Below are 72,089 nucleotides of genomic sequence, written 5' to 3'. Positions count from 1 at the left end.
CTTGAAAATGAGTGACACCTGTGTCCAGAGGAAGAGCTATTTTCGTAAATGCTAGGTACCAAAATCCAGCTAAAGTGTGAATACTTGATTTGATTATCATTGTGAACATCATGGGTTTTCTTTCATAGCCTAAATTTAAAGCATGTAATATTGTCACTCTACACAAAATACAGGTAACACTGACAATGCTCTATAAAGGTACTTTTCTTTCCAGCATGTACATTAAAGAAATCACTGATCTCTGAAAGAAATAGATTGATTTTAAGACCTATAACTTTACCTTCTGTGTCATTCCTTTATACTATTTCCCAATGATTCTTTGTAACATGGCCTTTATTGGTTTAGAATCTGGTTAAATTTAAATAGAAAAAAAAATGCCTCTGTTATCACAGGAATATTTTAAAAATATTTTGAAGTCTAACTGGCAGCTTCATTTGCAATTAAATTTCATTTTTCTTTCCTCTGTATAATAAATTCAGAAGTTGGCTAGTAAAAATAATTTTTATGTACCATTTACATATAATTTACATTATATGTAAATTATAATTTACATTATATGTAAATTATAATATATAATATAAGATAATATATATTTACATATGATATATGTAAATATGTATATTATATACTTATAATATATTTATATATAATATAAATTATATGTAAATACCATTTACATATAATATTTCTTTTTTTTTTTAAAGATTTTATTTATTTATTTGACAGACAGAGATCACAAGTAGGCAGAGAGGCAGGCAGAGAGAGAGAGAAGGAAGCAGGCTCCCTGCTGAGCAGAGAGCCCGATGTGGGACTCGATCCCAGGCGCCCTACATATAATATTTCTTAATGTTCATAGTGATTTTATGTTGAAAACATCACCAGCAAATGAAAAATAGGCAAAATTCCAGTACTAGTGTTTAGAAATCATTTTGTTGGGGGCACCTGGGTGGCTCAGTTGGTTAAGCAGCTGCCTTCCACTCAGGTCATGATCCCAGTGTCCTGGGATCGAGTCCCACATTGGGCTCCTTGTTCAGCAGGGAGCCTGCTTCTCCCTCTGCCTCTGCCAGCCACTCTGTCTGCCTGTGCTCGCTCTCTCCCCCTCTCTCTCTGATAAATAAATAAAAATCTTTAAAAAAAAAAAGAAATCATTTTGTTCATCATTTCTTTTCCTTTTCAGAAGAATCCAAATGGCATCACCTGGCATTGTAGATACATTGCTTTCCCCTGTAGGCTTGCCCAGGAATAAAATCTTTTATTTCTACTTTCTTAAGTTGGAGAGCTATAATCACTAACTCAATTTCAAGCTCACACTAAAGGATCTTGCCAGAAAATTACACTTGTCAGCCAAAATCTTACCATTAACATGATCTTTATACCAATAAAGGTACTTCTGATACGATTTTGTTTTTAGAGAGAGGGAAGAGGAGGGAAGGAAGGCAGGGAGCAGGAGGGAGCAGCGAAGAGAGAAGGAGAGGAAGAGGGAAGGAAGGGGGAAAAGACAAGAGAAGAGAAGAAAGAAGGGCAGAGAGTTAGAGAGAAGGAAGAAAGGAAGGAACGGAAGACTGTGTCTGAGTTGAAAAGGACATAAGAACAGCATTTCGATATAATAAAGGAAACAATAGTAAAAGAAATCATAGAGAACCCAAAAGAGACTCCATAAAGCATTTGTTCCTTAAATATTGAATTCTCTACATTTGACCCTAAAAATCTTTCCTTCGCTAGTGTGGGTTTGTGGGACAGGCTAGTTGTTTGTTTGGTTTTGTTTCTTTAAGACTTTATTTACTTGACACAAAGAGAGGGACTGAGAGGGAACACAAGCAGGTGGAGTAGGAGAGGGAGAAGCATGTTCCCCACCTAGCAGAGATCCTGACAAGGCTCAATCCCAGGACCTGGGATCATGACCTGAGCCCAGAGCAGAAGCTTAACAAGTAAGCCACCCAGGCACCCCAGGACACATTGGATTTTTAGGCTATTTCATGCCAACTTTCTTTGCGCTCTGAGTGCTTAAAGCAAAATACTAATCAGGGTGCTATATCTGTCAGTTAGCTTGTATTGCTCCTTGGTGTTTATTTAGGTGTCATAACTGATTTTTAAAAAAGAGTTCCTTTTCAAAGGGACATACACTATTTTTTTTTAAATTTCTTTTCAGCAAAACAGAATTCATTGTTTATGCACCACACCCAGTGCTTCACGCAATACGTGCTTTTAAATTAGATGGAGTATTTGAGTAACATTGAAGGTCTCATGACCTTTTCTTTGAACTTCCAGTGTTCAATAAAATGACAGTGGTTCTGAAACTTTGTAGCTACATCAACATCTGATTAGTTGTGCCTTTTATTCTGAAGCCCCAGCAAACTCCTTTGCTTATCCAGCAAACTCCTTTCCTATCTTCTTCAATTAGTTCTAGCCTCTGTCCTTGATGGCTAGGGTGTTTGCCAGGGTCAAAGATGGAAAGCTTGAAAGATATTTTAACCATAAGGACCTAACACTGCAGTTTCTGGCTAACCCTTTCATAAAGCTACCGTTCATTATACTTCATTTGTCTCTCACTCTCTCTCTAGCACAGAACTCTCATTTGCCAAACATGTTCAGATTTTCTCAGCTGGACTTACTGATTTGGGTTCTATTGATTCCTTCTCTTGTAATAATAAAAAAAAAAAAAAAAAAGAAAGCCTCCTAATTATTATAAATTGATTTTTTTTTTCTTCTTAAGAAAGACCCTTTTTTGATTTAGGGCACTCAGGCTGCTAAAATTATTTGCTTTTCTCTATTCTTTATGCCTTACCTTCCAAAATCGCAAGGATTTTTTCATGATCATAAATGTTTGGACACTATATTGTCATATATTCCTTTTCAAGTCCCAGTGTTTAGCTTGATTATTCTTTGGGCATCAGACATGCCAAACTCATAATAGTTTTCACAAATACTTTTTTTTTTTGAGAGTGGCTTTTACTACTTATCATCTCAGTATGTGATTATTTTGTTTAGCTGACTCACTCGAAAGTGTATAAAAGGAAGTCAACAACTTCCAAAAAGGAACAATAAAATGTGTTACAAAAGAAATGATAATAACACATTTTGACAGGAGAAGCTTGTCTGATTGTATCTGAGCTTAAAAATATATAAATGCCTTTGTAAAAAAAAAAAAACAACCAATCAGTTCTGAAAAATAACAAATATTTTCCACATAGGGCCACTTTTTCCTTAAGTTTTTTTTTTTTTTTTATAGAAAATGTTTTTCAAAAATATTTGCATGGATTAAATGGCTCAGTTGCAGGCTTCCTGATAAAGAGAGACTTTAGAAAAAAGTAGCAAGAGGATTAATGTGTGAACAAAGGTGGAAACAAAGGCCCGATGAAATGAAAATGGCTAAAAAATGATGATATAACCAAACAATAGAGGTAAGGCAGCCATTAGAAATGTTATTTTCAAAAAATCAAATGTCAATGGAAAATGCAAATAAAAAGATCACAACATTTTAAAGAAGTGCAGATACACACACACACACACACACACACACACATAAAAAGAGGGACAAAGCAGGTATAAAATGTTAACAGTGATGTTATCTGCATAGTAGCATTACCAGTGGTTTCTCTGTGGTGCTACTTTCCCTAATTTTTCTAGTATAGCTATTTTTCTTTTAATAATCAGAAAAAAATATCATTTGAAATGGGGAAAATAGGGGTGCCTGGGTGGCTCAGTGGGTTAAGCCACTGCCTTCGGCTCGGGTCATGATCTCAGGGTCCTGGGATCGAGTCCCGCATCGGGATCTCTGCTCAGCGGGGAGCCTGGTTCCTCCTCTCTCTCTCTCTCTCTCTGCCTGCCTCTCTGCCTACTTGTGATCTCTGTCTGTCAAATAAATAAATAAAATCTTTAAAAAAAAAATAAATGGGGAAAATAGTAAGAGAAGAAACTTAACATATTCTTGGTATTTCTGTTAGCCTTAAAACTAAGCCAAGACAAAGTAAAACAAACCCAAACTGCTCAACCACTATTTCGAGGATGAGGAACAAAGTATGGCTTGATTGAGTGACTTTGGATTTTGTCCTTACCTTTGCAGACCTCATGTGACAGCCCAGTTCTTCCATCTTTCCTTGTATGGTCTTGCCTGAGGTGTACTTAACATTTCTGAATCTCGGTTGCTTTGAATATTAGTGAGTCTGGAGTGGTAATTCTTGTTTTTCAAATTGTATTTTGGGGGGTAGTAATTCTTTATGTTTCATTTTGGAAATGGACCATGCTACAGCTGTCTCTTCCCAAAGCAGTTCTACCTCTTTTGTCCCTTCCTAACATTTGCTGAGTAATTTCGTTTGTTTAGCAAAGTTATGTGCTCAATTAATTGCTTTTCTCTGCTGGTAAAATATTTTATAGTATATTTTGCTATATGCAACTTAAGTAGTGCAAAAAAGATTCTTTTTTATATATGCCTTATAACTTTGAAAGTCTCTTACTAACACATACTTGCTGGGGCGCCTGGGTGGCTCAGTGGGTTAAGCCGCTGCCTTCGGCTCAGGTCATGATCTCAGGGTCCTGGGATCGAGTCCCGCATCGGGCTCTCTGCTCAGCAGGGAGCCTGCTTCCCTTCCTCTCTCTCTGCCTGCCTCTCTGACTACTTGTGATTTCTCTCTTTCGAATAGGTAAATAAAAATCTTTAATAAAATAAAAAAATAATTAAAAAAAAACATACTTGCTAATTTCACAACCTGAGGCAGAACATATTTCCCATATTATAATTTTAATATACACTTATTTTAGTAATTTATGCCTTAAGGAATTAATGCTATCATACTTCTGTTAGTGGTATCATAATCTTAAACTATTATTTTGTTTATTAAATCAAAGAGTTCATCTTGCCTAGAATTGAAATATTTAGCTAACAGGTAGGAAAGATGGAGGAGACAAAGAAAGGAAAAGGGCTCAGAGTTCTTTAATCCCTCGTATTACACCATCTTGGTGGCTATATATTGTACCTTATATAAAGTGAGCATGTGAATATTTCTACCACTGTCTATAGGAAATATTTTATAAGTATCATCGATTTTCCCTCTGCCTGTAAAAGTGTCTGTGTACTCATTATTTAGGATTATTTGCCAATATTTGAACTAATCTGTTATATAATAAAAATAATGTGGTGCCATTAATTACCATTAAAATATCTTGACCAGACATTATTTTCTCAGTAATCAATACATTAATTGATTTCACAAATACCTATAAACTGTCTACTCTGTTATAGACACTATACTACTTCTATATCTTGATTAAACCAAAACAGAGAAATATGGTCATTTTATCAATATATTAATAACTAATAAACTCTCCTATTCTTACTCTTACTACTTATATTTGGTAATAGTTGACAGTAAAATATATATGTTACTTAACTTTGATTAAAAATTATGAACTGACGTTAGTGTCAGAGGCAAGGTCAAGTAGACCAGGCTTTGATAAAAATTCCATTTTTTGGCATTTCCAACTTGTAGCAATGCTTTATTTATTCTTAGACACTCCTCTACTTTCACATTTTCTTACACACTGAAAGGCTCTTATGTGTCATGTGAGTGAACTTACTCTTCACAGATGTTTTAACCAATGGTTGGTATTCTGGAATCTGTTGTCTGTCACTGCCATGGAAGAAATCTCTTGTGCAAACTTAGATTCCTGTAATAGACAGCACTTGGACTCGTGGGAGTCAAGCATGACCTTATAAATAACAGTCAGATGATGAATAGTTGAGTGAAGTATCTCCAAGGAATAGATCTGTTGAAAGAAAGAGAGAGACAGAGAGAGAGAGAGAGAAAAGGGAAAAGAAAGAGAATGGAGGAAGAAGAAAGAAAGAGAACAAAAGGTAGGTAGATGAGAGCATTTTTTTGGTTTAGGAGAAAAAAAATTTGGCTTTTAGGTATTGGTCTTTAATAATGTAGATGATTTAATATTAGGTTTTGATCCCACAGTTTACTTTGTGAGTTTGTGGGTATAGGGCATCTTAAACCACAATTAGAGCCATGGATTGGGTCATGGAAACTAATATATTCAATTCTCGTGTTCTAGCACATTTTCACCAGGTTGACCTCCTTTGAATGCAAATGAGAAATTAGTGTAAAAGTAATGGTGATATTAATGTATTTTTGTTTACTTAATTAGCATCTCTTTTTAAAGTGTTTATTTCCTGGAATGCAGTTAACCACAATTTAAATATAGTAGAATTTAAATTAGGTCCATAAATAGAAATATACCTTTTTATAAAGCTTATAGGGATAGAATTATTTTATTGCAATGAACCTATTTCACATAGTATAATTCTTGAAAGAAAAGAATTAACTCATTATAGCATAGGCTTAGTGACACTATATAACTCTTTGATATAACTAGCAATATTTTTCTCTTAAACTTGCAGACATAATAATAATAACAACCTAAATGCCATTCTTTAACTTTTTAATATTATTTAGAGATTAAAAATGTATCCATATAAATTTTAAAATAATTCTCTAACACTTTAAGGCATATGTGTTTAAGTCTTTATTTTGGTGGTGAGGAAACTGAGATCTCAGAGATTAATAAACGTCCCTATGACCACATAGCTTGTAGTGAGAGAGTCAAGACTTACTCTGTCTGGTCAGACTTTTCAGCCTGTTCTGCTTCTTGAATTAATGCTGTCCAAGTTGGGAGGGTTTCCAGAAAAAGGCAGCCCAATGGGATCACTATCCATGTAAATCACTATCCACATTTCACTATTGATGGAATGGATAGTGATTAAGTCTGGTACTTTGCCTGCTAAAGCAGCAGGGAAATCTTGATATTTTTTTCCTTTGATACTTTGTGCACTACGTAGAGTGATGGCAGATTGGTTAATATAAGTACAGGGAGGTCAAGTGTTGCTATTTGTTCTGCAGTTTCCAATGACAATTTATCTGCTAGGATTCTCTGGCAAAGTGTAAATTAGTGAGAAGGACTTGCCGAAAAAGTTTCCATGGAGACTTATCAATCAGCCTTGGTTTAATATATTAATAAGGAAGTAATTCTTTTAAGCCTTTTGATTAATTCCTAATAGACAGGGAAAGGAAGAGTAAAGTGAAGCCCAGAATTCATTAATATGACTAATATCTGATATACTGTTGGCCATTGATATGTCTGAAAGTTAATTTAAGAGCTTCTTCTATTTAGAAAATGATTTTAACACATGGTTCACTTAAAATGAAGAATTTGAAATGTGTTTTGATTTCACAAAACTATTGAATAATATCAGTTGGGCAAAACCAATGTACATATATAAATATAGGTAAAAATAGGTTAATTGCATAGAAATAATCTATTTTTAAGAGAACATAAATACAAATATATTCTTTTTATTATTGTATTCAAGGTTGAAAATTTTTGTGCCTAGATTTTATTTCACTCTAGTTCTAGAGGAAATTTATTTGTGCCCCAAGCCCTCTGCTTAGTCTGAGAATGAACCAGGTAGGTTATTTACTTTTAAGTGAAACATGGATGAAATTTATCATTTTTCTTTGTGTAGGGACCATTAACTACCCAATACACTTAGTTTTGCTGCTAACAAGAAGTAAGGCAAAGGAATTCTGATAACAAAGCATATTAAATTGTATTTCAATATTTAATTCCAATCAGAAAAGATTTTACAGCCAAAAAGGATTAAACCAGTACATCACGATTTGTTGTAGTGAAGTTAGTGTATATCATGGAAGTTGATAGTACGTATCTGGAGGTTTTCTGGGATGGAACAGGATACAGAAGGTTTGCTTCTATCTCTGGTTCCATTGATATGCAGGTTTTCCTAAACAAGACAGCATGTAATAATTTTTTCACTTATGTAGTGATAACATTTTCTCCTTTTACCTTATCTTCAAATGTAGAGGATGGGTGGAAAAAATCCAAACTCCTCCATTTGTTCATGTTGCTGACCAAGAAAAGGCCATTTTCATGAATAAAGCAATATTTAAATATGATAAAGCCTTTCACTTTTAGCTATGATGAGTAGTATATAATGTATTAATGGTCTTTCTGAGAATAACTAAAAAACCTGAATAAATTATTAAAGTCCATCTTTCTGAAGGTACAGGGTGTGGCTGAGAAGCCAGACTTTGAGGAACAAGGATCCAGACAAAAAAGCTCTTTGAACATAAATTCAACATTCCATATACTTCTTTTTCTCTTTGGGCCATTTGCTAATGGAGATGGGGGATGGGGAGATAGCGGGATGAAAAGTCATGAAGAGAGTAGTTGCTGAGAGATTGAAAAGTTAGTATGGCTTTAGGCAACCTCATGGAAATGAAATGAAGAAATGATAACTGAAGTTTGAGGTTGCCAACGTAGCCAGAAATAGAGATGCCAAGAACCCTGAGAGAAAGAAACATAAAGAACTAAGTTTGACACTTGTTTTCTCCATTGATGCATTTGCTGAATTTTAAACATGTAGGAGAGGGGGGAGAAAGCCAGTAATAAAGGACAGGAACGTGGAACAGGGTTTTTGTAATCTCAGGGTACTGAGAGAACTGAAATTGGAATTCAGAAACTTCTGAGGAGAAATACATTAGGAAGCACTCAGGCTCTTATTTGGGATCTCTGTGGAGTTCCATAAAGAGACTGAAACCGTATCTTAAGATAGTGTGATCTGCCTGTGATAAAGTTAGTATAGTATGTTCTGTGTCAGCTCTCTGCCAAGGTGAATGCTCTCTGGTGGAAAATTTCCAAAACCTTGACTGTTTTCTCACATAGAAGATCTACAGTGAATAAACAGCACAGTTCAATGAACACAATGAGATTAAAAAAAAATAGACAAAAATATATTGAAAGGTGATAAAAATATTAGCATATTAGACATGAACTTTAAAATAACTGTGATTGACATGTTCCAGAAAAGAAGAAATAAGATGGAGAGTTTTACATGAGAACCTGAATTATTTAAAAGGATCAAATAGAAATTCTATAACTGAAAAATACAGTAACTGAAATTGAGACCACCAGGGATAGATTTAATAACAGATTGGATACAACTAAAGAGAGATATAGTGACTTGGAAGATAGGTTAATTAGAAAAGAAAATCCAGACTCAAGGAAGGAGAGCAAGAAGAGATGATTCTAAGGGATATATATGAGACATGGTAGAAAAGTCTAAAATATAAGTGATTGAAGCATCAAATGGGAAGGAATGAATATGTGGCAAAATCAGAATATTAGGCAAAATGCCTAATAATTTTCAGAACTGGTAAATTGAAAAATTAGTCACAGATTCAAGAAATTCTGTGTGCCTCAGGCAATATAAGCAGGAGTCTCAGCCTTCTCAGGTTAGTGAACTACTGAAAAGCAAAACAGTTTTAATGAGCAATCAGAGAATATGAGTGACATCATCAAAAGGACAAGATTGACAGTTAACTTTTTAATAGAAATGAAAATGTGTTTTATTCTAAAGAGATTAAAGAGAACAACAAAAACATAAAATTCGGTCTCTAGCAAATATTCTTTAAAAGTGGGAATAAAATCAATACATTTCCTGAGAAGCAAAAATGAAGGGGCTTTCTCACTACCGGATTGGTGTTAAAAGGAGTTCTTAAAGCAAGGGGTTTTCCTTAGCCGAACAGTAAACAGGAAGGAAGGAATTAAGAGCAACAAAAATTGTAACCCTGTGTACAAATAAAAGACTATTGGCTGTATTAAACAATAATAATTATGCCTTGTGAAAACATTGTAATACATCCCAGTATTGTAGATCATCTCTGGTATCAAACTGAGTAGCAAAATTACACAACAGAGGGGAATGCATTTATCTGTGAAAGAATTTTAAGAACTCAGACCTGTCTGAGAAGTGGTAGAAGCACTAGTTTGTAGTTGATCCTAACAAGGTGGGGATGTCTGTTATCTCTAGGGTAACCAATGAAAGAATAGTGGAAGAATTTATAATTCTTGTATTATAATGTATTTGAAAATTAGATAAAAGAAGAAAACCTGATTAGGAAAACCAATGGTGCTAATAGGGGTGGGACAAAATACAGGAGAAAAAGAACAACAAAGAAGTTGTATAATAATAGATATAAGTCCACAAACAGCCATCATTACAGGCATATTAATGGTTAAATATACAAATTACAAAATAAAATTGTCAGATTAAAAAAACCCCAATTATTACATTTTACAAGAAGCAGATAAAAAAATATAAGGATCACATTTAGGGGTGAATAACAGGTCATCTTTGTTAGTGAGTTACAGATAAGCTGAAGAAGCAGTGCCTTATAAATACTGGAGAAGTTTTTTCCCCCCAAGTATCAAGTGTCTTCAAAGGATGGTTGGTAGCTTTATTTCAGAAGATTGAGGATGTCAACACTGTCATACCTGTGTTTTGGTTTGTTTATTTATTTATTTATTTATTTATTTATTTAAGCTTTTCCCTTGTGATAAGTTGGTGGTTGCAGTTCCAGCCAAACGTCTGACTGCAGGCAGCAAGCAAGAGGAGAGAGTGGTATCCGAGTCAGGAAGAATGGCATACTAAGGTAGGGGGGAAGGTGGCTCTGTGGCACAATGGATAGCACATTGGACTTCTAGTGACGCAGGTAGGGGGTAGTAGTGGAAGTTGTCTGCCTATGTGCAATAAGGGGTACATTGCATAAATGTAAACAGTAATAAATCTGACTACAAGCCTCTTGGTTTTCATTATCACCATGAGCCAGCCATTCAAAAAAAGAAATTGTTGGTAATAAAATATCCTCAGTGGGGTGGACCTCTCTCATATTCCCTGTTCTCCATCCCCACCCCCATGCTATTTATCAGAAAAGTGAAATCTTTCACAGAAATTTCCAGATGTTTACATAGATCTCATTGGTAACAACTATATCACACAGCCAATAAAAGGAATCTGGGGAGGTGTATTTTCAGCTTTCCAATCTTGACAAATGAGGAAGAAGGACAAAGGGGATTTGTCTGGATGTTGAATTGGGTATTTGCGTGGACAGGAGGGGCAGGACAGAAGGATTCACTCTCCATGATACCAAGGTGCCTGGGGTCTTGTTTAGTTACATCTAAACCTGGCATAAATATTTTGTTGAGGGTTTTCTGAGATGGTGCATGTGTAAAAGTTTTAAAGAATTGGCCAACATTTCAGACTTCTGAGTTCTTCAGTAGGAGGAGGTAATCTGAGAGTTTAAGTAGAGAAGAGTTATTATTACAGAGCAGATTTAAGAGATAAAAATGAAAATGCTTGTCATCCATGTTCATATTAGCATAGATGGATATTTTGAAAAAAAAATTAAAGCAGGATTTTTCCCTTATTAACCAAAATAGTTGTGAAATGATCCATCAAGATCCTTTCCAATGTAGAATTTGTCTTAGTCTTATTTTTTTTGTTGATACCAAATAGAGTCTTGACTCCTCTTCCTTACCTCCTCTTGCATGTGTACCTGTGTTCCTTTTCTCTGTGATTTCTGGGAACCTGTTTCTACTCTGTCCATTCATTCTTATCTGTTGTGTTTCACAGATCAGCCTGTACCTTGTGCCAGGGGTTGGTTACAAACTGAGCTGCTTTAACAAGTACATGCTCTTTATTTTGCCATTGTGGACTGTGGGCTGTAGGAACCAATTATCTACCCCTGAAGTCCCTGCTTCTATTTAGTGGAACTTATTAAAACTGATAATGTATGTTTTTACGGGGGCGTAGAATCTAGAATATGTAGTCACAGAGACCACATAACACATGGGAGAGAGCTTGAGAAATAAAGTCCTCTGTATTTGAAAGTTTCCTTACAAGGCTTCACAACTCAGGAGCTGTAATTAAACAAATAGAAAACAATGCCAGACCCCCTTCTGCCCAAGAGAAGAATGTTCACATTTCAGGGTCATTCAGAATTTGCTTGAAATCATTTAATACACTTGATAGAAGTAATGAGTTATTCCCTTCACTAAGTTAACCTATTCCTTTTCTGTATGGAGAAACATTACTTATGATCAGAAACTGTTATTTTAAGGTCAAAAATAAATATGGATGGACATGGACTGTACATCCTGAATTTGCACACAAATAGATCTGAGCTTTTGCAAGGGCATGCCATTGACTCATTAGGTCTTGGATGGTCTCAATCAGGGCTTTGATGTGATACTTCTCAGAGGAAGGTCTGAGTGGAATGGTATGTGGTTTATATTCCATGGTCCTCTCCAGCATCAAATATGATGAGTAATATTGCCCTTCCCTGTTTCATTGTGTCATGCTGAACGTAGCCAAGGAGACATCCTGCCCATGTAGATGTGGGCCCATCAAGTCCACAGGAGACTGGGTTTGAGATCCTTAAGGTGTTCATGGTATATTTAGTGGCATTCTTTTGGGTGTAGTGGGATTGGATGAAGCACTGAATCTCTGCCTCTCCATGAGTGAGGTAATCACATCTGTTTGTGGCTGATGTTCATGTTTAATGGTGTCCAGTCTAGCTTCCATGGGACTGCCCTCCTAGTGCATGCATATTCTAGAATGTACAATGTCTGTGTATTATTTTAAATACTTGACATGAAAAAATTGACTGTATTAGATATCCATTTGTTTTATCACATTTGCCTTCTTTAGAATTAATACAGATCTCTGGTCATTCTTTTGTCTCCATATTAGCTTTGTCATAATACATTTTCTTATTTTATTGGCTATCTCCATTTATTCAAATCTACTTCTTAATTTTTTATGTTTTAAACCACACAAGATGCTTATCATCATTGTTTTGTACAGTCAATATTTATATCCATCCACACATTTATTCTTTCCATCTTATTCCTTTCTTCAAGAATTTCAGTATTTCTCTTTGAGATAATTTTTCTTTAGCTTGAACGCTCACCCGTGTGTGTGTGTATGTGTGTGTATTGTCTGAAAGCATCTTTATTTCACTTTCATATTTAAGAAATATTTTTATTTTTATTGGATGCTAAATAACAATAATGTAGTTTTTTTTTTACAAAACATTTCAAATACTCTGTTCTTTTCTGATTTCTATTAACTTCTATTGAGAAAGCAGCTATAGTGTTTTTAAAAATTTTTTAATTTTTTCATTAACATATAATGTAGTATTAGCCCCAGGGGTGTAGGTCTGGGAATCACCAGGTTTACACACTTCACAGCACATAGCACATACCTTCTCCAATGTCCATAACCCAACCATCCTCTCCCTACTACCCTACCCCTGGAAACCCTCAGTTTTCTTTGTGAGATTAAGAGTCTCTTATCATTTGTCTCCCTCCTGATCCCATCTTGTTTCATTTTTTCCTTTCCTACCCCCAAACCCTCCATGTTGCCTCTCAGCTTCTTCATATCAGGGAGATCATATGATAGTTGTCTTTCTCTGATTGACTTATTTCGCTAAGCATGATACCCTCTAGTTCAATCCACATCATCACAAATGGCAAGATTTCATTTCTTTTGATGGCTGCATAGTATTCCATTGTGTATATATACCACATCTTCTTTATCCATTCATCTGTTGATGGACATTTAGGCTCTTTCCATAGTTTGGCTATTGTGGACATTGGAGAAAGCAGCTATAGTCTTAGGTTTCTCTTTGAGAGTAATGCATCTTTTTTCTTTTGCTGTTTAAAACTCCTCCCACCCTTCTGTTCAGCCATTTTAGTGTGATCTAAGGGTGCTTCTGTTGAATCTGTCCTACCTGTTCTTCCTGGATCTGTGAGCAGATATCTTTTTTCCAGTTTTGGAAAATTCGTGGCCTTCTCTTTAAATACTGCTTTTTCCTCATTCTCGCCCTGACCCTTCCTTGAATTTTTTTCATGTTGTCTTATTTGTCTCTTATTCTCAGTCCCGTTTGTCTTTCCCTTTTCTCATTGTATTTTAGCTTAGTTTCTAATGGCCAGTGTTCCAGTTTACGAATTCTGTTTTCTTCTATATCAAATACACAAATGCATTGATTCAAGTGTTCCATTAGTTATAGTATTTTTCAATCCTAGAACTTCTATTGTGTACTTTACAAGTGACTCCTGCAGTCTGAAGAGATTCTCCATCCTTCGATTTATTCCTGTCATATTTTCCGTGCATAACATTCAGTTATTTTAGATTTCTCATCTTCCTTAAAGTCTAGTATCCCATTTGTCTGTAGCTCTGTTTCTCTTGTCTGTTTTTGTTTCATTGGATTTTAGTGAAAATATTCTGTTCTTTGCTAGTTTTTTTTTAATTGAATACCCTTTATTACACATAAATCTTGGCTCTATATGATGTTATATTCCTCTAGAGATGGTTATTTCTTCTGCTAGGTGAAGTGGACTAAGATAGTGGCAAGAAAAACCTTGATTCAGGATATTTGCTAGTCACAGGGTCAGCCAAATTTGAGGATACATGGATGATGATTGGGAGTCCAGGAGCGAAGGAATGTGAGGAACCAAACCTGATGGCCAAAATTTTGGCTGAGCCAGTGTGGTAGTTTGTGATGCTCTTGCCTGAACCTGGAACATAGAGGAATAAACTTGTTTGAAAGGTGATGTGAGCAGGAGTTTACTTCTGTAGGTGTGAATTTTATGTGGACTTCTCTATATGTGCCTGTATCAACTTGCAGTGAATTGTGTTTTGCTTCCCAAAGTTGCTTATCTCTTTCAGTCTTCCATCTGAGGAAGGGTAAATAGTGCAACAATTAAAAGTTGCTATATTTTAGCAAGTATGTCTTCCTTCAGTTAGTGCAATCTGGCTCCTTGCCCTCATTTTAATGTTTATAGAGAAATCTGTTAACTACTACCATCTGTATCCTCACATGAAGGCATGAAGACTGTTGTTTGATTTAAAATAAGGATCTTACTGTCCACCTCTATTATCTGAGTTTGCAGTTCTTATATTTGCCTTACCTGATGTTGAAAGCTGTGTCTGTGCAATAAGCTTGGTTCAGCTATCCATGGGTATAGCATAATCACTCTGGGTCATAGGGTTTCTTGGGTGGACCAGCTTGTGTTTTAATGAAGCCCCCACAGCTTCTAAGGAACCTGAAGGCTTTCTCTTTGACATTTGTCTCTGCAGGAATAACCGTGAAAACACTCCCCAGATTTCAGTGAACTTATCACATTTTACGGATAAGTAACAATCTACCTCATGCTGACACCTATCTGTTGATAGAATACTGCTTATTGTTTTAGAAACTTTATTGAAGAAAATAGTTCTCAATTCATTAAAATCAGTAATATTGAACATGTTTCAAATACTAAATCTCATAGTGTTCAGCCTACTCCTGAGCTATTATCTTTATGGATAGTATTCTGATTCAGGCTATTTATTCCTTATAAAATGTAGAATTGGCTTACCCCAATACGATTTTTTTTTTCTTTTTTGTGTTTTTGTGTGTTCCATTTTCTTAGAGTTTCTTTTTGCCATGGTTACTCTTTTACTTGGAAGAAGAAATCCTGCCTGTTTCTCCTTTCCAATTTCTTTTTTCTATTTTTTTTTTTTTTCCTGTCTGTAAGCCCCAAACTTCTTAGAATTTTTTAAAAGCTTAAACATCAGGTCCGTAAAACTCTGTTCTTCAAGGCACAGTGTATTAAAAAGCCAAACCTCCTTTTTTATTTACTGTGTATCCCCAGCCCTCATGGCAGTGCTGATCACATAGTAGACATTCAATTTCTGAATGAGTGAGTAAATGGGCAAGTGTATCTACTGCTTTTTGATTGCTTGTTAATGGAGGGAAAGCTTCATACTCAGGTAGACCTCCCAGATCTGAACCAACGAGTTCCACCAGCTCACACTTAGTCTATTTTTAATCCAATTACTTGCAAAAGACAGGAGATGAATCTGTCTTCAAGTTTAGAGTGAAAAGTTCCTGGAGCATAAAGATAGTGACAGAGATTACAGGCTAGTTCAGGACGGCGTTATTCTGTTGGTTTGTTTTTTTATTGCACATATAATCTGGGAAAAGAAACATGCTTGGGCCACCATCTACATGGAAGATATGTTTTTCAGTCCCACTCTTGACAGGTTACAGGCTTCCCCTGAATCAACCAGAATCTCTGGGGTAGGGCATCATGTTTTGGGCAGTTAAGGCAAACACGTCTCTGACAGTTTTGCCTCATCCGTATTAAATTCTGAGTGAACTGTCAGCTGAGAGGTATTGCTTGGGATCAAAGGTGTGTGATAAAAAAAAAAAAAAAAAAAAAAAAAATTCTCTAAAATGTGGCCCAGTGCCCTTGAGTGGGTTAATGGCCCAGATTCTCTATTCTTTGTTAGGGAAGGCACTCATAGGGATTAGTAAAAACTGCAGGAGCAAATCTGACAAGAAATGAAGGCCACAGTCAAAGTACACACAGAAATACTCAAAAGAGAAGTTATTTTACTGCTGAGTGGAGAAGCCCGTGCTCTGAGAAACACCAGGAAAAATAAAAATGTACTTTGAAAACCAGGGTTTTTTGATTTAAGCTTTTTGGTGTGGCTTGTGAATGATGCCTCCTTGATCACAATATTAAAGGAAATAATGGCTGAAAAAAAGAACGTTTCTATATGATCAAGATTCCACTCAACATGTCTGATTGAAACATAAGGATTAGCAAGTTGTTTATTTAATATTGTTTATTACATACAACTGTAAATGATGGGCTCTTTTCCATATTAACCAAAGTTAAATAAAGACAAAATGACCAAACAGCCTTTACTCTTTCATTCCTTCTCTAGCTAAGCAAGGGGTACAGCGAATCTAATACTTAATGCCAATAATATTAATAATGCTAATTTGCTGAAGACTCAGTATGTGCCAGTCACTATTCTCAGGTCACTATCTTCATGGACTGATCCTTACAGTAACTGGTATGGTAGGCACTCTTTTTTATTTGTTTTTTTATAAAAAGATTTTATTCATTTATTCATGAGAGACAAAGGGAGGTAGAGGCAGGCTCTCCATAGAGCAGGGAGCCTGATGCAGGACACAATCCTAGGACTCTAAGATCACTACCAGAGCCCAAGGCAGATCCTTAACCAACTGAGAGACCCAAGTCCCCCAAGGCAGGTATTATTTTAACCACTTCACAGATAAGAAAACCAAGGCACTCTTAATCTCACAAAACAAACTGAGGGTTGCTGGGGGGAGGGGGTTTGGGAGAAGAGGGTGGGATTATGGACATTGGGGAGGGTATGTGCTTTGGTGAGTGCTGTGAAGTGTGTAAACCTGGTGATTCACAGACCTGTACCCCTGGGGATAAAAATATATGTTTATAAAAAATAAAAATTATATTAAAAATAAATAAATAAATAAATACAATCTTAAAAAAACAACAGCAACTTCTGTGAGGATACCACATGAAATGAAAAAAAAAAAAAAAACAAAAAAAAAAACCAAGGCAGCCTCAGTAACTTGTCTAAGGATTCACAGCTATGCAAGTCAGAGCAGAGATTCCAATCTAATCTTAACTGTGGAGCCCAAACTCTCAACAATCAAGTTATAGATCTTTTGGCCTCCTTGTTACCTTTTCTTTCTTTCTTTTTTTTTTTTTTTTTGCAGGGGTAGGGAGGATGCTAACTTAAAATACTTATTGTGAGTCGCAATAATCTTGAAAACTTCAAGTTATCAATCGAAAGACATACTGCTATCTTTGCTAGAAAAATGGCCCCATATCTGGCATAATATCAGTGGATGGGGATAGAGAGCCTTATAACATTTGGATTTCTGCTTATTTCTAGAACATGCACCTGTCAGATCTGAAGTCTATTATTAACTAGGTTCTATAAAAGATTCATTAATTTGCCAGTGTTGCTACTTCGGGGCTCAGCCTAAATGATTATTTATTCAACTACAGGCTGTTTATTATGGAGTCATTAATTGGCAATATTTATATATTATTCTGTGTTTATTTGTTTGTTCCTAAAGCTAATTATAATTGTTAGCTATTTGAAATCATTTTCTAAGGGATACAAATTTAGGTTTTAAAGAAATAAGTCCTTAAAATATGTATTCTTATATAACACTGGAGCCTCCTTGCCTGTTAAAGCTTTTCTTGCAAAGTAAGTCTGTAACCTAACTCCTCTAGAGCCTTTTCTTCCCATCTAGCAGTCACAAAGGCTTTGCAGTTGCCTTTTGTGTGGGGTTTAAAATTGGAAATATCTGGGCTGTGAAAGACTGAGGCACTTTTTTTTTTTTTTTTTTTTTTTAACTCATGGTCACATCCCCTAGTCTAGACCAGTTTTTGAAGAGCAGTTTTAGATTCACAGCAAATAGAAGGAAGGTACAGATTTTCCATATACCCGGAGCCTCCACACATGCTTATCTTTCCTCATTATCAACATCACCACAGTAGTATCTTTGTTCCAATTGATGAACATATGTTGACACACCATAATCACCCAAAGTCTGTAGCTTAAACTACTGGTCACCCTTAGTGTTGAACGTTCTGTGGGTTTGGATAAATGTATGAATGTACTTATCATTATGGTATCACAGAGAGCATTTTCACTGCCTTAAAAAAATCCTCTACGCTCTATTTATCCTTCCCTCCCTCCAACCTCTAACAACAAATGACTTTTTTTTTTTTTTAACTGTGTTCAGAGTTTTGCCATTTTAGAAAGTCACATATTTGGAAATGTACTATATGTAGCTTCCACTCACTTAGTAATATAAATTGAAACTTCCTCCATGACTTTTCATGACTTGATAGCCCATTTCCTTTTGGTGCCAAATAATACTCCATTATCTGCTTGCGTAACAGTTTGTTTATCCATTCACCTACTAAAGGGCATATTGGTTGCTTCCAAGTTTTGGAAATTATGAGAAAAGCTGCCTCAGACATCTGTGTGCAGGTTTTTGCATGGACATAAAATTTTAACGCTTTTGGCTAAATTCTAAAGACTGTGATTGATGGGTCGAATGGTAAGAATCTATTTAGTTTAGTAAGAAACCACAAAGTAATTGTATCACTCTGCAGTCTCACCAGCTCAGCCTTCTCAGGCAGGACCTCTTTGTTCCTTTTTTCTTGTGCTGTGCTTTGTTGTAGCTGACAGGCAACTTCTCTGCCTGGGCTCATACAGATCCTCTTGTTAGGCTTATGGAGGTACCACAGAGGGTTCCCATTCCATATCAGTGTGAATCAGAGAGTCGACTCCTAGGAGCAGTGGGGGCACTTGCCTCCCATTATTAATGAGATGGGCACTTGGATCACCTTTAGTAGCTTTCATCTGTCTCTTCTCTTCCAATTAGGTCCAAGCAGATTGGACAATGTTTTGGCTATCTGGATCCCCATAAATCTTAGAAACTCTTCTTAAGCAGTAGTATGGGTCCTTATTTAAGGCTGCTATAAATTCCTTGTGGGCTAGGATATGTAGCCCACAAAGTCTCCTGAAACACTTTGTGCCCTGTTCACTGTAGGTATTTTATCTAGTCAACTGAATAATAGTAGCCTACACATGCTGAGTTCTTACTATATGCCGGCCACTGTTTTAAAGGCTTGATTATGCCACTTTATAGATGAGGACACACAGGCTCAGAGAAGTTAAGTAACTTCCTCAAGGTCATCAAGTTAGTAAATGACACAGCCCACATTATAAAATTAGACAGCCTGGCTTCAGAGTGCAGACCATAGATAGGGCCTTCAAAGAACAAAATAAAATTGGAGATAGCAAAATAACACTTGAAAAGTACTTTCCATTTAGTCTTTTTAAATAATGAATTCTTAGTAAAAGATCATTTAATGAATGGTTGGAAGAGGTCTTGAGAGACCATTTAGTCAGGTTATTTTCAAAATGGATCTTTTGGACCTCCTCAGGAATTATGGTGTATGTGGGGTGTGTGTGTGTAGGGAGTCCATTATAAAACTGAGAGGAGAATGGGGTGCTTTGGGCTCTGATCTTATTTTAATCAGTTCTACAGAGTGCATTCCTGTGTGTGATTCCAATTGAAGAAAAGACTAAAGGGAGTGTTTAAAAACTCAACAGAACAACACCCAAATTGCTTAGAGGGATTGGAATTTTAGTTGTTTAATGACTTTTTAAGGTGAATATTTTAATTCTCTATTCTAAGTATACAAGGAGATTGAAAAGCACTGTGTTGTTTCTTTAATAGCTATATAACTAAAAATTAAAAAAAATTAGGTTGGATCCTTTTCCTAGGAAGTTAATACGCAATCTACCCAATTGTCAGTAGCCTAGAAATACAACGTGCAGAAAGTGTTTTCAAAGGAAGGCAGTTAAGATGCCAGATATTAGCAGGGAAGGTGTGTTTTGTGGTGGCTACAAATTGCAGTTCTGCTTTATCTTCCGTACCTTAAATGCTTAAACCATAAAAATCAGCTTATGTCCTTGCTAGTTCCTTCAGCTTCCATAGATCAGAACTTATATTCACATATTTTCTTTGCATCCATGACCACTTCAAGGTTCTTCTCTCTTCTCGTGCTTTGCCTGGTGTTATTTGGACCCCTTCAATAGAAAACCCATAACTTTTGGTGCATTATATTTACCACTTCTGTTTCTGTAATGTGGTTGAATGTAATATGGGGATAATGACCATCTTTTTAGATCTTGAATTCATAGGCTCATAACAAATAAAAGTCATACCTTCAAGGTCAAATGAATAGTTTCCTAGATGCCTTGAGAGAATTATAAGGCAAAGTGTAGGAAAAAAGAGGCACTGTTTAATAGCTGGATAGGTTTAGTTTCAGAACAGACAAGATTTCAGAACAGATTTTTTGTTTTACTTCAAGAGGCTGAAACGATGAAAAGGATAGAGAATAAATTACTTAAAGATTAGAAACAAGATAAGCATCAACAAACATATATGAATATACACTATTCTCAGTAATAGCTGAGCCCGAAAGTTCTGTAATATTCACTTAATTTATGTTAATTGCAAATCATCACAAAATAGGTTTGACAGCTTTATTTCACCTTCTAATTTTCAGTTCAAATCCACTTGTGTATGGGAAAATAAATCAGACATAGATTGTTGCCTCTGCTCTGGGATTTTTTTTTTTTTTTTAGATTTATTTATTTACATATTTGAGAGAGAGTGAGCTGGAAAGAAAGCAAGGGTGGTGGAGGCGGAGAGGCAGAGGGAGCAGACTCCCAGCTAAGCAGGGAGCCCAACTCAGGCCTTGATCCCAGGATCACAAGATCATGACCTGAGTCGAAGACAGATGCTTACCCCATTGAGCCACGCTGCTGCCCCTCTGGGATTGAAAGAAATGTTAAATAAGTACCTAACCAATTAAAGAGAGTTATTCGTGGAAGAATGAGCTCTGAGAGATATTTGAAAAAGTATTTTTTAAAGCTTTATGTTCTAATAATTTTATGGCTATTTAATTTGACATTTGTATATATATGTTTATACTAAATTTCAGGAAATTATGATGAGCAATACATTAATAGTTTCAGGCTGTAGGAACCTTTCTTCATCCATCCCAAGTTGATTGTTCAATAAATAACACTGAGAGTGTGGGTTGGGTTTGACACATTAAAACCATCAACAACAAGAGAATAATTTTGAACCTAATTCTTTCATTGCTCTGGAAGACTGAGTCCAAATTTTTGGTTGAAAGCAAAAGGTAAACATGGATAGAATTGGTTAAAATGATATTTTTCAAAGTTGGCCAATTTTTCTTTAAGAAAGAAAAACTTTGTTTTATGAATAGGATTATCCGTATGGATTTTATCTTGGCAGTATATGGTTTGTCTGGAAATTGACTTATGACTGAAGGTAGACACAACCATTTTGCTACTTTCAAATTAGCCGGCATCAGATAATGATTAGTAATTGAGAAAGAAAGGTCATTCCTATGTCTATCTTATTTCGTGATGCACTAATTTTCCAGCCATCTGTTCTTGGGAATATTTATGTGGAGGAAATGAAGAACTCTGAGATTTATGTAGAAACTTTAGAATCCATCCAGAGCTCATCCATAAGCTTCAGAGTACATCAGACAGACATCAGATACCCCAGGATGAAGGCAGACCAGAAACACCCCAGAAGGAAGTGCTCCAGACAGTACATCTCCTCTTAATACCCAACTGCATTCTTATGTATCTAATCTTTGACAATTTCATTCCATAGGGAATTGTTAATTATCACAAATTAGCTGGTGGAATCACACTATTAATGATAATCCAGCTAGAATCCTAATCCTAGATGAAAACCCAGCCAATTTAGAGAATAGAAACTCTCCTAAAATGCTAAAACATGATGAAGAATGAAATAAAGAATTCCTATTTTTCCCAAGGGCCAGAAAAACAGGAAAAGGCAAGTTCAGACAACTGAAACTTCTTCTGGAGCTAATTTTTGTTCATTATCTTGTGTTTTATGGTCAGCAGTTCGGACTGGGGGTTGACAAAACACCACTTACCCAAAAACACTTGGCTATGTCAGCTGAAACAGAGGTTGCTTGAGAAATTTTGGATTTTGGTATGCTTTGAATCAACATTTGGCCAATGCTGAAATGCCAGGAGGGAATGCAGCTGTTAGTGAGGCCAGTTTTGCTGGTGCTTCCGGCAGGCTCATAAGCTGTGTTTTTATGACAGGGCCTGGGTTTAATTTTCTTGGTTTGACAAAATCTGACTGTCTCTGGCAGAGCAATCTGTCCATTTGACACATTTTGGCCTCAGCAGAATATGAAGAACAGGTAATGTAGCAAGGGAATTGACAGTTTTAGAATGCTTCAGTAAGAACTGATCTTACATCAAAACGTGCAGCATTTTGGGGAAGAGGATCTTTATTTTATACTTGACCAGAGAACATACAGGGTGTTTAAGGTGAGTTCTCAGCTCCCACTAATTCACATGTTGGTGGTAAAGGGGTCTGGGAGCACACAGAAAAATGAGTCAGGGTTCTTCACAAATACCATACATCAAACCTTAGCAGTTCTCTATTAATCTCAGTCATTTCTTCACTCTGCAAATCTGAGAAGTCACATGACTTCAAGAAAGAGTATTGTCAGTCTTTACAAAGGGATCATTACTTATGAATTTATACTAAAAGTGTTTTGCCAAAGAGTATGCAAATAAATAAAATACAAATTGAGAGTAGATTGTTTTTAGTTTTGGAAATGAATGTGAAGATTCAGCATTCCTATTTGTTCTGATTCCTTTTTTCAGTGTCTAGATTCTGTTGAGTTATGCAAGAAGGCTTATGATTCTCATTCTCATAATGAGCCCAAGAAAAATGCATCATTTGAACAAGTGCAACTAGACTGTAGGTGTTTATAAGCTTTGAACTAGTATGACTGTGCTAGAGAAGATTAAAAGAAATTGTGTTCACCAAAACCACGAGATCTGAAATGAAAACTAAAACAAGAACAATCCTGTTCTCATTGCCTGTTGCCTCTAGTAAAATTTTCTAAGTGTTTTTATATATGTGATAAATAAAATGTAAATTATTCATGCCTAGTGTCCCTTTCCATATGATTTACTGCTTTGACTCTCAAAATTTCATGTCACAGGTAAGTTTCCTTTTCTGAAACCTGTACAGTGAAATATTAAAAATAGCCAATTGATTTAATTGTAGATTTTTAACCTACATTATCATCCCCAAATGTCAGAGGAGTGTGCCCTTTGGTTAAATACCAAGGCAGCTCTTATTGTGATGAGGATTGTAGTGGGGAAGAAGGATAAACTGGATGTGGTCTTGAATGTGGGTTGAGAAGTTATCAGACTGTCTCCCGCTGACGCTAGACTCCTTTCAACTTACGCCTTCTCTGGGATTTCAGTTGGAGGGATTCGAACACACAACTTAGTTTAAAGATTATTCCTGTTGTTTAAAAGTTCCAGGAATAGGTTAATCATTAGAAGATTTCAGACACAATTCATAATCCACCTCATTCTTTTTCCTTCCCCCAGATGTTTGATTTTCTTTTTTTTAGGTTTTTATTTTAATTCCAGTTAGTTAACATACAGTGTTGTATTAGCTTTAGGCATCCAGGATAGTGATTTAACACTTCATTGCATCTCCTCGTGCTGCTTACAACAGGGCACTTCTTCGTCCCCATCACCTTTTTCACCCATCCTTCTACCCAGCTCCCTCTAATCACCATCAGTTTGCTCTCTGTAGTGAAGAGTCTGTTTCTTGACTTGTTTCTCTCTTTCTTTTTCCCCTTTGCTCTTTTGTTTTATGAAATTCCACTATGAGTGAAATTATATAGAATTTGTCTTCCTTGACGGACGTACCTCACTTGGTCTTATATTCTGTAGTTCCATCCATGTCATTGTAAATGACAAGTTTTCACTCTTTTTTAGTTGCTGAATAATATTCCATTATATATACATACCACATCTTCTTTATCCAATTAGTGGATACTTAGGCTGCTTCCACATCTTAGATATTGTAGATAATGCCAAAGTGAACATAGGGGTGCTTATATCCCTTTGAATTAGTGTTTTTATATTTTTGGGGGGAATATCTAGTACGCAGTTGCTAGAACAAAGAGTATTTTATTTTTAACTTTTTGAGGAAAACTTCATACTGTTTTCCACAGTGGCTATACCAGTTTGCATTCCCACCAACAGTGCATAAGTATTCTTCTTCCTCCACATTCTCACCCGATAGCTGTGTTTTCTTGTGTTGTTGATGGTCTTTATTACGTTGAGGTATGTTCACTCTAAACTTACTTTGTTGAAGGTTTTTTTATCATGAATGGATGTTGTATTTTGTCAGGTGCTTTTTTTGGCGTGTATTGAAAAGACCATATGGTTCTTATCCTTTCTTTTATTGATGTGATGCATCATGTTGATTGATTTGCAGATATTGAACCACCCTTGCAATCTAATAATAAATCTCACTTGATTGTGGTGAATGATTTTTTTTAATGTATTTTGGATTCAGTTTGAATATTTTGTTGAGGGTTTTTGCATCTGTATTCATCAGGGGTAATTTTGTTTTTAAATCACTCCCTAGGTATACTGAAAAGTACAGTGCTATGAACTGGGGGGGTCCTGGACAAAGATATTTCAGAAAAGATGCTCTATTTGTCCTTTGTAACCAGCAGAACCCAAATGCTAAGTGACCTGTCAATAGGATAAGCCTCATAAACTCCTAGTTAAGAGCAGATTAAAGACTCTTTTTTATTTTCCAGAAAGGACAAAAGTGCTACCAAACCCAGGAGAGTTCTTAAGAATCATGGGGATTGGGGTGCCTGAGTGGCTCAGTCATTAAGCGTCTGCCTTCGGCTCAGGTCATGACCAGGGTCCTGGAATCGAGCCCCACGTAGGGCTTTCTGCTCCATGGGAAGCCTGCTTCTCCCTCTCCCACTCCCCCTGCTTGTGTTCCCTCTCTTGATGTGCCTCTCTCTGTCAAATAAATAAAAAAAATCTTAAAAAAAAAAAAAAAAAAAAAAACAAGGATCATGGGGACTACGAGCTTGGATGGGCCTTGGAAATGATCCTTGTGTTCATTTGATAAACCAGAGGCCCAGAGAGGTGGAATAAATCGCCTGGGATTAAACAGATAAATTGTGGAAGAGATCTTTTTTGTCTCAGCCCAGTGCTCTTAAGAAGTTTCAAGGTGGATGGTGTCGGGCTGTGGAGCAAAAGTGAATTATACTAGTTGAAGTAGGCAGAAAACATGCAGATATGATATCAGAAGCCATCTCTGTTGACCCACAGCTCAAACTAGACCATATGCAAATCTGATAAACTGGTGTGTGTTCATGCACACGTGTCTGTGTGTTTATTTTTTTTAAAAATGTTTCTAATGGCATATACCTAGGAATTTCCTTTTGAGGTGTTATGAGTCAACTAATTACTTTCTTTTGGGAAAATTTTGTTTCAAATTTCTTAATCTTATGCAAGTTATAATATAGAAGACTTCTGAATTTTCTTCTGAGATCAGCCAGTTGTACCAATCTGAGAAAGCTAGCTTACAATAAAATTGTGTTGCTTTCAGTGATTATTACTAAAGGCTCAAGAATTGTCCTTTCCCAAGCTTCTTTGAAATTTGGAAAGGAACATCCAACTCACTAGTCTGGTCTTTGATTCTTTGGTCGCCTTTTTTGGCTATAGAATATTTTTATTTCCTCTTCAACTTTTTCTTGAAGAACTCCTCAAAGTCCCCTGAAAGCAGCTCAAAGTTCTTACCAATAGATCTGGGCACAGTGAGGAGTGGATTGCATGGGCTGGCCGGCCTACACTCTGCCAGACAGACAGGGAGACTTGGAGGAATCAAGGGAGGAAACTGAGGCAGTGTCCATGTGGGGAAACATGGCTGGCTCTTACAACCGTGTGTTGAACATACTTGGTTCTTTTGGAATGTTCTGGTTAGAGGTTCAAGTATCAGATCCCTGAGTGGTGACCAAAATTGGTCTCCTGGCTGTGTCAGAGATTCTGTAAGCCATCTAGTATCCTATAATAAAACAATTTCTATTTGTGTTAATTTGCTCTGGCTGCCATAACAAAACCATAGACCAGGTGGCTTGAGGAACAGAAATCTATTTGCTCATAGTTCCAAAGGCTAGAAGCCCAAGATCAGGGTCCAACAGGGACAGTTTCTGGTGAGAACTCTTTTCTGGCTTGCAATTGACTGACTTCTTTCTGCACCCTCACATGGCAGAGAGGAACAAGCTGTCTAGTGTCTCTTATTAGAAGGACAGTCCTATTGGATCAGGACCCTGCTCTCATGATCTTATTTCTGTAAAGGCCTGTCTCCAAATATGGTCACATTTGGGGTTAGCACGTCAACATGTGAATTTAGGGGGTATACAATTCAGTCCATAGTGCAATTTAATCTATCAGAATGGATTCTGATTTTGGCAGTGAAGAATCTTGACCAAAATACATGGGATAAATTTCTGTTTTAAAACTTGAATTTAGAAGAACCAGATGTTACTGTATAATCTTTTTACCACATTTGATCTTGAATCTTTACTATTAATGTTTAAAACAGTAAGTATGGAAACAAAACAGAAGCTGAAGACTCCTATTTCGTTTTTTTTTTTCTGTTAATGTATTATTTCAAAATTTTAATAAAACTTATTGGGGTACAATCCACATACAATAAAACTAAAATATACTAGTTTTAAAAATATAGGAAGTTTGACTAATGTATATATACATGGAACAACTATCACGTATTAGATGTAGAACATTTCCATCACTACAAAACATTTTCTTATGTCCTTTCCCAATGAAAAGTAAGTTTATAAATTTAAGGTATAGAGTGGACCATAACCCAACTCAGGCAATCCCTGATCTAATTTCAGTATAGTTTAGTTTTGCCTATTCTAGAACTTCACATAAATGTAATCTTATAGTATGAAACTTTTATCCTGGCTTCCTTCACTTAAATATTTTTGAGGCTCATCTATGTTGTAGAATGTATACGTAATCTATTTCTGTTTTATCTTTTGAGAAGCATTCCATTGTTCGCCATAACTTGTTTATCTGCTGACCTATTGATGGATATTTGAGCTGTTTTCAGTCTGGGGCCATCATAAATAAAACAGCTGTGATCATTCAAATGTAAGTCTTTTTGTAGATGTAAGTTTTATTTTTTCTTGTATAAATACCCATGAGTGGAATTGGGTCATAATGTAAGTTATGTATAACTTTATAAAAAATTGCAAATGTTTTCCAAAGTGGTCATACTCTCTTACCTTCCCAGCAGCGAAATTAAGAGATAGATATCTATGTCTTCACTGATGCCTGCTATTCTTTTAGCCATTTGTGTGGACACATAGTGATCTCAGTACACTTTGTGTTTTCTTTGTGGCTAATGCTGATGCACTTAAGATCTACTTATTTCATATTTCCTGTAGTTCCATATTCAACCTAAAATCCTTCTCCCCTTCATTTTTAGTATTTATATTTTTCATTTATTCTGGCTTTAGTGGGTCTTAGGTGATACCAAATTTTTTTCATATGTGTCTGTAATTATGTGTGAGTCTTATATTTATTAATAACCTTTTGAATTGAAGCTTATTAAAAAGATCCTCAGTATGACACCCTGACTTATGAAGGTACCTCCTTGTTATCTTTCTCATGGTGTAAGTTATAGTAAAAGCCAGAATTCATTGCCATGTAGAATCATCTTAGAAGCTGTTGCTTTTTCTATTATTTTAAAATTTGCCTTGTAAACTTCTAAACTCAAGATTACAAACTGGACCAAACACATACTTTTAATTCTTTCAATTATTTCTTTATAAATTTAACAACAACAACAAAAAAACCAACCTGCTGTTTACTTATTCTGTGCTAGGGATCTTTCTAGGCAAAAGCGATGCAACAATGAACAAAGCAAACATATAGTGTTGGGGAAGATTCTAGATGCCATACAGCCTAGATATTTTCTATTAGGTTTTCTGAGTGTATGTTTTCTTGTGTTTTTGTTTTTTCAATTTAATTAACTAGTGATGGATTTCTTGAACATATTTATTGAGCACTTACATATGCAAGACACCACAGGGAAACAAAGGGAATGAATAAATTCAATGGATTTTGGTCTTATGTGGGGAATAGTTACTAGGTGAGTAAAAATGGCATAATAGAAATGTCACTAGGTGCTAGGAATACCCTTCTCAGGAAAACAAGACATGGTCCTGGTCTTTTTCTAGGTGTGGCAATGGGAGGCAGACATTACTCATTACTCAGACATGGACTATAACAAGAAGATCCAGTATGATAGATGGCATGTGTTGTTCATGGAAGACCTTGCAGAGGAAGTAAAATCCGAGACAACTGAACCTAAGAGAGAATCAACCATATGAAAGGAGAGAACATTGAGGCCCTCACCCAGAGGGAACATGACATGTTTGAGAAGCTGATAAAGGCCACTGTGGCTGGAGTTGGAGGGAAAAAGCACACAAACATTAGTTTTGCTCTTCAGTGCACTGCAGTCTGGCTTTTGCCTGTGATTATCTACTGCTATTGCTCCTGCCAAGTTCAACAATGATCTTCTAGCTGTGAGCTCTAATGGGTGCTTTTCATTCTTCCTACTACTTGGACTCTTTCCATCACTTACCACTCCCTCCAATATGAAGCTTTCGCCTTGATTTTAGGATTCCACAACTGATGATGCCCTTCTCCATGACACCTTCTCAGTCTGCTCTTCTGTAAAAGAGAGATGAGCCTCCCAGATTTTGACTGTTGTCAGTATTTTTGGTGCTCCACCTGTCCCCATTTAGTCATACGTGATGTCATGGTATGTGGTGTCTGTCCAACAGGAAAACACTGCACTCTGCTTTGGTAATTGTGGTGGCTGAAATGGGTCTCCAAAATTTTAGAAGTAATTGTATCTCCAAGTTTCTCTTAGGTATAATTTTTCCCTCTATTTTATGTTTTTAACCTAAGTAGACCTTGCTAATCAAAGCTCTATTCTTATTGTTGGCTTACCACGTAACCGGGCACTGTATTAGATACTTTCGAACAAGACTACAGTTTTCTGCTGTAATTGTGCTTCTAGCATACAGGCTATCTTTTCCTGGACATATTTCCTGAACCTTGATACTTTGCTAAGTACCCTCATTATGAGGCATTATTGTACCATGTGTACAGGCGTACAGGTGGGCAAAAGAAAAGGGGGTGTGGTAATAGCATGATCACATCACAGTATATCACAGGTTGGGTGTTTTTCTGCCTTATGTACTGAAAATTGATCTACGGGTCAGGCACATAAATATTCAGGCTTTTCTAACATAGGCATGGGTGGGCAGCAGGCAGGGAAGTGGAAAATTCTAGAAGGGATATTCACATGGAGAGGGCAGCAGTTGGGAAGAACTGTGAACTCAGAGGGGAACATGGAGGGATGGGGAAATGATACCTCAAACTCACTCCCCTCCCTCCATTTGAGGTCCTGTCCCTTGTTGAATCCAACCAGAAGCCAGAAAGCAAAGAGAAATTTTGATTTAGTCTATATGGATCCATTTTCCAGGGCATAGGGGAGGATAGAGACTGGTGAAGAATGGATCTGAAATCACTGATGGGAAGAATACGCACATACATATTATGTAGATGCTATAATACGTCTAAGCTATCAAGTTCCTTAAAATCCATTGCACAGTATAATGTGCAGTATAGTTTAGCTTACTTTGATAGGCCAGTAGTCCAGATTTCTATTAATGGCTATTACTAATTGCTGAAATCAGTTTTTAAGATTGATGAATCTAATTCCCTTTAGATTTAAGAGAACGGTTAAATATCTGTCTTCAGTTGTTTAATGCTAAGGCTGCCTAAAGGTAGAACACTTGGCTCTTAGAATATATTAGTTCTGTGTTCCTTTGGTCCTGGATAAGAGAATGGCACATTCTGGAAACTGTTCTGAGTGAGGAAATTACCAAGTGAAAATGTTCTAATGCTTAATCAGGAGACTTCCTAATATAGCTTCCCCTGATATATAAAAAGCTTGGAAGTCAACACAATAGAGAAATAATGTTAGCTAAGAAATGGAAACTCAAATAATCAAAGAAAGTTCAAGAAATTAAAAATATAGTAACAGAAATGAAGAATGCCTTTGATGGGCTTATTGGTAAATAAAACTCACCTGAAGAAAAAATTAGTGAGCTGAATATATGTCAGTGAAAGCATTCTCAACTGAAATACAAAGAGAATAATAATAATAATAATAATAATAAACCAGAACATTCAAGAGTTGTGGGACAATTGCAAAAGATATAACATATATTAATTAGATTATCAGAGAGAGGAAAAAGAAGAGAGTAGAAGAAATATTCAATGATGGCTGAGAATTTCCCCAAATTAGAGATATCAAATCACAAATATGGTTAGCTCAGAGAACACCCAGAAGGATAAACATAAAAACAAACCTATCCCCAGAGTTATCATTCAAATTTCAGGAAACAAAGAGAAAATCTTAGAAGAAACCCAGATACTGAGGGTATTTATGGCCAAAAGACGTGCTCTGAAACAAACATGGTAAGTAGTTCTTTAGGAAGAGGAAAATGAGGGTCAGAAACTTGGACCTACATTAAGAAAGGAAGAGGATTGGGTTATAGTCCTTAAAATAATAATAATAACAACACTGTATCCAGGTGATTATTGCATATGGTTAAGTGAAATAAATGGTAAAGTATTAGTCTGCTATAAATAGATACCACCTATTGGGTGGTTCTTACAGTTCTGGGGGCTGGGAAGTTTAAGAGAAGGGTGGTGGCCCATTGGCTTGGTGAAGGTCCTCTTCCTGGAGTCTGGATGGCTGTTTTCTTTCTGTGTCTTCACATGGCTGAGACATCATAAAACCATACCCCACCCTATGATTCCTTCAAAATGTAATTACTACCCAAAGGCCCTATCTCCAAATACCATCACATTGGATGTGAGGGGTTCAACATATGAATTTGTGCAACGGGTGTGGGGGTGGGTACACAATTCAGTCGATAGCAGAGAGCAGTGTCATAAGGGATACAAGGGAACTATTAGAAATACTCTGTTATAAAGTACTTGAAATGGTATAGTGTTATTTGAAGATAAAACTGGCTTAATTAAAAACGTACATTATAATAAATCCATGAGCAGTAAAATAAAGGTATAATTGATATGCTGGGAGAGTTGATAAAATACTATCATGTAAAATGCTCAATTAAAATGAGAGAAGACAAAATAAAGAGGGTAAGCAAAAAGGAACAAAACACAAATGCAGCGAATAAAGTAGTTACAAAAAGCTTCTTTATTAGTCCAATTATATCAGTAATCACTTCAAATCTGAATGGTCTAACTACAGTGATAAAAAGACTGATTATCAGAATGGATAAAAAATATCAACTATATGTTGCCTATTTAATCCCATTTAAATATAAACTCAGGTGAAAAATAAAAAGAAGCAGAATGTTGTACAATGCCAACGCTTAATGCTATGTGTATGGCAGAAGTATAAGAAACAGAAGCACCTGGGTGGCTCTGTCAGATAAGCATCAGACTCTTTTTTTCTTTTTTAATATTTATTTATTTGACAGAGAGGGAGAGAGATCATAAGAAGGCAGAGAGGCAGGCAGAGAGAGAGAGGGAAGCAGGTTCCCTGCTGAGCAGAGAGCCCGATGCTGGACTCAGATCCCAGGACCCTGAGATCATGACCCGAGCTGAAGGTAGAGGCTTAACCCACTGAGCAACCCAGGCACCCAAGGATCAGACTCTTGATTTCAGCTCAGGTCATGATCTCAGGGTGGTGAGATCGAGTCTTGTACAGGGCTCTGCACTCATCAGGGAGTCTGCTTGAGATTCTATTCCTCCCACACCCCTCTACTCCTTCACTCTCACTCTCTCTCAAATAAATACATCTTTTCTTTTTCATAAAAACAAGAAGGAATGGAGTCAGATTTAAATGTTGTTCCTTTTATAATTGGAAAATCTAGAGAATCAGCATTCACCAAAATTCTGGGTTTTTTTTTCATTCACCAAAATTCTGATGGTGAGAAGAAATAGAATAATTGCCAGTTTTAGCGTTAATTAAGTGTTAGGGATGGTGATTTCATTACTGCACTTAAAAAGAAAGCATCAGAATACATTAGAGTAATTCTTCAGAGTTATCCACAATTCATGTTCAGTGATATTTTAGATCACATTTGTCTTGAAGAATAAAAGAAAGCTAATGTGACAAGCAAAGGGAATAAAATCCTAAATAGGTTGACTACATAATTTCCTCCTCCCTTTGCTCTTTTAAACCTGCTATGTTAGTTGTGAGGCCCTCTCCTTTAAAATTAGTGACTTCCTTTAGATATCAAAAGTAAATTCAGTCTATATGATAAGGAATCACAAAGACATTTATTCTGACTCTTCAAGAAGTATAGTTGGGGAACATTCTAACAGCTGACATGATGTTCTTTTTTATGACACTCCTCTGATTATCATTTTGAAGTGCCACCCACAGATTACTCTTCTCTTTGTCTTGTCAAGAAATGATGTTGAAAATATGAAAGGTTGCTAAGTGCTTTTGTGGAAATAACAAGGCAAAAATACACTATTTAAAAAATTTCCATGCCAAAAAACAAAAGAACACATCATGTCATGTCTCTCCATTTATATTCTTACAATGCACATCTTGTTAAAATGTACTGAATTGAAAGGATTCCTTCTTTTAGAGGAAGTAGCACACATATTTTGTACGTTGACTTTAATACACACACAATTTCCTTCAAATAACATTTTAAGAATTTAGAATATTTTTATATGCCAGACTGAATTTTGGAAAACTGTTTAATCAGGCTGTAAGAACATTGAGCTTTTAAGCACAGCTTGAATTCAGGAGGTTAACTACTTTGTAGCTCGTTATAAATTTCTCATAAGGATGAGAGCCTTGGGACGCCTGGGTGGCTCAGTGGGTTAAATCCTCTGCCTTTGGCTCAGGTCATGATCCCAGGGTCCTGGGATGGAGCCCCACATCGGGCTCTCTGCTCAACAGGGAGCCTGCTTCCTCCTCTCTCTCTCTCTCTCTCTGCTTCTCTGCCTACTTGTAATCTCTGTCTCTCAAATAAATAAAATCTTAAAAAAAAAAAAAAGATGAGAGCCTTATATGTTCCAAAAGAACACTAAAGAACATTTCAGATATATAACATACTTTGTGATTTTCTGTACATGTATTGTTAATACAAAAAGATTCAGAAGACATTCCTGAATCCTTGTGCTCTGTAAGTAAAGGAGTATGATTGCACCAAGAAGTTCAGCCTGTCTTACTGCAGGTGTCCTTATTCCCAGAGTAGAGATAATGTATGGAATAGTTTCCTTACCCATCTGACAGAACTATTTGGTGATGAAATAAGCATGTATATACATTGTATATTATAGACATAATAAACATATTCATTCTCTCTATATATTTATATCTTTCATATATGTAGATAAATGTCTTCTATTATTAAAGTAATTATTGTTGTTATAGTGCCTTAATTCTAGCCTTTTTAGTGTGTTGTTGACCAAGTACTTCTAGGTAAATACAGCTTGGCTTGCAGAAAATCCAACAATAACCAGATAAATTTCTCTTTGCTTCCCTCTTCCATGGAAAATATAAATAAAAATACAAGTTAGAATTCTGCATAGTACTGTTTATTTTATGTGTCTACCAGTAGGTTTCCATAGGCACTTTCATTTCATTTCATTTCCGGGATAAGTGACTTACATCTACACTGTAAACTTTTCTAGGGTCTCAAGGGCCAAAACTGTTATATGAAAATGGTATGTTATTCAACTGATGATTTTATGAGAGAGCAGCATCTGTAAATTTACAAACACTGACAAAGGTTAAAAGCAAGTGATAAGGGTGCTGCAAGCTTATAGCTAATCATGGTTTGTACCAATAGGGAATTGACAGTCTCAGCTGAAGTTGTCCTGAAACTAAAGGTTGCTGACTCTATTAATAGAATTCAATGTAACTGCTTAGTTTTCTGCTGGAGGCATGAACATTTCTTTTAAAGATTTTGTTTGACAGGCAGAGATCACAAGTAGGCAGAGAGGCAGGCAGAGAGAGAGGAGGAAGCAGGCTCCCGGCTGAGCAGAGAGCCCGATGTGGGGCTCGATCCCAGGACCCTGGGATCATGATCCGAGCCAAAGGCAGAGGCTTCACCCACTGAACCACCCAGGTGCCCTATGAGCATTTTATTTTTAAGAAGAGTAACTATCTCACATAACTCTTTATCTTGGCTGTTTGTTTAATCAATACTTTATGAAACTGTGCCACTATCTTTACTTACTATGGTTCTGTGAGGTATTAATAGGCGAGTTCTCTTTATCATTCCAGACAAGCAAAACCAAAGTCTTGAATATTTAATATTTTGTTTGGCTTTGAAAAGTAAACCACCAAAACAAGATAAGTCTGGGACATCTTGTAGTACCAGAAAGTAAAGAAGTACTCAAAAAGAAGAGAAGGGAAAATATAAATAAATAAATAAATAAATAAATGCAGGCATGTCCTAGAGACACAGGAGCCAATCTGAAAGAGCTCTCAATTGGCAAAGCTGGAAAAATTTAAAAGACAAAATAGATAATGTATTGAATCATAACCTATAATATAAATATATGTGTCTATACTGATATTAAAATGATTAAGAATAAGTAAATGAGGGAGAAGTTATAGAAGAGTTCCAAGTAATAAATGTAGCTATTTCACTTTACAGAAGGTACAGCTTCAATCTCCCACATCCATTCCCCACTCTCCATGGGCTGGTATTAGTGACTCAATTCTGTAGATTAGAGTAGGGAATACACACACACACACACACACACACACACACACACAGCCAGGCTGGGAAAACCCAGCATAAATTACCTTAAACCAGTGATGAAAGTTTACATCTGCAGTAATGTTATGTGGACATCATGTATTCCTGACAGAATGTGACAATAAAAGTATTTCATCCCTGTAATTTCTCCAAATCTGTAAACCAGTTTAATCACGTGAAAGGCATTAGGCAAACCCAGACTGGGGGTTTTCTGTGGAATAGCTGGCCAGAGTATCGCAAGATTCTCCAGGTCATGAAGAAGAAGTTAAGGCTAGGAACTGTCACAGATGAGAGGGAATGTGGGAGACATGGCAATAAATGTGTTGTGATGCTCTCAATTTGGTACTGGAATAGAAAGATAACATTGACACAAAAACTGGAGTTTAGTTAATTATAATCTGCAATAGGTTGAGTGATTACCCACTCAAAATATATGTCCATGTCCTAATCCCTGGAATTTGTGAATGTTATCTTACTTGGAAAAAGTATCTTTGCAGGTATAATTAAGTATCTCCAGATAAGATCATTCTAGACTATCTGGGTGAGTTAAATCCAATGACATGTTCCTTACAAGATCAGCACAGAGATGAGAAGGTGGCAATGTGATGATGGCGGTGGAGATTAGAACCACAAATCAAGAAATTCCACCAAGCACCATAAGCTGGTAGAGGCAAGGAATGAAATCTCCCTCAGAGTCTTCAGAGAAAGTGCGGTCCTGGGAATATCTTTTTCTTATTCTCTGGCCTCCAGAACTGTGGGAGAATAGGTGTGAGTTGTTTTAAGCTACAGGTTTGTGATAGTTTATTACAGCAGCCTTAGGAAACTAATGTATGTACCAACGTCAATTTCTTGTTTTGAATCATGGACTGTGGCAATGTAAAATGTTAACAAGGGAAACTAGATGAGAGGTAGATAGGAACTCTCTGTAGTATCTTTGCAACTTTTCTGTAAATCTAAAATTTCTCCAAAATAAAAAGTTTATTAAAAGAACCCTCATAGTTCCACTCAAAGAAAGGTATAGATTCTACTTCTACTTTGTTAGGAGTTAGACTTGATATTTCTTTGAATAATGTGACTACTGTGCCATTAAATATCTTACAAATAAAGCCAAGCATTTCTAGAAAAGAAATCTTTCAAATGGGAAACATGGGTTTGGCCAATGTCATGTTATGTTTGCATATTTGCATTTCATTGTGTTTCAGAGATAGGGTAATTTTTCTCTGGTTTGTAGTTGATTAAGTTGAGTGGTCATAACCAGTGCTACAAATGATGTTTAAACAAGTATCACTTGACCTTCAGTAGGCTACATTTACTCTATCTTCTTTCCTTATTCATTAATAACCAATCAGGATTTACCTAGAGATCCAAATCAATTAGCTTTTCTTATGTCTTCCTTCTAACTAAAAGCGTTGACTCAAACTTGCAAGGAAAGCAAAACCCATTGTACAAGTTTCTTTATTTTAATTTAAAAAATGTGAAAATTGTCATTACGATCACCTTACACTGTTCAACCAAAGAAGAGCCATTTGGGCATCATCAACCAGCCTGAGAAATGTCCATTGAGTTAAGATTTTTCTTTAATTATATGAACGGCTCCAGGCAGAATTTGAGGATTATTGCTGTATTTCATAAGGAAGTGATGACTTAAGGAAGGCATGGCTAACAATCCCTCAAGAAAGTCAACCATTTGGTTTCTCTGTGAGTGAACCTTAATGAACTAAAAAGTTAAAGGGGTGAGTTAAATACCTAGAAACAAGTGCTTAATACTCAGGAAAAAAAGAGAATCCAGTTTTTGACAGCATATTTGTAACTATAAAGCACCATAGATAGCCTTTCAGCTCTTTTGGAATTATCATTCGTCCTTCATCAATTACTTCATTGAAACCTCTGTGGACTCATCATGCTCTCAGCTCCACTTACTGCTTCGATCACAGTAAATTGTGAAATTCTATATAGTGAATGCAACATAGCATTTTTTTAAAGAAAGGATTTGGGTGTCTTCGGTAATTAATTCATATCTAATAAAAATGACCAGATACAGTTATAACAAAATTTTTGTCAAAATTTTTGTATAATACAAAACTAAAACATTCAAGTCTATAAGTTTTTAGAATAATAAATAGGCTTTTTAATTTAGTAATTATAAAGCAATGATTTTATGGAAGAAAACCTAATAAATAACACTATGATTCATGCTTGAACTGTTTTTTTTTTTTAAGTTTTCTTTGTTCAGAAAACTCAAACTAAGCCCTTTTAAGGATGCATCTCTTTGATTTATTATTTGTGAGAATACTAATTTTTAAATCTATAGACTGTCTGATTATTATTTAAGTGTATTTGGCCAAAGTACTCTTATTTCCAAATAAAAACCCCTATTTGTGCTTTAAGAGAACAAAGGACTCTCAGAAACAAACAAACAATCAAACAAAGCACTCTAAAGTGATCGAGGCTGATAGGGGAAAAAAAAAAAAAAGCCAAATATGTTATTTTAATTGTTAACCTTTGAAATGTATATAGTAAACCTATGGCTAAGAAAAAAGTTCTCCCATGAAATATTATGAAATTAAATAAAACATACTGGTGATATACCTCTCTTAGTGGTCACACTCAGGGCTCACTTACTGTTAATCAGTGATATTTATTGAGTTTACCCACTATTCTCTAAGATCTTCTAGTGGGACCTAAGAGTGGCTTAAAGAGAGAGTATATCACATTTTCACCTTCAGGGTGTCTAAATTCTTCTCTCTTTTCCTTTCCCTCCCCCTTCTCTTCCTTCCTTCCTTTTTATTATTTATATTATTGTTACAGGTGCTATATTTATATAATGCTCATTATAATGTCCTTATAATCTTCCCAGAAATTGAGACCAGGCTTTCTCAACTTTAGTGCTAATGATGTTCTGGGCCAGATAATTTTTTCTTATGGCGAAATGCCTTATGCATTATAGGGTGAGGCCATGTGATGGTGAATTTTACGTGTCAGCTCAGCTGGGGCATGAATGTCTTTTTCTGTGTGCAAATAACATTTGAATTGGTGGATTTTGAATAAAACACATTGGGGTTGGATCTCATCCAATCAGGTAGAGGCCTCAACAGAATAACAGAATAAATACTGACCTCTCCCTAACAAGAAAGGATTTGGATTTGAACTGTAACTTTTCCCTGAGTCTCCAACCTGCCAGCCTACCCTATCATATTTTGGATTTACCAAGCCTCCAAAGTTGTGTGAGCCAATTCCTTTAAACAAATCTCACTTTCTCTCCCTCTTTCTCTTTTTCTATCTTTCTCCATCTCTTTCCCTCTCTCTCTAATTCATTCTATTTCTCTAGAGAACCCTGAAAAATCCAGAATTTGGTACTGAGAAATGGAATGCTGCTATAACAAATAACCAAAATTATAGAAGTGGTTTTGGAACGAGGTGATAGGCAGAAGCTAGCAGACTTTTGGAGTGCATGTTAGCAAGAGTCTAGATAGCATTCAAGAAGTTGTTGGTAGAAATGTAGGCATTAAAGATGTTTTTAGTGAGATCTCAGATGGAAATGAGAAACATGTTATTAAACATTGGAGGAAAGTGGCAAAGGATTTAGTTGAATTGTGTGCTAGTGTTATGTGAAAGGTAGAATTTGTGAATGGACATTTAGCTGAGGAGATTTTTAAGTAAAACATTGGAAAATGTGATCAGTTATTGAACCTTATGACCTAATGGATCTGATTTGAATGGAATGATTTGATTCAGACCCCTGGTCCCTTTTTCTTTCTTATTTCTGCCTTTTGGAATGAGAATATCTGTCTTAGCTTGTCCACCATTATATTTTGGAAGTCTATTACTTGTCTGTTTTCATAAGATCATAACTGGAGAGAAATCTCTGCCTCAGAATGAATAATATCTTGCATGATATTAGATAAGATTTGGAACTTAGAATTGATGCTAGAATGGGTTAAGAATTTGTGACTGTTTGTGGGTAGGAGAGCAGAAAAGAATGAGTTCAAACTTAAATGACCATCAACTTAATATAGATTGCCATTTGCTGAAGTAGTTATATACAAACTTAATGGTAATCATATATAAAAAACCTCTAATAAACATGCAAAGGATAAAGAGAAAGAAATCCAAATATATCACTAAATAAAATCAACAAAACAAGAAAGGGAGTAACAGAAAAAAGAATCAGAGAAAAATCTTGAAAAACAACCACAAATGAAGTAATAAAATGGCAATAAGTACATATCTATCAATAGTACTGTGACTGTAAATGGGCTAAATGCTCCAAAAGACATAGGTTGTCAGAATGGGTAAAAAAACAGACTTACCTATATGTTGCCTCTAGAGATACATTTGAGACCTAAAGACATCTGCAGATTGAATGCAAGGGGATGGAGAAATATATATTGTACAAATAGATAAGAAAGTCAGAATAGCAAACAAAATCCAAAAAACCAATACTCTGAAAAGACCACAAATGGAGATTAAATAATATGCTACTAAGCAATGAATGGTCAGCCAGGAAATATAAGAAAAAAAAGTTCATGGAAGCAAATGAAAATGAAAACACAGTGGTCTAAAGCTTTGGGATGGAAAAAAAAGTGGCCCTAAGAGAGAAGTATATAGCAATACAGGCCTACTTCAAGAAACAACAAGAATCTTGATTAAACAACCTAACCTTAAACCTAACCTTACACCTAAAGAAGCTAGAAAAAGAATGACAAAGCCTAAAGCCAGAAGAGAGAAGGAAATAACACAGACTACAGCAGAAATAAATGCTATTGCAACTAAAAAAATAAAAAAAAGAACAGATCAATGAAACCAGTAGTTGATATTTTGAAAAAAATAATAAAATTGATAAACCTCTACTGAGAGTTATCAAAAAGAAAACACAAGGGACCCAAATAAATAAAATCACGAATTATGAGAAATACAAAAATTATGAGATTATTATGAAAAGCTATATACCAACAAATTGGACAACCTTAAAGAAATAGATAAATTCCTAGAAACATAAATGTACCAAAACTGAAATAGGAAGAACTAGAAAACTTGAACAGACCAATAACCAGCAGTAATAGAAAATCTCCCAACAAACAAAAGTCCAGGACCAGACGGCTTCAGACAAATTTTACCAAACATTTAAAAAAGAGTTAAAACCTTTTCTTCTCAAACTATTCTAAAAAAATAGAAAAAGGAAGAAAACTTCACATTTCATTCCAGGAGATCAGCATTACCCTACAGAATACTAACAAACCAATCCCAACAAAACATTAAAAAAAATCATTCACTGCAATCAAGAGGGATTTATAATTGGGTTTCAAGAGTGGTTCCATATTCACAAATCAATCAATGTGATAATCACATTAATAAAAGAAAGGATAATCCCTCTTCAACAAGCCTGGCTACACTCTCTCTTGTTCCCTTACTGTTGCCATCTTGGTTTCATGTTTCCTGCACACAATGCCAGCTGAACCCACAGAAACCACTCCTGGTAAAAATTAGGAGTTACCATAGCCCCAGACTGAGACTGGGTCTGGAATGGAATCCAATGCTGATGAATCAAAACTTGAGGAACAAGATTCCACGCTGGCAACCGCATAAGCCCAGCTGGCAGCAGCCGCTGAAATTGGTAAAGAACCAGTCAGTAAAGCAAAACAGAACCGGAGTGAAAAGAAGTTATGGAAATGGGTCTACGACAGGTTAAAGGAGTCACTAGAGTCACTATCCGGAAGTCTAAGAATATCCCACCACAAAACCAGATGTCTGCAAGAGCCCAGCTTCAGATACCTACATAGTTTTTGAGGACGGCAAGATCAAGGATTTGTCTCAGCTGGCACAACTAGCTGCTGATGAGAAATTCAAAGTTGAAGGTGAAGCTGTCTCAGACATGCAGAAGAGCACACAGAATCCAACTGTACTGGAGGAAAATGAAGAGGAAGAGGTTGAGGAAAGGTATGCAGAGGTTAAGGACAGAGAATTGGTCATGTCGCAAGCAAAAGTGGTCAGAAGCAAAGGCATCTGAGTCCTGAAGAACAATAGGGATGACACTGTAAATGTTATTATAGAATTAACAGTGTATCCATCTGAAAATAAGGAACATTTTTTTGTGTGTGTGTTTCAAAAGAATAATTGCAGCTTCGTTTCAAATCTTTATTGTTTCTACATTAATAACAGTATGTCTTCTTATAGGATGAAAAATGAATTGATCAACAGAGAGATAGATAAGAGGATAAGAACCTTATGACCATTTCAATAGATGCAGAAAAAGCATTTGGCAAAATACAACATCGATTCATGATAAACGTCCTCAACACCGTATGTTTAGAGGGAACATACCTCAACATAATAAAGGCCATATATGAAGAACCCACTGCTAATATCCTTATTGGGGAAAAACTGAGAGCTTTTTCTATGGCCAGGAATGAAGGGGGATGTCCATCTTCACCACTTTTATTCTACATAGTACTAGAAGTCTTAGCTATAGCAGTAAGACAAAAAGAAATAAAAGGAAGCCAGATTGGCAAGGAAGAAGTAAAACTTTCACTATTTGCAGATGGCGTGATACCATATGTGGAAAACCAGAAAGACACCACCAAAAAACTGCTAGAACTGATATACAAATTCAGTAAAGTCACAGGATACAAAATCGATATGTAGAAATCTGTTGCATTTCTATACACCAACAAAGACACAGTAGGAAGAGAAACAGAAAACAACTCCATTTACAGTTAGTTGTATCCAAACCAACAAAATACCTAGGAGTAAACCTAATCAAAGTAGTGAAAGACTCCTTTGCTGTGCAGAAGCTTTTGATCTTGATGAAGTCCCAAAAGTTCATTTTCGCTTTTGTTTCCTTTGCCTTTGGAGAAGTGTCTTGAAAGAAGTTGCTGTGGCCAATGTCGAAGAAGTTACTGCCTATGTTCTCCTCCAAGATTTTGATAGATTCCTGCTTCACGTTGAGGTCTTTTATCCATTTTGAGTTTATCTTTGTGTACGGTGTAAGAGAATGGTCAAGTTTCATTCTTCTACACATAGTTGTCCAAATTTCCCAGCACCATTTATTGAAAAGACTGCCTTTTTTTCCACTGGATATTTTTTCCTGTTTTGTCAAAGATTATTTGACCATAGACTTGTGGGTTTGTATTTGGGCTCTCTACTCTGTTCCACTGGTCTGTGTGTCTGTTTTTGTGCCAGTACCATGCTGTCTTGGTGATCACAGCTTTGTAGTAAAGCTTGAAATCAGGCAACGTGATGCTCCCAATTTTGTATTTCTTTTTCACCATTTCCTTAGCAGTTCGGGGTCTCATCTGATTCCATAAAAATTTTAAGATTGTTTGTTCCAGCACTTTGAAAAATACCAGCATAATTTTGATCAGGATGGCATTGGAAGTATAGATTACTCTAGGCAGTAGCGACATTTTAACAATGTTTATTCTTCTGATCAATGAGCATGGAATGCTTTTCCATCTTTTTGTGTCTTCTTCAGTTTCTTTGAGTGTCTGTAATTCCTTGAGTACAGATCCTTTACCTCTTTGGTTAGGTTTGATCCCAGATATCTTAGTTCTTTGTGCTATAGTAAGTGGAATTGATTCCTAATTTCCCTTTCCATATTTTCATTATTAGTGTATAATAAAACAACTGACTTCTGTGCATTGATTTTGTATCCAGCCACATTACTGATAAAGAAGATATGGTCCATATATAATATGTAACATTATGCCTTCACCAGAAAGGATGAATACCCAACTTTTGTATCAACATGGATGGGACTAGAGGAGATTATGCTGAGTGAAATATGTCAAGCAGAGGGAGTCAATTATGTGGTTTAAATTACTTGTGGAGCATAAGGAATAACACAGAGGACATTAAGAGAAGGAAAGGAAAAGTGAATTGGGGAAAATTGAAGGGGGAGACAAAGCATGAGAGACTGTGGACTCTGAGAAACAAACTGAGGGTTTTGAAGGGAAGGGGGTGGAGGGTTAGGTGAGCCTGATGATGGGTTTTAAGGAGAGCATGTATTACGTTGAGCACTGGGTGTGCTACATAAATAATGAATCTTGGAACACTGAAAAAATGAAATTAAACTTAAAAAACGTGAAAGACTATGAAAACTATAAAACACTGATGAAATAGATGACACAAAGAAATGGAAATATATCCCATGCTCATGAATTGGAAGAAAAAATATTGTTAAAATATCTATACTGCCGAAAGCAATCTGCACATTTAATGCAATCCCTATCAAAATACCTAACTAGCGTTTTTACCAGAACTAGAACAAATATTCCTACAATGTGTATGGAACCACAAAAGACTGTGAATAGCAAAGCAACCTTGAAAAAGAAGAGCGAAGCTGGAGATATCAGAATTCTGGACTTCAAGTTATATTACAAGGCTATAGTGATGAGGCACCTGGGTGGCTCAGTCAGTTAAACATCTGCCTTCGGCTCAGGTCATGATCCCAGAGTCTGGGATCAACCACTGCACCAGGCTCTCTGCTTAGTGGGGAGTTTGCTTCTCTCTCTGCATCTACCCCACTTATGTTCTCTTTCTCTCTGTCTCTCTCAAATAATTAAATAAACTCTTTTAACAACAACAGTAACAACAACAAAAACCAACAAAGCTGTAATCATCAAAAGAGTATGATACTGGCAGGAAAATAGACATATAGATCAGTGGAACAGAATAGGAAACCCAGAAAGGAACATACAACTGTATGGTCAATTGATCTTCAACAAAACAGGAAAGACTGCCTGTTGGAAAAAAGACTATCTCTTTAGCAAATGGTGTTGGGGAAACCAGACAGCTACATGAAAAAGAATGAAACTGGACTACTTTCTTCACCATACACAAAAATAAATTCAAACTGGATTAAAGACCTAAGTGTGTGTCCTGTAACCATAAAAATCCTGGAAGAGGGGCGCCTGGGTGGCTCGGTGGGTTAAAGCCTCTGCCTTCGGCTCAGGTCATAATCTCAGGGTCCTAGGATCGAGCCCCGCATTGGGCTCTCTGCTCAGTGGGGAGCCTGCTTCCCCGACCCCCTCTGCCTGCCTCTCTGCCTACTTGTGATCTCTGTCTGTCAAATAAATAAATCTTAAAAAAAATAATTTGGGCTGTTTGGTTGGGGTGAATATATTTTGCTTGTGAAAAGGATGTCAATTCTAGGGTATCTAGAAGGCAAAGTGTTGTGAAATGAATAGTTTTCTCTCTAAATCCATATATGCAAGCCCTAACCCTTAGTATTCTGACTGTGTTTGGTGATAGAGACTTCAAAGTTGTTAATTACATTGCCATAAGGTCATTTATGTGGGCCTTAATCATTTTGACCCATATCCTGGGTCAGAATCAGGACATCCAGAAAGACATGAGGGTTTGTACACACAGACTACACAGGCCAAGTGAGTACATAGCAAGAAACCCACCATCTGTAAGCCAAGGAGAGATACCTCAGGAGGAACCAAACCTTGGAGGCATCTTGTTCTTGGACATCCAGCCTACTGAGCTGTGAGAAAATAAGTTTGTGTTCTTTAGATCATCCAATCTGTGGTATGCGAGTTGGGGAGTCTTAGCAAATTAATACAGGTGGCATCTCTGTCACCTGCCCACCATATTCTAATAGCATCTCTCCCCTCACCCCATCTCTACTCCCTTACTTGTGACAAAAAAAAATGTCTTCAGATATTGTCAAATATTTTTTGAGGGACAGAATTGTCCCACATTGAGAACCACAGCTCTAATCATAAACAATAACAAGAAATAATAGTATAGATTACTCATCTTTACAACCTGTGATTTGAGCATTGTCCTCTCCATATATCTTTCAAACCCACTGCCTGCTCCTTCAAATGGTTAAATGCAGGTACTTCCTAAGGTTCTTTCTGCTGCTTTCTTTTCTCTTTTCCTACATTTTTCCTTAATATTCTCATCCTTTAAAAAATGTGCTACTTCTGGGGCGCCTGGGTGGCTCAGTGGGTTAGGCCGCTGCCTTCGGCTCTGGTCATGATCTCAGGGTCCTGGGATTGAGTCCCACATCAGGCTCTTTGCTCAGCAGTGAGCCTGCTTCCCTCTCTCTCTCTGCCTGCCTCTCTGTCTACTTGTGATTTCTCTCTGTCAAATAAATAAATAAAATCTTTAAAAAAGAAAAGAAAAGAAAGTGGGGGAGCTTTTCACATTTAAAAAAAAATGTGCTACTTCTAAATAAATAGCTAGAGCTCACATGTAATCTCTCTTGTCCTGGCATCTTTCTTGATCTCCAAATGTGAATTTCCATGTGCCAATTTTCCAAACGGTTCTTGAAATTTCCCCCTGAATATTTTACATCTACTGCAAATTCAACATATCTAAGCTGATTACACATCTTCCCCCAAACTGTCTCTCCTATAGTCTCTATTTGGTTATATAGTTCACTTTAGTTCAATTCAAAAACTGTTTTTTGCATACCTCAAGATTTTGTGATTTGGTACAGAGAAAATCACTTAAATAGATTTAATGTAATGTGATAAGCACAATGATTAAAAAATATGCAGAAATCTCTATGGGACATCAGAGAAGGAACCTTGTATCTTGTCTGGGATGTCTGGGTTGTCAGGAAAAGCTTCCTAGAGAAGTTGAGAAATGAGCTATGTCTTAAAGGAGAAGCCCAAGTTAGGTAAGAAAGAGAAGATACGAAGGTATTTTAGGCAGATTAAACTATATATATATATAATAGCATATGATAGTATATAATAACAATAGGTGGAGAGGATAACAGAAAATGTCCAGTTTGTTTTTTGTTAATTGAAGTCAGGCAAAGGTGAACATGTCTTGTATGTAAATACTTATGTGCGTCTGTATATCCTCTAAGAAATTTCTAAATCTTGGGGTGCCTGGGTGGCTCAGTCATTAAGCATCTGCTTTCGACTCAGGTATGACCCCAAAGTCCTGGGATCCAGCCCCGCATTGGGCTCCCTGCTCAGCGGGAGGCCTGCTTCTCTCTCTTCCACTCCCCCTGCTTGTGTTTCCTCTCTGCTGTGTCTCTCTCTGTCAAATAAATAAATAAAAATCTTAAAGAGAAATTTCTAAATCTTAATTTATTGATTCAAAGACTATGGACAATATGAGGTGCATGGCTGGCTCAGCTGGTAGAGCAAGCAACTGTTAATCTCAGGGCTATGAGTTCAAACCCCATGTTGGGTGTGGAGCCTACTTAAAATTAAAAAAATACATATATTATGTGTGTGTGTGTGTGTGTGTGTGTGTGTGTGTGTGTGTGTGTGTATACACACACACATACAATATATGTAGTTTTTAATTTTAAATTTATATGTATATACATATGTGTGTGTGTGTGTATATATTGAAAGGAAAACAGAACTACAAACAGTTCATAGGCCAAATTTTCTTCCACAATAATTTTCCTTTCCTATCTTGATGAGCAAGAATACCAATTTCCCATACCCTCACTAGCACAGAATATTACTAACTTCTTCCATTGCTCTTAAAACTATTGATGTTAAGCTCAAAAGGTGCTGGTATTATTTTCAATGAAATTGTTCTGATCAAGATCTTAAAAAACTCCCATATTAATAAATCCAGAGGTAAATTCTCTAAGCCAGTCACAAGTTATGGCTCTGCCTGAAGAGTACCATCTACACCACGTTCTGTGTTGTCTGCACAATGGAGATGCCCGTATGGTCTTCTGAATACCTGTTGGCTGCATGTTTTTGTGCATACCTAACCTACTAATCGCATCTGCCTGCAATTTTGGCCAATCTTCAGAATTTGCAAGGATTCTGAGTAGTATACTTCCTGACTGCACCAGGGGCAATAGTATTTCCAACCCCACTTGCTGGGGATGGTAGGTATGGTTTTAAGAGGTTCAGTATGGCGTTCCCAAAATACTGAGCTTTCTCATTGGGGCAGGAGAAAAATCTAATTTTCTAACTTGTTTTATTTTTAATGTTTGTATTATATCTAGCAGATATTGATTGATTGATTGTACCTGGCTTGCATTCTTTATTGTTTACCAGCCCAGATAGCCATTGTACTCAATTTTTATGTCTGTCTTATCATTTCCTTCAGATCCTAGGGGCAGAGTTGAATGCTTTTCTTTGATTTCCATATAGAAAAGAAATTGGCATGTACTTTTAATTCCGGCCTTCTGTAGTATTTAAACACTCAAACACTTCTCTAATCTCCCTTGGTTCTAGCTCTAGCTTTTTCACGTCTTCTCAGATTCCAGGAGGTACCATATCTAACTTTAACCCATCTATCCTAAGCCTTGCACTGAATCTTCTTTCAATGAATATTTAAAATATATTCTTAAAAATGAACAGTGTTTCCCCTTAGTGACTAGTACTTTGGTAAAACATTATATTAATTCTCTAATTCTGATAGAAATTCTGCAGGGTAAACGTTATTTCCATGTTTTGTCATTGAGGTAATTGACTTAAGATGCTTGAACAACATATCCAAATTATGGTAAATATATGCCAAATCTGGTTTTTAAGTCAGTCAAACCAGTGTTTCCTCTTCTTCATGGTCAATCAAGAGGTGCATGGCTGGCTCAAGAATGGCTCTTGACGTGATAGATCTTCAAGTCACTTAAATCTTGAAAAATAAAATTTTAAAAATACATTAAGATATCTCAGAACTTGGGCTATCTGCTGAATGTAAAGTATTTCATTTTTGTGTGCAGATAAATTCTTTGGTGGAGTATTATGTTTTTGGCTGTTGATTTGTCTGCAAGAGGCAATTTAGCAAAATAATTAAGATCTCTGTGACATTGTCCAGGTATCTATTTTTTCTGTTGTACCTCATGTTCATTCAAAAAAATGAGAAATAAATTTGTCCAACTATATTAGCTTCAAGATAGTCATGCCAAAATTTGTAATTTCTACTTCAGGAAAAACATCAGACTATCATATCAGAAAAAGTAACCTGATAAACTTAGTGGAGTTGGAAAGAGAAGCCAATGAGCATAATAGCTAACACCACAAATTTCTATTTAACTTTCTTTGACCCCTAAAGACTATGGCAAGGGGACAGTCCCAGAGTCACTATTTGTACATGATAGGGACTTGCCCAGTCTAGAAATCTTTGTTCTTGCTCTGGCTCTGCTCTTTTATTCTCAGGTCTTACATCATCAGTTGGGAATGCTAATCAGTACTAATACTTAATACGGTAATTTTATAAGCATCAAACTCTACAAGTTATTTCAACCAAGCTCAGCTCCAGGAAGACTCAGTCTTAATATTAGGGAAGAAATCAGGGTCCCTTCCCCACCTACCCCCAAGCTTGCCAGAGTTTTAGGAGGCCCATTTCCCTTCAACTCCAGGGAAATTTGATTAATTGTTGTTTTTGTTTTTAATAACTTGGGCATTGCCTTAGAAAATTGAAGGTGGAGATCCCATTATTTCCCATTTCTTCCTTCTGCAGGATAAAAGATTTCTCAAGATTAAATTTGCTGGGATGTGTATGTGCTATGAGAGGGGTCTAGAGTTGGACACCTGAGGAATTTTTGACTCACTATTTTAGTCCTGATGGTAATTTTATATTTCTTTATAGGTATATCTGAAGCACAGAACTTTATATAAGAAAATATAACTAAAGCAACTATTTGCATAAATGCCATCTTCAATTTTTTTCTATTAATGTGCATTTCAGTTGTTTTTAAGAATAGAAGTTAGCTTATAAAGGAAAGTACAAGGAGAAGAGAGGGTCAATTCGTGAGTCATGAATAGTGACAAGTGAAATTATATGGAGAAAGGAAATCAATCCTGCCAAATGAAAAAGGGTAAAGGAGGAGTTGAAATAAATGAATCATTACCCACAAGAATCCAATTTCTCTACATTTGTGAGCTAGAATCTGAAAAAGGTCTTAATGTACTATCAATAATGAAATATTATCAATAGATTTCTAACCAACTTCAGAGACAATGACTTGTAACTGCTCAGGGTTTGTGCTTTGCTTTGTTGGGAAAGGGAGTGTGAAATTTTATCTTCACAATTTTCAAAATCTTCATAATTTTACTTTTTCTTTTACTTTTATTTTTTCTCCTCATTTATGTTTATGAAACTTAACTGAATAGAATTCAGTTCTGTAAATTTTATTTGTAAATTTTATTTGATTGTATCAAACATATAACTATGCAAAGTAGTAGCACAACTCTAATTTGAGTTAAAAGATTGCATTTGAGTCAGAGCATCGCTTCTGATGATTTATACCCCTGGGAGAGAAATTCATCTTCTTGGTTCTCCTTTTCACTTCCAGACACTGAGGCTGAGATCAGCTTCCCTTTGATATTTGTTGCCACTAAAATTCTGTGAGGCAGGAAATGATAGTTAATTCCTCTATTGACTATATGGAAGAATATTATTTCCTTAAAAAAATGTGATATCTGTTACCTATTAGAAATGTGAGGGGAAATTAAATAGAGAATCCAGAAACTTTCCAAAGTTGACTACTGGTGTAAAATTTACCTCAGCTTTTAGAAATCTAAACTAAATTCAAAGATTTGCCTTTTGTAATATAACTTACTCTGTTTGAATTAATCAAGGCTCTTAGGAGAAACAGAACTAATAGGGTGTATATTTATGCACACACAAATAATAGTAATAAAGCAAAGGACTTATTTAAAGGATTGGCTTGTAAGATTATGGAGGCTGACAAGTCCCATAATCTGCAGGATGAGTCAGCAAGCTGGAGACAGAGGAAAGCCAATAGTGTGACTGTAGTCTGAAGGTTGGCAGGCGAGAGACCCAGAAGACCTGATGTTTTAGTTAGAAGTGGTAGTGAGGAAAAAGTTGATGCCTCTGTTCAAAAGCCATCAGAAAAGAGAATTTACTCTTATACTGGGGAGGGTCAACTTTTTTGTTTTATTGAGGCCTCTAACTGATTAGATGAGGCTCACCCACATTGTGGAGGGCAATCTGCTTTACTCAACCTACCAATTTTAGTATATGTGCTGCCAAAGCAAGCACTCAGTCTACCAATTCAGATGTCCGTCTTATCCAAAAACATCTCATAGAAATACTGAGAATAATATTTGATCAAATACCTGTCACCCGTATCTTGTTAAGTCGACACAAAAAATACATGATCATACTATCCAAAGAGTCATAGCTGTTGTGTTTTGTGTTCTCATTTTATTTTGTGGTATAGGTGATTTAAATTTGGCAGAGAGGCCAGTGTGCTATTTCCTAGATTCCTGTGGAGTTCAGAATTGGCACTTTGCCATCAGAAATGCCTAATGCCATTACACATATGTGTTTTTGGTTAAGTTAGTTAATGAGATCCCATTTTCTTGGAAGGGTTTCTGTTCCTTAGAGAAATAAAGTATGCTCTCTGAGAAATTATTTGCTCACCCACAACACAATAGGATTTTTCCTATTGTTACAATCATGATATAGAAAGAATTGTAGACATTAAATAGTATGGTCATGTCTATACAACAGCAAATAATTCAGCTGGGAAAAAAATGATACATGAGAAATGGGAGGCCCTTTATTACAGATCTTTAAGTGACTCATTTCAGAATGAAAGGGTGAGGGAAATCAAAATGAAGTGTAAGTATCAAAATGAAGGTAATTAAAGAAGAAAAGGGATAGGAAAGGAATTTTTTAAAAAGGAAGAAACTAAAAAATTAAGGTCTACTTATCTGTGTAAAATGTTCCTGACATTTCTCTTTAGAGCAAGGTTGTATTGCTCTGCACTGAGGAACAGGAGATGGCTCACAGTGAGCACTCTGGTCACCTCAAGCCTGACTACTAATAAGGATTAAAGTTGGTTTTTCTGAATGATCTTTCCTTCATCCCTGCCTCTTCTAGACTCTTATCTTCCTACGGACCCTACCCCTGCATATTTCATTCAGTTACCTTCTATTTTCCATTCAAGGGCTAGACCATTAAAAAAGAATAACAGATTATAGAGGTAAGAAGGGGGGGTAAGACTGCCTCTAAGTGAAGAAATTGAATATTCCCTTTCCCCAGAGATACTTCCCAAGGATAAAGGATTAAATTCTAGCCCACATTTCTTTAAAAGAAAGAAAAAAATGATAAAAGGGTTCTTTTAAAAATTTAATTCAGGCAAGTATGATATCTGAATCTCAATAAATCCCACAGTTTGCATTAGGATTCAGGAACTTTCTGGTTAACAGACATCCCTTGCTAATATAAGAAAACATGCCTTAGACTTAAGGGATTTATGTACATATAAAGCAATATTTATTTACACATAAATGTATACTTCCTTATGTAGTACAACAAGTCATATATTTACAGACTTTTCTTGGGTCTGGCATAAGACCTAGATTCACTGTCAGAACAGCTGGGAAAATCCTGGGAAAGAAGGGAAGGGAAAATTAGACATTTAGTATTTGTTAGTTAGTGGTGCTCTTAGGGTAATGGTGATTCTGCCTGGCTGTCCCCAGCCAGCGCTTTATAAGCTCTGGAATGCAGAAGGTAAACTTTTCTTAAAATTCTACTGCACGCTTAGGGCACCTGGGTGGCTCAGTTGGTTAAGCATCTGCCTTTGGCTCAGGTCAAGATCTCAGGGTCCTGGAATTGAACCCTATGTCCAGCTCTCTGCTCAGCTGGGAGTCTGCTTCTCCCTCTCACTCTTCCTCTGCGTTCTCCCTCTTTTTTAAATAAATAAAATCTTTAAAAAAATTCTACTGCTTAAGTGGGTACGAGAAGAATAAATGAAAGAAGATGGGATTGGGAGGGAGACAAACCATAAGTTACTCTTAATCTCACAAAACAAACTGAGGGTTGCTGGGGGGAGGGGGTTTGGGAGAAGGGGGTGGTATTATGGACATTGGGGAGGATATGTGTTTTGGTGAGTGCTGTGAAGTGTGTAAACCTGGTGATTCACAGACCTGTACCCCTGGGGATAAAAATATATGTTTATAAAAAATTATATTTAAAAAAAAAATTCTACTGCACCCAAGAGCAGATAACTTAAAATAATATTGGTTATATCTTAGTGAGAATTATAATGATCCAGAATAAGAACTAAAGGATCTAAAGGAAGATTGGGTGGGCACTAAAGTAAATTTTACTGATGTCTTGATGTTGTCTGTTTGTATTCAACAAATATTTGTTGATAGTCTACTATGTTTCAGGCACAACTCTAGCTAGTGAACAAGAGATCTGCTTTCATGGGCTAGTATGTGTTCTTGGTAGTGGGGAGACAGTAAATATGTGTGTGTGTGTGTGTGTGTGTGTGTGTGTGTGTGTGTAGAGAGATTATCAAGTAGTGATACCAACAGAATGATAAGTAGAGCTATAGATCATTGTCAGGAAAGAGCTCACTAAGTGAATTTGGGACTGATGTTTGAAGGATCAAAAATGGCAGGCAGATAAGAGACTCTTACTCTCATGAAACAAACTGTGGATTGCTGGGGTGGGGAGGGATAGGGTGGCTGGGTTATTGACCCTGTGGCAGGTATGTGCTATTGTGAGTGCTGTGATTGTGTAAGCCTGATAGTTCACAGACCTGTACCCCTGGGGCGAATAATACATTATATGTTAATTTTTAAAAGATGGCATGTAGAGCTCACACCGGACACTTGCCTCACTTCATCCAGTCTGCTGGATCACACAGTGGGATTTAAATTTCAGGAAGTATTAGATTAGATAAAATTAAAAGATCACTAAGTTGTGTAAAATTCTAAGATGAAGGCAGCCCTTGCTTTTTTCGGGTGGATAGGGGCAGAAATACTAAAAATACGTGTGTTTTCACTGACAGAATAATCATAACTTTATTGAACTCTTACTCTATCCCAGGTACTGTCCATTATTTTGTTTCTCACAACCATCCAATGGGTTAGGGCCTATTGGGGGAACGCTGGCACCTCTCATTCCTCTAATTCCAAAATTTTGGTACAGAGTATTTCTGCAGTAGGAAATGTCTTTACATGGCCTTCAGTCTGTCTGTAAGGTTCTATAATTTATCATCTGTCACCTGTCTTCTGAAATAAAAGCTCATGAAAGAGTTTTTACTCTTCCATAATGCTTTCTGGTAGTTTCTATTTGAGTCTACTCTATTTCATGTGTTTTAATAAATACTGATCAGTAGTAATTAAATTGATTTACGTCTCAAATTTTTCCAGATTTACTAAGGTCTCATCAACAAATAATGTTGTAAGCTATTTAAAGTGTACAACATGGGGACACCTGGGTGGCTCAATCGGTTAAGGCTCTGACTCCTGGTTTTGGCTGAGGTCATGATCTCAGGATTGTGGGATCGAGCCCAGTGTCTGGCTTCTCTCTCAGGGGGGAGTCTGCTGGAGCATCTCTTCCATCTCTCCCTCTGCCCTCTGCCCCTCCCCTGATCATGCACTCTTATTCTCTCTCTCTCTCTCAAATAAATAAATAAACCTTTAAAAAATTAAAAAATATATAGCGTACAACATGATGATTTGATATGCATACATATTATGAAAAGATTTCCCCAGAGTCTGGTTCATTAATACATCTATCACCTCACATATTTACTGCATATTTTATTCATCCATCCATCCATCCATCCATCCCCCATTTGTTTATTGGTGAGATCCTTTAAATTCTACTCTTAGCACATTTTAGTTATGCCATACTATACTATCACTTATAGTCACCACGTAATCATTAGATCCTCAGATCTTTCTCAGATCTTTCTGACATTATTCATGTCATAACTGAAGGCTTATACCTTTTTTTACCAATTTTTCCCTAGTGCCCTTATTCTGAAGCCCCCAGCAGCTGTTTATCTACTATCTATGATTTTCACTTTATTTTGAACTTTAAGGAAATCTGCATATAAATAAGATATAAGTAATACCATGTAGTCAATATTTGCGTTTCTCTGTCTGGCTTATTTCATTCAGCATAAATCCCCTCAAGCTTCATCCATGTTGTCACAAATTATTTTTTCTTTTGTCAGACTGAATGATACTTCATTGTATATATAGGCATATGTGTGGATATATATATATATATATAAAACATTTATATACTTGTCTGTGTATATATACGCATATACTCACATCTTTTTAATCATCCTTTGGATATATATCAAGAAATGGAATTGTTGGATCATCTTATAGTTCTATTTTTAATTTTTAACCTTCATACCATTCTCTTTAGGGACTCTACCAGTTAACCATTACTGCTACGAGTCACAAGGTTTCCTTTTCTCCACATCCTCACCACTAGTTGCTCTCTTGTCTTTTTAATAATAGACATCCTAGTAGGTGTGAGGTGATAATGTCCTTGTAATTGTGATTTGCATTTCTCTGATGATTAATGATGTTAAGCACCTTTTTATGTGTCTGTTGGTCATTTCTGTATCTTCTTTGGGAAAATGTCCATTTAGTTTCTTTTTTAAAGATTTTTAAATTTAAATTCAATTTAATTAACAAATAGTATATTATTAGTTTCAGAGGTAGAATGTAGTGATTCATCAGTTGCATATAATACTCAGTGATCATTTAATCAAGTATAGTCCTTAGTGTCCATCACCCAGGTACCCCATCCCTCCTTCACCCCTCCAGCAACCCTCAGTTTGTTTCCTATAGTTAAGAGTCTCTAATGGTTTGTCTCCCTCTTGGTTTTCATCTTTTTTTTTTTTTTTCCCTTTCCCCTATCTTAATCTATTTTGTCTCTTAAATTCAACATAAGAGTGAGATCATGTGGAATGTCTTTCTCTGACTCATTTCACTTAGCATAATGATGGAACCCTCTAGTTCCATCCATGTCATTGCAAATGACAAGATTTCATTCTTTTTGATGGTTGAGTAATATTTCATCATATATATGTGTGTATATATACATGTACATTTGCCACATCTTCTTTCTTCATCTGTTGATGGACATCTGGGCTTTTTCTATAGTTTGGCTATTGTGGACATTACTGCTATAAACATTGGGGTGCAAGTGCCCCTTTGGATCACTACATTTGTATCTTTGGGGTAAATACATAGTGGTGCAATTGCTGGGTCTTAGGTTAACTCTATTTTTAATTCCCTTAGGAACCTCCACACTGTTTTTCAGAGTGGCTACACCAGCTTGCATTCCCACCAAGAGTGTAGGAGGGTTCCCCTTTCTCTGCATCCTCACCAATATCTGTCATTTCCTGACTTGTTAATTACCAGTGTGAGGTGGTATCTCATTGTAGTTTTGATTTGTGTTTCCCTGATTATGAGTGATGTTGAGCATTTTTTCATGTGTCTGTTGGCTATGTATGTCTTATTTGGAGAAGTATCTGTTCATGTGTTCTGTTCACTTCTTGATTATTTTTGGCTTTGGGTGTTTTGGTAATTTCTTTATATATTTCTTTGTTTTTTTTAATTTTTAATATTCTCCCATTGGTATCTAAGTATGTATGATATTTGGTTCTCAAACATTCAAAAAATGATTGCCAGTGATCCAAACATCAGTCTATTGTCCGTTAGTGAGTTGAAGTCTGTCAATGATTTAAAGCACACTAAATTATATCAGGGAGTACTAAGTTAGTTACTAAAGTAAACATTCTGGTTTCCTTTGATCAGTCGGATGATTTTGAAAAATGAACTCCTGAGAGTGTGTTTCCATGTGGATAGCTTTTTTTTTTTAAATTATTGCCTTAATGCACATTCGGAAACACATATTTAAGCTTCCAAATAGCAAAATATTGATATTCTTACAAAGTATTAATAAGGTTTTATGTTAAATGTAAAACTACAAAAATGTAATTCTTATCTAAAATTGTTTATGCTTTTATGACTAGAGGGTATAAAGAATTTCGTTGTACCTGGAGATTCATTTTACTCACTGCATATCCTTTTTATTCATTTCTTTCCTTTCTCTCAGTAAACACTCCCAGCTCCTTGTGAACTTACCAGGTGATTAATGGGTTACTACATTGCTTGTAGCACATTACTTATTTAATACTAATATTAAAAAAAAAAGAACTGTACCTTGCTAAAATGTGTCATGGTAAAATCTACTTGTCTGCTCTTTGAGATGACCTTCAGTTGTGGGGTAAAAGTCATATAATGACATGATGTAGTGGCCTGTGGGCTATTCCAGTGTCAATGGGCTGAGGCTAGCCTATTCAGCTTCAAGGCAAGAGATGCACAATGGCATGCTTAATGTTGAAAATCATGAAGTTCTTGAATAGACTCTCAAGGTAATAGCATTGATTCCTCAACACAATAACATTCATTTTTGTTCTCTAGTTGTCATACTGAGTAGTCAGGAATTATTTGTTGTTCCATGAAAATTTTATTTAGAATGTTCACTTCTGCCTGGCTCTTTTACAGTGTTTATGTTAAGGATTTTATCCAGTGTTTATTTTAGAATGAATTCCTGGTGATAAGTCATTAGCATATATCTATGAAAATAAAAAAACAGCATATCTAGTAGTTCGGTTTATTATGCTTAGTTCATGAGTGAAATAAGTCTAATACTGTCATACTTTAAATTGACCACTATTACTAAAAGACCAAGCATTATTAGAATTAACTACAGTTGTGTAATGTCTTGGAATTGGCAAATATTTTTCTGTGGATTGTATCAGTTGTTCCTGTAGCATCCCATGAAATATCGATCTTACAAAAACGATAAATGACTCATGCACATCAGTTATTTTTCAGTGCCTTATTAGTGGTTTCTCACCACTAACTTATTGGTTATTTACTACCATTATTTATATACATTCTAGGCTTAAAAACATTAAATCAGTCTCCCAAAACCTTTTGTCTAGTAAGTGGCAGATATAGAACTTGAACTCCAGTGTATCTGATTTCAAAACTATGCTCTGAACCAAAATTCCAAAATCACTTTATTTAATTGTACTGAAAGAAGACTTCTTTGTGGGATGAGTAAATCTGAATGTTTAAGTAAGTGTAATATCGGAGAAAAAAATAGTCTGTGTTGCTTTAAAGGTAAGATCTCAACAGGATCAATGAGGTTGAAAGTGAAGCAAGTTTCAACTCAGTGTAAGACAGAGTATTCTAATAACCAGTGCTTGTCAACAATAAATCAGGTTGTTTTTTTTTTCCTCAATATTTTTTATGGTGATGAAACACACATAAAATTTACCATCTTAGCCATTTTTAAGTATACAGTTCAGTGGTATTAGGTACAGTCATAATATTTTACAACCATCACCACCTTCAACCGTTTTCATCTTGTAAAACCAAAACTTAATACCATTAAACAATAAGACCCCATTTCCCTTTTCCCCCAATGCCACTTCCTGACTGTGCATGGGAGAAGAATGAAGCACGGACTAGTCAGCTGCAAGGGAAAGGGAGCAGGGGTCGACAGTAAAAAAGACTGTCGCCCCGAACAACCCTCAGTCTCATATTTGTTGGAAATTAGGTAACAGCCAACAAAGAAGCCGGAGTAGGTTACACATTGACCATGAGTCTTGTAGATAAGAAGGAAGGCAAAATATGTCTGGCCACATAGTACCTGACCTATAGTGAACAAGCCCAAACAGAAGGATTGTCTGACTAACGTCAGGTGCTCTGAATCACACCAGGTACATTGCTTCTTTCTTTTCCCTGAGAGATCGCATGCACCTTCCAAACACAAGGGAAAATGGACAAGGCGGCGTCCCACCCTGAGCGGGCGGGGCATCTTCAGCTTCTCAGCTTCAAGGACATACATCATCCTCTCCCCCAGAGGCCTGTTGCCTGTACATGGTTTTCTTAAGGCTATATCTAAGCATGCTTGATGACTAGTATAATTTCTCATGGGTTATATTTTAAGTAGTATGTTGTTCTAGGGAATGGTTACACCAAACCACTGGCAACTACCATTCTACTTTCTGTCTCTATGATTTTGGCTACTTTGGGTATATATGGAATCATATATGTAGAATCATATCGTATATGCTTTTGATTACTGACTTATTTTACTTTGCATTATGTCCTTAATGTTCATTCATGCTATATCACGGGTCAGAATTTTCTTCCTTTTTGAGATGGAATAACCTCTCATTGTATGTATATTCTACATTTGTCTTAATACATTCATCTGCTGATGGGCCCTTGGGCTGCTTCTGTATTTTAGCTGTTGCGAATAACTCTGCAAAATGAGTGTATACATATGTCTTGCAGACCCTGCATCCTTTTGGATGTATACCCAGGAGTGAAGTTTCTGGATTGTATGGCAAGTCTGTTTTTATTTTTTGGAGCCACTCTCTTAGAGGTTGTGCCCACCAACAGTGTACCAACGTTTCAATTTCTCCACATCCTTACCAACACTTGTTACTACTTTTTTTTTTTTTTTTTTTAAATATCAGACTGTGTTTGGAAGGTGCATGCAATCTCTCAGGGAAAAGAAAGAAGCAATGTACCTGGTGTGATTCAGACAGTAATCCTTGAGTGGTTTTTAAAGGTTTATTTATTTATTTGGGGGGGCAGAGGGAGAAGGAGCGAGGGTCTTTTTCTTAAGATATTATTTATTTTAAAAAGAGAGTGAGTGAGAGCACAAGAATGGGGCGTGTCAGAGGGAGAAGCAGACTCCCTGCTGAATGGGGGGCTCTATGCTAGATTCTGGGACTCCAAGATCATGACCTGAACCAAAGGCAGTGGCTTAACTGACTGAGCCACCGAGGTGCCCCTTGGGGGAGAAAGGGTCTTTTTTTTTTTTTTTTTTTAGATTTTTATTTATTTATTTATTTTTTTGTTAGAGCGAGAGAGTGAGCAAGCGAGCACAGGCAGACAGAGCCACAGGCAGAGGCAGAGGGAGAAGCAGGCTCTCTGCCAAGCAAGGAGCCTGATGTGGGACTCGATCCCAGGACACTGGGATCATGACCTGAGCCGAAGGCAGCCGCTTAACCAACTGAGCCACCCAGCTGTCCCAGGAGAAAGGGTCTTAAGCAGACTTTGCTCTGAGCCCGGGCCCAACAAGGGGCTTGATATCGTGACTCTGAGATCATGGCCTGAGCTGAAACCAAGAGTGAGATGCTTAACTGATTATGCCACTGAGGTGCCCCCTTAGGTGACTTTTAAATATTAGGTTCTATGTTGTGTACATATTGAAAATGAATTTTTCAGTACTAGGCATGTTGAAATAAATTAACTACAGAAAGTAAATGACTATGGAGGTCACACTCAGGTCTCTGTTCAATATCCCTCGAAGTCCATAGTAGATAGTTGTGATTAAAGAAGCTATTCTAGGGGCACCTGGGTGGCTCAGTTGGTAAGCCTTTGCCTTTAACTCAGGTCATGATCTCAAGGTCCTGGGATCGAGTCCCGAGTTAGGATCCCTGCTTAGTGGGGGAGTCGGCTTCTCCCTCTCTTGCTCCCTCTTAAATAAATAAATAAATAAATAACAACTTTTAAAAAAGAAAGGAGCTATCCTAATAATTAAACATAATTGTCATACTTTTTTCTCTCCTCTGCTATAAAATGTATAAGGCATTCCCTAGAATACAAAACTGAAAGAACTGGTGCTTAGAAGCTTGTAGGGAGAACGAAGGCACCTGCCGGAATGTACTGAGAGCCTTACCATCACGAAATATTACAGGTGTACACTACCCAATGTGCAGATAAGCTGTGTTTTACAGTCAGAGGGAGCACTTTCATGCTGAACTCTGTACATAATAAGTAAATAATATATAATAGTTTAGGTTTCTTACCTCACATTATTTCTGTTAGCGGTATATGCTAAGGACAGTTTTACTGTTATTTCTGTCGCTGTTGCTTGATATGAAATAAACATCTTTGTGATTCTGTATATTTCTAACTCCAGTGTGTGTGAGGGACTTTTGAGCTTAATAGCCTTTTCTTATTATTTCTGTTATGAGAGATATATTAAACATCATATTCTTTTGGCAGTAAGATCAAGATGTTTTATATCTAAGAATATAAATATCTCTAAATTGCTTTTAGTTTCCCTATTTTCTTCAGGCTTCGCTTATTACTTCTCAGGACTGTTAGTTTTGTGTCTTCTCAATTTTAATATTTGAACAGAGTCAAATTCTATTTAATTTTTTGAATTATTGTTTTTCTTTTATTATACAAGTAATACACTTACTTAGTAAGTAAATAATTCAAGGATCTCAGCGTACAAAAAAGAGCAAATTTCCTCTGCTGAGCTCCTGTCCCTTTACACAGAGCTCACCTATTTTCTCTTCACCCAGTGGTTCTATTTATATCCTAGATAATATATTTCCACATTAATTTGTTGTTATATCAACTGTGAGTTATAGATAATAGGAAATCTCTGTTACAACAGATGACAGGCTTTGGTCCAGTTACTATAACCTCGCCTTACTTCCCACCTCCTCCTACTATTGCCAGTATTTGATAGAATTTTAGTCAATTCCCTCCATTGATAGCTTTCTAATATTAATTTCCAATATTAATATGTTTAAATTCTTATTTCCTTCTCCAGCAGCTTTAAGCAATATATCCTGATTGCTCCTTATGAATTCAGGATTTAGCATGTCTCAATGTCCTTCCAGGAAGGTCCACCTCTTAAATTTTGCTTTTTTTTCCCAAAATTATCTTAATCATGAAAGCTTATAAAAATGACATTATATTGCCTTTTCTCCTTTGTGTGCAGATTGATCTAAAAGCCGACAGCCAGTAAATATAAAAACGTGCATTTCCGGGGCACCTGGGTGGCTCAGTGGGTTAAGCCTCTGCCTTCGGCTCAGGTCATGATCCCAAGGTCCTGGGATGGAGCCCCACGTCGGGCTCTCTGCTCTGCAGGGAGCCTGCTTCCTCCTCTCTCTCTGCTTGCCTCTGCCTACTTGTGATCTCTGTCAGTTAAATAAAGAAAAAATCTTTAAAAATGTGCATTTCCAAATAGTATTCATATATAACAGATTCTGCGTGCAGATATGTAAAGAAAAAACAGACAACTCAAAGATGAGTATTTCAAATTCTTTTTGAAATAAGTTCTTTTTTTTTACACTTAGAGATCTTCTAAAAATCGTATCACATTTTTTTCATGACGACCATGTCTTTTCAGTACTGTTTTATTATTGCTTTCCCCAGAGATTTTCATCATATATTTTCATTCTTCTTGTGCAAAAGAATAATACACCTTTACATTATCACTAATATCATCTTGTTGCTTTGTCATAAATTGATTAAAACAGACCCACAATACTTTTGAAATTATCCTTCCAAGAATCCTTTGTCTCTCTTTATATGAGGACTGCCTGGATTGGTATTGTACAAACAAATAGGGTCCACTGTTTCTGATATTCCATATACCCTTCTCTCTTGGATACTCTTTCTATATGATTATAATAAACCATTGAGTAAAATTTTTTCCACCAAAAGTGTTTCGAAGATAAACATCAGGAGTTTTGAACATCCAAAAACGTCTTCCCATAATTTATAATAGTATTTTGACTACGTGTAGTTTGCTAGATTGAAAATGTATTTTCTCATCGCTTGTTGCAGATGCCAACTTGATTTTAATTTTTTCAGTATCCTGTTTTTGTTTTCTTTCCTTTCTGGATACTTCTGTCACCAAACCAGAGACCACTTTTACCACAGTGTTGAGAATGGCCTGGGATTGACGGGAGCCAGAGAGGACCCCGAGAGAGCAGCTAGAGGTCATTGGGATAGGTTAGATGAAAGATTATGTTGGTTTGAGCTTGGGGACTAGGAGAAAATGGATAGAAGTAGATGGATTCTAGAAGTACATAAGATCTTTTGATAGACAGGGTATGGGAAACTAGAGAGCATGGTGTGAAGTACTAAGGTTTCTGGTCTTAAGGGGACTATATGAATAGTGGTGCCAGTATCAGCAATTAGAGGGTGAGATGGAAGACGAACAGGTGCAAGCAGAAAGGTCATGGTTTCATTCTGAATATTTTAAAGTTCACTGGAGATACCAAAGAGACTATATCAAATTGCATTAATCAGTCTGGAGTGGACTCTGCCACTGTAGTACTAAAGTAACCACAGATAATTCATAAATGTCTATTTTCCAATAAAATTTTATTTATAGATATGAATGTGAACTTCATATTTTTCTTACTTGTTATGAAATACTGTCCTTTAAAAAATTTTTTCCAGCAATTAAAAAATTATAAAAACCAATCTTACCTCTGAGCCATACAAAAAAAAAGCAGGGACCTCTCCATTCCCTGGTCTATAAAGTGTAAAATATCTGGGGAGGTTGGTGGGACTGGGATTTTCAAAGAAGGAGTAGTAGTAGGGATTGTCTTAAAACTAAGAGAAAGGTTCGAATTCTGACTTCCCTGCTGAGTAGCTCTGTGACCCTGTGAAAGTTATTTAGCTGTTCTGGGCCCAATTTTCTCATGTGGATAAAAAGTAGCTACCTCATAGTATGATAGTGAGAAATAATTGAGATAGTTTATGTAATATGGTTTGTGCAAGGCATAGCACATCAATCAGTATCATATAATAGGTTGATCTTTCTTTCGATACAAATGCTATTATAAATATGTTTGAACTTCAGCATATTTTATCAACTATAAAATTTTCATAATAAAACCAAAAGCTGTGACCTGAGTGATTTTTAGCTGTTGAGGTAAAGGTAGGGAAAGAGGGTTTTGCTTAAAAATATAGTAAATGGATTTCAAGAAATGAACATAGGTAATTTATGGGAAGAAAAAATAGAAATATATTTATGTGTATTATGTATACATAGAGGAGATATAAATTGAGAATTATTCTGAGTACATGGTTAATCATTTAGAGCAGGGCTCAGCAAACAAGACCCACACTGTTATGCCCACAAGCTAAGAATAGTTTTACATGTTTAAAGAGTTGTAAAAAGGAAAAAAACCAAACAAAACACTATAGGAAAGAGAATGATTGCCCTACATAGCCAAAAATATTTACTCTTCTGACTTTTTACAGAAAAATAGATCCCTATTCCAAGTTTAGATAATTTAATTTTGTCTAATCTCTTGAATCTAATGTAATCTCACTTTAAGTCAATTTCTATGTGTGGTCAGTTTACTATTGAAGAGAAACCCCTCATATTCACTAATTTACAGTATTTCCAAATAAAATAATATAAGAAATGCAGAGAAATCTTAGGCAATGTTGTTAAGCCACTTTTTTTTCCCTAGTCAATTTTAACAATTTTATATTTTTATAGTTAATCCCTTTTTACATAGACTGTCAATGTACAACTGCAGAAAAAATATATTCCTCAAGAACTGAATCCTGATTTTTTAATGAGTAATGGCAATATAAATTTATTGGGAACAATTTAGTCTGCTACTCCTCCGCCATCTTGCCTCTCCTCCTGATTTTTTATTGCAAGCCCCACTTTTCTTATACATCCATATATCATCCTTTATATCATCCATGTTATTCTAACTCTTCCAAAACATATATATGACATGAACATGTATCTCTTCTGAATGTCAAGAAATTCCTAAATTTAGAAATTAATGAGAGGATATCTGGATTTTAGTGACTTTTTAAAATATTTTATTTATTTACTTGAAAGAGAGTGAGAGAGAGAGAGAGAGAGAGCAAGCAAGCACAAGAGAAGGGAGGTGGGGGAGAGGATGAGGAAGAAGCAGACTCCCTATTGAGCAGGGAGCCTGATGCAGGGCTCCATCCCAGGACCCCAGGATCATGACCTGAGCTGAAGGCAGATGCTTAACTTACAGAGCCACCCAGGTCTCTCATTGGGGTGCAGAACTGGTCTCTATAAGGAGGTAACATTTGAAGAAAGTCCTAAGAAAGTATACACGTAAGCAAGAACATTGCAGTGGAATAACACTAGTTGGAAATTCTGTGGTACTCCTCCTGCTGAAAGATGGAGTCTATTTTTGAAGGTAGAATTGGCAGGGTTTTAGGTCCATTCGATGTGAGAAAGGTCAAGTATGGCTTTAAATATCTTTTGCTTTCAGCAACTGACATAATCAGTCAATATATGTTATGTTGGATGTAGTGATAGGGGAAAATGAATGGTTTTGGTGTAAAACATAGCTCTATTTTACTTATCTTTTGAAAGACTTGTTTATCTACTTGAGAGAGATAGGAGGGTGGGGGCAAAGGGAGAGGGAGAGAGAAATTCAAGCATATTCTGCACTGAGCATGCAGGGCCCAATATGGGGCTCAATCCCATGACTACAAGGTCACCAGTGAGCCAAAACCAAGAGTCAGGTTGATGATACCTGTGAACACTGGAGGTGACTCGTAATTAGTGTCACAGAAGAAGGAAGCCAGCAGGGACTACATGCACCTCACTCCACATAGTTCTGGTGTGGGAAAGTTTAATATGATAAAAGAAAACTCATTTAATAAGCCACCTCTTGCTACTGACCAACACATTTCTGAAGGATGCATGCTTGTGGCTGTTACTGCTAAACCCTGTAACTTACTGGTTTCAACACCAAAATGTGTGGACCTGGCTGCTCTCAGGAAACAGGAACCCTCCAAACACTTACAAACTTGCCTTTAAGTAGAGACAGTACTTTCCTAGTTGCAGCTGCTTGTTCCTATCCACAGTGAACCCTCCAAACTACATGGCAGGCAGCTTCCTGCTTCTCCTTTGAAGAATCTGGTCACAGTTTGTTCCAGCTGAATCCCACGAAAGTGGCAGGAGAGGGTTGAAAAATGTCCACAGCACCCTGCCTTTCAGCGGAGCTCTCATTTCTCTCTCGGCAGGATATGTGTGAGGATTTGTTTTTCTTGTTTTCATTTGTCAAGGGCTGGTTGATCACTTTAGAGAGAAACAGAGAAGGGAGGCAAGAATTGGACAGACAAGGGCAAAGTGGCCTGGGGACGATGCATAAAAGGAATTGCTTTGGGAGGACAGTTGAGGAGCTCAGGCAGGCCACCGGGAGTGACACAGCCCTAGGGGTGCTGGGCAGACCCTGGAGACCTATGGTTTTTCACTAACTGGATTTTTATTGCCTTGAGATTTTTTCAGCAAAAATGCTCAATAAGCACAATTCAGTATACTTTTTTCTGAATTAAGCAAAAAGGTGAACTTATTGACATACAACTGTAGCACAGTTGAGAAGATAAAATAGAGCTCCAGGAATTCCCAGTCCTGCTTCTGATCACTGTACCTCCACTGTAAACTCCTGACCAGTGGGAGCAGGGTGACTCCTACCCCCAGAGTGCTGAAGATAAGAGTCACTCAAAATTGCAGCCCTAAATGAGAACTGATATCAGATGCAATGATTAAGCACTGCCCATTTTTTCAAGCTTGGGAATGGCTTCCCTTTGCAGCTGCATGGCAGACTTTTGTATTTACGAGCACTTGGTGAGTACTGCGACAGGTTTATTATTTGTTGGCTTTCTCCAGCATTGCACAGTAAAAATTGTTTTCAAAGAGTATTCAAAAGTGGAGCGGGCTGTCATTGTAGCAAACCGAATCCATCCACTGATGTATTTCACTCTCGTGATGGATAGCTGGCTCCATGGTTTGGCATTTCAGGAAAAGAGGAGAAAAAGAACAAGTCTCAGAGATCATTAATCCTGTTTTTCCTTCAGACTCCCTTGGGTAGCTGCTTGTGCCATTATCCACATTTCTTTCTGCTGATCTCAACAACTCCACGCTGGCCCCAGACTCTGCCAGGTGCCCCCTCCATGTACTGCGGTGTTCTTATCCTGTAGCTGTCTCTATACGGACACTGAAGGGGCCACTTCCTGGGGAAAGTCCTCAAAGCCCAGGGCGGGGATGGCCACTTAGATCACAGCTTTCAAAAAGGAAATTTCCTGGCAGCTTTCCACACTCAAATGAGGAGCAGAGGGAAGTTTCGAGAACCCCCTTGCTGCTACAAACAGCAGAAGACACAAGAGAGTGTCAGGTTTGAAACGGGCGTTCACCTGCACATCCCGTGAATCAGTTTCCATGGCCATTTGATATAATTATTCTTGATGTTCCACCTATTGTGCCGTGAGTTAGTGCCGAGGAGAGCCATAACTGTTCATCTATTTGACAGCACTGAATAAACCTTCCTTGCTGTCAGGCACAGAGGCTGTTATTTTTTTATTGCTGTGAAAAAGCTTAGAGTGCGCTGGATGAAATGTCAGGAATCATTAAACCAAATCAGCCCCCAAAGAAAGAGCAATCAGTGATTATGAAAACCTGGTATCTTTAATTAATCAGAACATGAAACTTTGGAGGAATGGGGCTGCTTGTGTGTTTGTAGTGGATGTGTGGAGCCCTTTCCTGGAGTACCTCATTTCAAAAAGAGAACTCCAGCTCCAGATGGGCTCAATGTCCAGAAGTCTCAAATCCAGATGAGGATTCAGGATGAAGTGTTTCTGTCACTTGCCAGGAAACTGGTGGCTTTTCTTTGATGCTGAAAGGGCTAACTTTTGTAGAACATTTAAATTAAATGCAAATATCCTCTTCATCTGTCCTCTCTAGAATACAAACTTTTTCCCCTCAAAGTGTTCCCTTTCCCAATTGGCGTGTAAGTATTCTACACCCTAAAATTCCTTTGATTTCCACCACGTGTGACTTTGTCTCTAGCATTAACAGATTTTATTGTTTAGGAAAAGTACGTTCATAGGAAATTTTAAAATGATACGGAGTAGAAAAGTGTATAACATCTTTAAGTCTCTTCCAGTCAATGGGGATGAGTAATGATGGCTTGGGGGGGTCCCTCCAGCATCCTCACTGACTGCTCAGGGAAGGCTTTGGGATTTGGGGATTCAAACAAGAGAAAATGCGTGACGCATTGTCTCAGTGGGCTGTCAGGTCCAATTCCAGGTTCAGACTGATGCTGTTCTCTGTTCTGATAGCACCCTCTGGAAGTTTTAAAAACAAAATCAACGTTTCTATTTCCTAGTCTTAAACATGTGTGTATTTGTTTTTGGGCTTATTTGTTTTCTTTCCAAAATAGATGTGAAAAAGATATTTTCAAAAATCCTATGGCAGTCTGTGGGATGAAAACATGGATTTTAAAGTACTTTCAATATGCTCTGACTTTCAAGAAATGAGCTGCATTAAGGTATATTTTATATACAATAAAATTAAACCATCTTAAGCATTTAGTTGATGGACTTTGATAAATACAGATCTTCAAAGAATCACAAGCACAGTCAAGATATAGAGCTTTTTCACTATTGCAGAGAATCCCCCTGTACTCCTTTGAAATTAATCTCTGCCCCACACCCCAATCTGTGGCAACTACTGATCTCCTTTTGCTTTCTAAAGTTTTTTTTTTTTTTTTTTATGGAATGTTTTATATATATAGTATAGAGTCTTCCTGAATTCTATCATTTAGCATCTTGTTTTCTAGGTTCATCCATGTTTTTTCATATAGGAGCAGTTCCTTTGTTTTTTGGCTTTTTTTTTTTTTCTTAAAGATTTTATTTATTTATTTGACAGAGAGGGAGAGGATTCACAAATAGAGAGGCAGGCAGAGAGAGAGAGGGTGAAGCAGGCTCCCCACTGAGCAGAGAGCCTGATACAGGGCTCAATCCCCTGGACCCTGAGATCATGACCTGAGCTGAAGGCAGAGGCTTAACCCACTGAGCCACCCAGGTGCCCCCCAGCAGTTCCCTTTGTATTGAGGAGAGCTATTTCATTGAATAGAGAGATTGCAATGTATTGATCTATTCACTAGTAGATGGACATTTCGGTTGTGTCCAGTTTTTGGCTCTTATGAATAAAGTTGTGGTAATCATTTGTACAAAGAACTTTATGTGCATATAATATACTCTGATCTTAACCTACACTTTGGAGACTGTACTTTGCTTATTAGGTTTTTACTAGATACCACTTTTCACCTGGTGAGTAGAGGTTCCGGAATTGTCAGGACTAATGGTTTGGCCACTTTAGGTCAGAAAATAAAACTCAAAGTGATTGCTCACTGTTGTGGACCAAAGTGTTACCCCCTTCCCGCCAGATTCATATATCAAAGTCCTAACCCCGTTTCCTCCATACTCAACAATTGTGACTGTATGTGGAGAGAGGACCTTCGAAGAGGTAATTAAAGTGAGGTCATGCAGAAGGCCCTATTGAATTGTGACTGATCTCCTTATAAGGAGAGAAGATTAGGACAAAAACAGTACAACACGAAGGGACAACCACATGAGGACACAAAAGGCAGCCATTTGCATTTCTACTGCAGAGTCCTCAGAAGAAACCAAACACGTCGACACTTTGATCTTAGACTTCTAACCTTCAGAACAGTGAGAAAATAAATTTCTGTTGTCTAAGGCACTGAGTCTGTGGTAGCTTGTTATGGCATTCCTAGCAAACTAATAGACTTACTCATTAATTCAGTCAACAATCATTCATGGCAAACAGAGTTTGTACTAGACACTGCTCAAGGCGCTAAGGGTATAGGGAATATCTGGTTTCACAGACCTTAAGTCAGTAAGTGAAAACAAAGAGTAAGCAAAAAAAAAAAAAAAAAAAAGAAAAAAAAATACAAAACCCCAAGACAATATGGGATAACCTTAAGAGCCTTGATGGAGGGATACCTGGGTGGCTCAGTTGGTTGGACGACTGCCTTCGGCTCAGGTCATGATCCCGGAGTTCCGGGATCGAGTCCCGCATCGGGCTCCCAGCTCCATGGGGAGTCTGCTTCTCCCTCTGACCTTCTCCTTGCTCATGCTCTCTCTCACTGTCTCTCTCTCTCTCAAATAAATGAACAAAATCTTTAAAAAAAAAAAAAGAGCCTTGATGGAAAGAAAACAGGGTAATGCAGTAACAAGTGATTGAGGACTACTTCAGACTCAGTGTTCAGGGAGGCCTCAGAGCATATTTAAGTTCAGAACTGAGTGATGATAAGGAGCCAGGCCTGAGATGATCCAGGAAGGGGAATTCTAGGTAGTGAGAACTCGAAGTGCAAAATGCCATAAGAAAGTTGATAAAATTAGCATTTATTGAATGTCTGGTTTCTATGCAGCAGGATGCCAGGCTCTTGACATACATTTATCTCTAATTCTCATCAGAGCTCTGTAAACAGCTATTTCTGTTTTTACAGATGAGGACACTGAGGCTGATCGGGGAAACAGACATAGGCACATGACACATGAATGTACAAATATGGGTATATTTCTATCTGAATGAACCTTTGCACATTAGACTAATGGTTTCTAAGCTGGAGAATTTCTATCCTGAAGGAAAACAAAGACTTCTTGGGCTCTGTTAAGAAAAATAATTTCCAGGATTCTAACTTTGTTTTTCCTAAAATTGATTCTTCCTGTGAGCATGTTTGAGATGAAAGAGCTTGCCTTATCTTTCCTGCCCCCCTTTTACAACAGGGAAAGCACATCTCTTTCCATCTGTGTCTTCCCAAGCACGTCATCCAAAATACAATATGGAATAGCCATAAAGGGAGAATCTGAAATGTTGTTGGTATTGAGAGAGCGTGTAACTCAGATGACTTGGTGAAAGTGCTTGTACAAGTCAGGTACCTTCCACTTTGCTCTAAAGGAGAATCTGTTGGATTATTAACAATGATTGTTTTTAATGATAAATGGCTATGAAATTTATTTCTTATTAGAAAGAGAGAAAGCATGAGCGAGAGATTCCCTGCTGAGCATGGAGAGTATGTGGGGCTCCATCACAGGACCCTTGAGATTATGACTTGAGCCAAAACTGAGAGTCAGATGCCCAACCAACTGAGCCACCCAGGCACCCTGACTGTGAAATTTTCAATAGATAATAGAGAAGGATTTTTGAAAAATTGCCATGGCTATGACCAAACTCTCTCCATTTTCATATACATATTTATGTGAGTAAGGTTTTCAGAGGTTGCATCTATAAAAATAAAATGTGGGAATAAAATTGATGTTGAATTTCATCTCATTCTAGCAGTAATAACCATGGTAGTATGTCCCAGTCAAAAACTAAATAGGTAAACCAACTCCATCCATTTTATTAAGAGATGCATTTCCAATGAAAATTGACCTTAGGCTTATTAATTAAACACTTAAAAATATATTTATGTTTCTTTGAGTTCTAATAATAGTTGTCATGAAAACACGATTCTGAGGAAATTTTAAACACTTGAAGAATTAAGGTCACATCAAATAAGAATAATACATTTCAATTTATATTTAGAGGATCATCTGAAAAATGTGACTGAGTGATCCATGAAAGGTTTTTAAGCATAAGTACATTACATAAAAATAATATTCCATGAGAATGAAAATGAGTTTCAAGAGAAGCGTAATGAAAAAATTTCCTTCCATTACAAAAACCCTTTTTAGAATTATAAATTTTATATGGCATTTAAATTTCACTGGATATATTTAAATGAGTAAGTTAACCATTTACTTAAAACTTTCAGAATTAAAATATGCTGGAAATTATATCTTTTGCAGCTATTTGAATTTAGGATCCATTTTTTAAAATGTCCACTCAAGTCTTCTTCTCTTCAGCATGTCATAGCTTGGATACTAAATTCAGCTTAATCTTGTTGCGTCCTACATTTGTCTTACTAATAGCGTGGTTTGTATCAGAGGCGTCCATCCTCAGTCTACTTGGTATAGAGAAAGGCACTCTTTGTTCATCTGTCCTTCTACCTCAGTAAACATTTGTCTTGGTGGCTTATAGTATGAATAGTACATGTAAATGGAGTTACATGTTCTTATGATGCAGGAGGCAGAAGATACAGTAGTTAATAGCTCAGGTTATAATTGGAATCCAGACTCTGCATCTTCACTGTACTGAAGATGTAGTCCTGTGTAATAATACCAAAAAGCATGGTACTGTTTTTTGGGGCATGTTTTAACTTTTAATTTCTATGTGTCTCTATTTGTTTTCGTTTTGAAATGAGGATAATCATAGCAACTACTTTATGGGCTTGTTGTGGGGAATGAATAAGTTAATGTATGTAGAGTGCTTTGAGGATTGTTTAATACATTAAATGGTATCACCACATTCTGCATGTGGCTGGGAGAGATACTTGCTACCTTATTAGTCACCTCTGTCAGTCTCTATGGATACTATAAAAATTACTAAAATTTAATGAATGTATGTTATCATTTCTCTTAGAACTACTAATTAGGCCTTCAACATAACTCTATGCAAAGTAAGTTTAATTCCATACAAAATAAGGCTTTTATGTACTGTTTCAATTCCATTTGAGTACAAAGTTCATCTACCTTCTTTTTCAAATGTAGGTTTTTTTTTTTAATAACTAAAGGTATGTTTTCCATAAGAAATTGGAAAGCTTTTCATGAGTATGAAGGAATGATTTAGAATTTGTCTGTTTTACATTGGAATTAGAGAAATTGTCACATTACCTAGGGATTGAACAGCTTTTTCCTTTTCAAGAGCTGTTGGATTTTCTGTTTTGTTTTTTAATAAAAACTGATTAGTCTTCTTATATATGTGTGCAGAGATTAAATAGGGATTAGTAGTCAAAGGTGCAGATTTAAACCTGTTGGGTATGGATGATTATCTCTTACTCTTACTTAAGCTTCCCTCAGTTTTTGTGACTCTGGTCCACTGATTCCATTGCTCTTGGCTACTTTAGGTTAACTTTCCTCCCTCCCTGCCTTTCCTTCCTTCCTTCCTTGTCTGTCTTTCCTTATCTTTCTCGCCTTTTCCTTCTCCTCCTTCTTATAGGCAACCCTGAGTGGTAAAAGAATAATTCATATCATTGGGTAGTATCCCTTTTTTTGTTTTGTTTTGTTTTTAAATATTTAATTTATTTATTTGACAGAGATCACAGGTAGGCAGAGAGGCAGGCAGAGACAGAGGAAGAAGCATGTTCCCCGCTGAGCAGAGAGCCTGATGTGGGGGACTCGATCCCAGGACCTTGAGATCATGACCTGAGCTGAAGGCAGTGGCTTAACTCACTGAGCCACCCAGGTGCCCCAGGTAGTATCCCTTTTAACTAAAATGCTAACATGCACCTCATTTGAACATTTCCAACAGATCTTTGAAAGACAATGTTTTTTGCATTTCCTATTCTTGTGAGTTTCTAGAAGTCGAAATTTGGCTTAGTATTATAAGCACTTACTATTTCCCAGGTATCTCACACTTCATCTAATTTTGAAAGTTCTTCTAGTTGCGGGGTTTCATATAGTTGACATGAATTTAAATATCAAATTTTTTAAAATATTAAATTGTTGGAAATTTCATATTATTTTCTTCTGTTTCTTAAGTTATTAAATTATTTTATCTTA

At 36.6% G+C, this 72,089-nt stretch overlaps 1 pseudogene across 1 annotated transcript; it reads left to right on the top strand.

Annotated features, from left to right (window-relative positions):
- The first annotated feature begins 40,527 nt into the window (after positions 1–40,527).
- Positions 40,528–41,089, top strand: LOC309855310 (nascent polypeptide-associated complex subunit alpha pseudogene; annotated as a pseudogene). Its single transcript has one exon. The product of its transcript is annotated as a nascent polypeptide-associated complex subunit alpha pseudogene (transcript).
- Positions 41,090–72,089: the final 31,000 nt, after the last annotated feature.

Source organism: Mustela nivalis (genome assembly GCF_964662115.1).
Source record: "Mustela nivalis genome assembly, chromosome: 20".
NCBI classification, from domain to species: Eukaryota; Metazoa; Chordata; class Mammalia; order Carnivora; family Mustelidae; genus Mustela; species Mustela nivalis.
This window is presented reverse-complemented; position numbering and strand designations above follow the sequence as displayed.